The sequence below is a fragment of the Neltuma alba genome, unplaced genomic scaffold (genome assembly GCF_004799145.2).
Source record: "Neltuma alba isolate B1F8T4 unplaced genomic scaffold, ASM479914v2 tig00006191_pilon, whole genome shotgun sequence".
Lineage (NCBI taxonomy): Eukaryota > Viridiplantae > Streptophyta > Magnoliopsida > Fabales > Fabaceae > Neltuma > Neltuma alba.
In genome coordinates, this window is record NW_021634381.1 from 11,800 (window position 1) to 76,506 (window position 64,707).

The 64,707-nt window shown below is 34.3% G+C and overlaps 7 protein-coding genes across 8 annotated transcripts; 4 read left to right on the forward strand and 3 right to left on the reverse strand.

Annotated features, from left to right (window-relative positions):
• The first annotated feature begins 11,112 nt into the window (after positions 1 to 11,112).
• LOC114749828 (transcription factor MYB106-like) lies at positions 11,113 to 12,583 on the forward strand. The gene is made up of 4 exons (XM_028938368.1): positions 11,113 to 11,245; positions 11,381 to 11,510; positions 11,716 to 12,010; positions 12,077 to 12,583. The coding sequence occupies exons 1-4, from the start codon at positions 11,113 to 11,115 to the stop codon at positions 12,581 to 12,583; spliced, it is 1,065 nt and encodes a 354-aa protein (XP_028794201.1).
• A 4,602-nt stretch (positions 12,584 to 17,185) lies between these two features.
• Positions 17,186 to 18,690, forward strand: LOC114749829 (transcription factor MYB106-like). Its single transcript, XM_028938369.1, has 4 exons — positions 17,186 to 17,318; positions 17,454 to 17,583; positions 17,787 to 18,063; positions 18,148 to 18,690. Exons 1-4 carry the CDS (start codon positions 17,186 to 17,188, stop codon positions 18,688 to 18,690), a joined length of 1,083 nt encoding a protein of 360 aa, XP_028794202.1.
• An 8,599-nt stretch (positions 18,691 to 27,289) lies between these two features.
• On the reverse strand, positions 27,290 to 29,605 carry LOC114749832 (galactoside 2-alpha-L-fucosyltransferase-like). Its single transcript, XM_028938372.1, has 2 exons — positions 29,322 to 29,605; positions 27,290 to 28,761 (listed from the first exon to the last, which is right to left on the reverse strand). The coding sequence occupies exons 1-2, from the start codon at positions 29,494 to 29,496 to the stop codon at positions 27,290 to 27,292; spliced, it is 1,647 nt and encodes a 548-aa protein (XP_028794205.1). The 5' UTR covers positions 29,497 to 29,605.
• A 3,537-nt stretch (positions 29,606 to 33,142) lies between these two features.
• LOC114749831 (phosphate transporter PHO1 homolog 10-like) lies at positions 33,143 to 37,736 on the forward strand. The gene is made up of 13 exons (XM_028938371.1): positions 33,143 to 33,629; positions 33,809 to 34,133; positions 34,246 to 34,294; positions 34,481 to 34,552; positions 35,273 to 35,402; positions 35,513 to 35,633; positions 35,887 to 36,145; positions 36,352 to 36,441; positions 36,539 to 36,583; positions 36,674 to 36,823; positions 37,011 to 37,289; positions 37,388 to 37,524; positions 37,622 to 37,736. Exons 1-13 carry the CDS (start codon positions 33,143 to 33,145, stop codon positions 37,734 to 37,736), a joined length of 2,259 nt encoding a protein of 752 aa, XP_028794204.1.
• Positions 37,737 to 39,263: 1,527 nt separating this feature from the next.
• Positions 39,264 to 39,740, forward strand: LOC114749830 (uncharacterized). Its single transcript, XM_028938370.1, has one exon. The coding sequence runs from the start codon at positions 39,264 to 39,266 to the stop codon at positions 39,738 to 39,740; it is 477 nt and encodes a 158-aa protein (XP_028794203.1).
• An 8,802-nt stretch (positions 39,741 to 48,542) lies between these two features.
• Positions 48,543 to 53,356, reverse strand: LOC114749833 (phosphate transporter PHO1 homolog 3). 2 transcript variants are annotated; one of them, XM_028938374.1, is made up of 14 exons: positions 53,232 to 53,356; positions 52,318 to 53,130; positions 51,211 to 51,559; positions 51,061 to 51,109; positions 50,900 to 50,971; positions 50,646 to 50,775; positions 50,422 to 50,542; positions 50,050 to 50,308; positions 49,861 to 49,965; positions 49,720 to 49,764; positions 49,486 to 49,635; positions 49,104 to 49,382; positions 48,863 to 48,999; positions 48,543 to 48,772 (listed from the first exon to the last, which is right to left on the reverse strand). In XM_028938374.1, exons 2-14 carry the CDS (start codon positions 52,898 to 52,900, stop codon positions 48,673 to 48,675), a joined length of 2,379 nt encoding a protein of 792 aa, XP_028794207.1. In that variant the 5' UTR covers positions 52,901 to 53,130; positions 53,232 to 53,356; the 3' UTR covers positions 48,543 to 48,672. The 2 variants fall into 2 exon arrangements, with proteins under 2 accessions (XP_028794207.1, XP_028794206.1); XM_028938373.1 differs by having other exon boundaries at positions 51,211 to 51,571.
• Positions 53,357 to 56,411: 3,055 nt separating this feature from the next.
• On the reverse strand, positions 56,412 to 60,740 carry LOC114749834 (phosphate transporter PHO1 homolog 3-like). Its single transcript, XM_028938375.1, has 13 exons — positions 60,005 to 60,740; positions 59,525 to 59,858; positions 59,380 to 59,428; positions 59,221 to 59,292; positions 58,963 to 59,092; positions 58,741 to 58,861; positions 58,367 to 58,625; positions 58,177 to 58,281; positions 58,028 to 58,072; positions 57,801 to 57,950; positions 57,263 to 57,541; positions 57,024 to 57,160; positions 56,412 to 56,936 (listed from the first exon to the last, which is right to left on the reverse strand). Exons 1-13 carry the CDS (start codon positions 60,588 to 60,590, stop codon positions 56,837 to 56,839), a joined length of 2,367 nt encoding a protein of 788 aa, XP_028794208.1. The 5' UTR covers positions 60,591 to 60,740; the 3' UTR covers positions 56,412 to 56,836.
• Positions 60,741 to 64,707: the final 3,967 nt, after the last annotated feature.

A 64,707-nucleotide genomic window follows, 5' to 3' on the forward strand; every position in this document is an offset into this window, starting at 1 on the left:
TTTGACAAGCATTTATGTGTTGTACGTTTTTGTATTCTTGATAGAATATGATTACATTATAAAAGTCTAACCAATTTTTTATGGAACTTTTTTTTTTTAAATGACTAATGCATATAGTTAGGAATCTAAAAACTAGTTCTCTTAAAATTCTAATTCATGTAGCCAGGGATTTAAAGACAAGTTCTCTTAAAGTTTTAATTACTTGGTTAACGGTTTTACTTGTTTTGGAGCTGCGAGTGTTTCTTTTGAGTATATTTTTTGAGTTCTTAGGGCCTAACCGTGTTTCTCAGTAAGTGGGCTCGGTTTTGTCAAAGTATGTTGAGGCCCAACTTTGTTTACGCCACTTTGTGAAGCCCACCAATAAAATTATTAATGGAGGTATAATAGTCATCTAGGTATCAATTCCACATCCCTCCTCATGAGAAGCCACTTCCAACATACATTTCAATTCGAATTCTATCTTTTAAATTCCCGCGTTCTAGACGGGAGTGAGCACATCATCCAGTTTCTTTTCATAGTCAAAACGATCGAGACAGAATAAACATAGAGCTTATATTGATAATTCATTTTTCATACTAAAACACCCTTTCACTTTTTGAATAATTTTTTGCCAAAAAAAATGTCATGATACTCTTTTCTTTGCCTCACCATCACCTCTGAATGATTCTAATTTTTTAAAAAAACTTTTCCCCCCTCTTTGCCTTGTAAGTTTATAATCGAGTCCAGGTGATTCGTCCAAGATCTGTAAGTTTAAATGACCCAAAAAAAAAAATCCGAAAGTCTCATCATGTTTAATACATCCAACTATCCAAGTGAACCAATGAGGGTTAGGTTTAGCGGAAGGGGCTAATTTTTTACGACATGATAAATCAAGATTCAAATTCTTATAAGGAGAAGTACTTACATTTAGTACCTGACAATACTTTAAACAAAACCGTCTCCAATAAGACTATATATATGCTTAGGGGGAAAAAAAAAACTATCCAAGTGAAGACTTTGATAGGCTCCAATAGAAAGTCAGAAAACGAAAATAAAAAATAAATGCAAAAGACAGACCCAACGGCCGCTTCTTGGATATAGATGTTTTGTGCTTCTACTCTATATGTTGGGACCAATTATTATTGGAGGATGCAACAGGATTGGATTTAATAAAATGGACTAATTACTCATAATTTGATGAACTAATATTTGAATTCCTGTTAGGAGGTGTGTCTATATTTTGTGTCATATAATGCCTTAAATAGAATTGTCTCAAATAAAAAGATATTTGTGCATAGGAAAAAATTATAAATCAAATGACTAGTAAAATTCTTTTAGAAGAATTCTTTATCTCCCAACATGGTGTGTGTAACTCAATTAAAACAAAGCGGCAAATATATACTTTAATATATTTTCCCCATTAATTCACCTAGACTTGTTTGTTTCTCCATCTCCAGGGCTTTTATGTTTGGTAAATACCTCTCCATTCCTACTTATAAATCACTTTTATCATTTTTTATTGAAATTAAAGAAAAATTTTAAATCTCATTAATTTTATTTTAAAGTTAAATAATTTTTTAACTTTACCCTTATTTAATACTCCTTCCATTCCTAAATCCAAACAATAAAATTATGTGGTTTAAGAAAATTATTAAAATTAGCTAAAAGTAAAAAAAACACGTAGGAAATGTACCCTCCCCCCATAATATGACCTTATTATATAGGATTAAGGTATACCCAGCATCCCCAAATATTTTTCTGGGTGCACCCAGTGGCCTAAACTAATTTATGGTGCAAGTTCACCCCTAAAGTAATTAAAATGGTACATCTATATCCCATGGCAACAGATCTATTAGTTTGACCGTGAAATTGATGAGTCAGCCTAAGTTTGACCAAAACAATCTTATCTGGGATGTCTAATAAGCAGGTGATATGGCTTTTCTTATTAAATCTTTTGTTTTGTTTAAAATTATCGCTGAAATATTGCATCTATGGAAGAATGACTCTTAGAGGAAAATGAAAGTAGCGCTTTTCTTCTCCATGTTCTGTCTTGAGCAAACCGTAATCCTTGCAGTGTGAAGTTTTCTTTGTCCAACCAAATCGATTGAAGTTTGTACTTGTTTTTCCCTCAATGTTAGTGGTCACACCCGTTAAAATTTGAGAAACATCACTAATCTATTTATGCGCCCTTCTGCATTTGAATATCAGATGGGTAAATCAAACTTAGATTCGATCACGACGAGCAAAAGAAGAATTGGTTTGGTTAGACAAGTTGGAATGGAGATCGAGTATAAAGCACGTCGAAGGTTCTGTTTTTTGGTACGGTGGCTCCTTGATGGACAGCATGGAGTGAGAAGAATCCTGGTAGAAGGTTTTACGGGTGCCAAAAATACAACTAGGTAAGTTAAGTTGATAGTAAGTTGGTCTAGAAATTGGTTTATGCTTGTACATTTGCTATCAAAGGGTTTTACAATTGTCAAACATATTTTTGTTGAATCTTGACATGCTTGTAGGTTTGTTGCAAAATTATAATTATTATTTACTTGGAACTTATCAAATTCATTAGCTTTATAAGCAAACGTGAAAGATTTAAGGAATTGCATGTTTGGTTTAGACTAATAAAATATATTCCATTTTTGCAAAATATATTGATGGTGGATGGTTGAACCTGACAGGGAGGAGACTGCAATTATTTTAGTTGACATGATAATGAAATGGGTCAGAGATCTGTTAAAGTGATTACTAAGCTATTGAATCATATAGATTCATTATATGATGAGAATTTGAGGCTGAAAAGAAGACTTGAGGGTGAAGGGTTAGGAGTAGAGGTGGGTCGCACATATCAAGAATTGACAAAGATGGCGAGAAGGCAAGCTAAGTTTGAAGTTGTAGCTGAAAATGGGAAGAAGAAGATGAAAGTACTCCAATTTGCTTTGTGGTTGTCATGGTTTTGTTTTATTTGTGTTTTAGTTTTTGAGAAGTGTTGATGTAGATGTTGATTTGTGGTATGAGACCAAAAAAATTGAACCTTGCTTATGTCTTAAAGTGTAATATAGTTATGAGAATCTCTGATGTTAGTTAAATGAGAAAGTAATATACATAGTTATGGGGAGGAAAATGAAAGAGAGAAAAGGACACAACAAGAAGCACATATTATTATGTATTTGATAATCACCACTCTGAGCTTTTCATATACTGCTACTATTTATATTTTTCCTCTTTATTAGCTGCATGGCTTTCATTTATTATCCCCTCCTCTCTTTCCTGCATTTGACATTATGTCTACCCAAATGGGATCAATCCCTTTTGTATTGCTACTACTGAATATGAATTCACAGTCCGCTCATATTCAGTTATCTTTACCCTTTTTTCCCCAATTTTTGTTGTTGTTTTTTGGTCTGGGGGGCTGTACATCTTATATCATGATTAAATGTTTCATTATGTTTAGAAGAAGCGTACTACCTAGTGAAAAAAACTCTCATATATACATACTATACTCTGGAGAAAGTAATATATACAGTGGTCCTTTTCATGTATTGCAATAATATTTATATTTATCAAATCAAAATATATATTACACCAAAATAATAGACATAAGATGGTCTTGCAATCTTGCACATTGTTCTAGTGCAAACAAGTCTAGAACATTGTTCAAATAATATATATTACACCAAAATAAAAGTACGTCATGATTCTCAAGTCTTGCTCATTGTTCAGCACCAAATATATATATATCAAACAAAAATATTTGACACAAGATGGTCTATATGCCATCTTCTCTTGACTTAGCCTTTAGGTTAGCATTCCTTCTTGTTCGTTGTGCTTGTAATTGTGAAGAAGTAATGCATGGTTGACCCATCCATGTTAAACCCGGTAGGTCGAATGGTGGGTTACTTGGATTTGAGATGGTGGCCCCATCACCGATAAATTCAATTCTCCTCTCTTCAGCATTTGAAGTTTGAAGGTTGCTCCTCCTTATATCCCTTTCATTTGGAATAGGAAACCATATTCCAGGATCAACATTATGATCCATGTCATTTTGAGCATTCCCTTCCTCCAATACAAGTTCACCTCACATTCGAGGCTAGACAAATCAAAATAAGAACAAATAGTCAAAAAAAGACAAGCTCATAGACCACAAACAAGCTTACATTAAAACATTATAATTAAGGGCAAATTGTAATGAAGTTGCTGCTAAGGCAAAAAAAAAAAGGGCAAGCGTGCATAAAAACACAATAATTAAAGGACAATTTAGATAAAAGCAAAAAGAAACTTACATTTAACACAATCCTTCCAATGTCTAACTGAAATCTAATCCCCAAGCCACACTCAACTCTATTCTTGTAGGAACTTTTTATTGGAAGCTTTTGTCTGATTTTTTGTGAGTATGCATAACCTCTCAAAATTTCTATTTATTCAACTTGTTTTAGCGCTCTTTTATTTGTTTTGGAAGTCAACTTTGCAGGAAAAAGCCTGAAGCAAGTAAGGAAGAGAGATCAGAAGCAGAAGCTTAAAAAAGGACAAACCGTCGCGACACATGAAGCCAAACGCCACGGCGGCTCAGATAGAAAGTAAGGGAAGCAATTCTATGTAAGGCGCCGCAGCTCTTGAGCAAATCCACTGCAACGCCCTCATCTGACCCAAGGGATGCCTATTGTGTGATATCCACCGCGGCAGATTACCACATTCGTCGCAACGCCTGATCCCTTGCAGCTGTGCGTTTTATGATGTAACTTAAAAATTAGGGCATATACATGGGGAGACTCAGTTTTTCTGGACACTCTTCGACTTTGGGGTGATTTTGGAGGCTTGTTCTGCTAGGATTTGGAGCTTTGGAGGCTTGAAAACTTTTGGGCTCAAAGCTAGAAGAGATTCGAAGCTTTTCACTCGATTTTTCTGGGTTTCCTTCCTCTTCCATTCTTGTTTCTGTAATGACTACCAACTATTTTTATAGTTGTAGCTTCTTACTAAATATGTATAGCTAAATCAGTTTTTCTAGGGTTATTTTGATCTATTGTATGGATTGAGACTTAGTTTTACTATCTCTTGAGTATTAATAATAATGTTCAGTTGTTTTACCTTGAGCTTAATGCTTCCTTGTATCTGGCCATCATTTAGATTGATTGTTTAACTAGTTTAAACTTGAGAAAGTTAAGTTAATCTGCAAACTTTGGTAAAAACGTGCTAGTCCGGAAATTTAACTGAGTAAATAGGTAGTTTATTGATAGAACATAGATGTATTTGTTAACCTAGCATAGATTAAATGGGTTTTGGTTTACAAAGTGCAATATTTTCAAACAAGTGCAAGAGATTGCTTTGTTTTATTGTGATTGTAAACATTTAGTTTTGACTTGAGAAAGCTTAATCAATTCTGCGAATCCTAGCTAACTGAACTTATTGTTAAGTACTACTTGAGAAGTGATTAATCCAGTTTTTATGAAGTATTTTAGTGAAGAATAACCCTAGTACCTTAATTGTTTCAAAGTCAAGTTGATCTTATATTGCCTTAAATAATTGTTTTCCTAATTGCATTTCACAATTCTTTCACAACATTTGTCTCACTTAACCTAATCAAGAAGACATTTATGATTTTTAACTCATCTAGCCTTATCTCTGAGGGAACGATAATTTTTATATTACTTGCGACCCGTCTGCTTGTAGTTTAGCTAATTGACGAACAGTGCTTCTTGAGTAACTTGGCTTTGTTGGCTAGTATTGACACTATCCTTCTTAGGTCTTCCTCTTTTCTTTGCTGTTGTATTTGTGCTTACTGATGGAGGACGCTGTAAGAAAGATAAATCGAACATTATGCATTGCAAAATTGTTATTAGGTAGGTAAAAAAAAAACAAATGAGACATTTAGATCCTTGCATTGAGACTTGTTGTGACCCTCTTGCTTGCATATACTACATCTACTACTTGAACCTGACTTCCATAACCTTTCAATTGTTGGGGTAGACGTTATAGTTTTCTCTTGTGTAGCATTTTGCCGAGCAATTCCTTTCTTTTTCCTCCTAGCTCCTTCTTCGATTCCTATTTGTTTTGACATGGGTCTTCTAGGTAACTTACACACTTGTGGGGGGTGCATGGGTTGGAAATTCTCAAAGTTCCAGAATTTTTTTCCCTCTTACAGGTTGAAATTTTATCTCAGCTCGTTAAGAATGAACTCTTATGATAGTAAAGTGATATGTGACTACTGGGTTCTATTTTTGCATGATAAAATGCACATATTGTATGTTGACAAGGAATCCCAATCAAATCTCATGCTCTATAAGTACATAATTCCTTACTTCAAAACACAATATGTCTATCTAATCCTCCACTTATTTCATAACCATCATCCCTATTAAATACAACCTTACAACCTACTGCCAAGTGCCTATTTGTCTTAAATAATTCAATGCACTTTGGGCTAAACACATTCTTCCATTTTTGTGCAACTTTATGACTCTCAGCCTATTTAATCATCATTTTCTCTCTTATTCCTTCAAACATACATATAATAGGAAGATACCTATACTCATATATCCAAGCATTCAAGCTTTTACTGCAGTTATTGTTCGCAATCCAAGAGTTATATCTACTGGAGGAATATGCTTTTACCCAAGATTGTACACCATAAGATAGAGTTGACCATACTGCATCTTCACTCAACCCTCCCAATTGTTTCAAGTTGTCTCTAATCTGTTTTTCATAGGTACTCCACGTCTCCATGCATAGGAGAAGAATTTTTTCTAAAGGTCACGTCCCGTCCAACGTTTGGACCAATTTGCATAAATATGTCTAGCACAAAACCTATGCTTAGACTTAGGTAGTATCTCTTGAATAACTAAGTGTAACCTTTGTGATTACCCAAAAAAAAAGAAAGAAATTAAACATAAATACAATCACCACTACCATTAAAAAAATAATTACCAAAAATACAATTCAGAATAAATAAATAACATTAAAACACTTGAACAGTTAGATGCTAGAAAATAACAACTACCTTTTGCATATTAGACATTAATGTCACTTTCTCACCATCTTCAAGATCTAATGATTGTTTCAGCCATTCTAAAAATCATCTCCAATTAACTTTGTTTTTTTGTTGAGTCAATCCAAATGCCAATGGATATAAACAATCATTAGCATCAATACTGGTTATGGTGAGGAGGATGCCTTTGGCAATATCTTTCAAAAAGGTTCTATCTAAGCCAATAAATGGTCTGTAACCCACCTTCCATCCAACCTTCAAAATAAATAAGATTCAAATACAATGAATCAGATAAAATTAATTGAAAAATGAATTAGATAATGCCAAAAGTCATTCATCTTAGCTTACAAGCATTAAAGCGTACATACATCCTACTAAGTTCTCTTCTCCCATTTTCCAAAGCTTCTTTGTTCACCTCAGCATTAATATTTGAACCTAGGTTAGAAGTTCTCAACTCATTACAGTAAGCTTTTGAATTCCAAAACTCATCCTTGTAGCTTCCTTCCATTTCATCCATTATCAATCTCTTTGCTCGCTTGCATTTGTGGATGCTCACATGCAATTTAAGCTCTGTTTCCACATCCTTCTTCATATCACTAGCTTTATATTTTGGCCTTTCTTGAATCTTATTTTTAAAGTAGTTAGCTAACCACTTTGCACTAACTTGAAGCCATCTATGCTCATAACAAAGTTTTTACTTTCAATCCAAGCTTTTTCCACCCTTTTGAAGCATAAAACATGAAAGAACATCTCTTTTCACATATAGCTCTTATTCTTATTGAGTTACTTTTAGTAAGTTTCAGATTAACCCCTTCTGCTATTGCATATTGGTTAATGGCCCTCTTAATTTCTTCAGCATTGGCAAATATCATACCCAACATGAAGAATGGCCATTTTTGTGATTCAGAAGTCTCAAATTCTTCATTTACTATTTCTTCCTCCTCACCTTCAGAGTCAGATTCTTCATATAGTGACTCATCCTCCTCGCTTTCACATTCCTCCACAGTACAACGATCAAACGAAGCATCTATTACAAACAAGACAACTTGCAAATACATGATACAAAGATAGAGAGACTTATAAATTGAATAACTTCATGCTCTCTGATTAAATTATTTATGATTTGTTACAAACACTAGATAAAACATGTTAGATGCTAAGTAGGAAATTAGGATTTGTTACTTTTGGGATAAAGTCCTATGTTCTGCCAATGTAATTAATTGCAGTGTCACTTTCATGAGATATCTATTTTTGAGGTTAAAAAATGTGTTGCAGCAAATATTTATAATTTGGGAACATTATGATCGAAATATTCTTTGAAAACCAATCTATCCCTAGTGCCAAGCATTTAGAACAATTAAGTACTTTAAGCAACTTTTAGAGAATATAGTGGGGATAGCCCAAGAACAGGACCTTTAATCCATTATCTCAAACAACCCCTAGAATTTTGCTGTCTGGGTTCAACACCTTATCCTGAATTTGTACACACATATATATAAAGAAAAAATCATAATGTCGCACACTTTTCAAGTCCTATATATCCATTTGAAGCTGACATACATTGTAGCAAAAACCCGCCTCGATCATTATTGTTATATGATTTCTTATCATTATGATTGCCAGTGAAACCAAAAGCTTGACATACAAAACAGAGATCACAGAGACGAATAAGCTTCAAAACTAGTTCAGCTTCAAGGTACGCATAAGCTTCAAAACTACTTTAGCTTCAAGGTGCTAACTTCATAATCAGGTCACCTTACTATCATCATCTTAATCAAAATTGACTAAAAAGTGAAGCTTACTTGATTGACTAAACTGCTTCTTGGTCCCTACTTTTGCATCATCTTTGTCGACCTCCGACTCCACCAACTCAACCTCTAAGTCATTCGACCCACTGTCACATCATCTTCGTCAACTTCCAAGTTATCTAACTCCCTTGCCACAATGGCATCGTCCCCCTCCATGTCATGATCATCCCCAAGATTTGCACCTTCTCCCATATTTCGCTTTAAAAAAAACCCCTAAATACTAATACCTACTCTCAATCCAGCCAAATGCAAGTACAAAAGAGAATGTAGGAATTGGATCCCCCTCGATCTATCTTTTTCAGTATCACTACAACCTTCACCACCACAGTTAACTTAGTCGGCCAAAGAAGAAGAAACCCTAACCAACGTTTTCCCATGCCATTGCTTTCTTTTCTCTCTTTGGTAAATTCTCTCTTGGGCTCTTGGCATATTCAGAGTAAGTAAGAAATTTTTTTCAAAACAAAATTAAAAATGTTTCAAAGATAATTTTTAAACAAAACAAAAGATTTAACAAGAAAAGCCATGTCAACTGCTTATTAGACTTGCCAAATAAGATTGTTTTGGTCAAACTTAGGCTGACTTGTCAATTTCACAGTCAAACTAACAAATCCGTTGCCATGGGATATGGGAGCACCATTTTAATTACTTTAGGAGTGAACTTGCACCATAAATTACTGGGTGCATTCGGAAAAATACTTAGAGGTACTGGGTGCACCTTAACCCTATTATATAAGAGCAGTAGTGAAATATTGGTAGAACTCTAGTATGTGGGAGTTACATGAAGGAAAATGGATAACTAAAATTCGATTCCTTCACACACACACACACACACAGTCGTTTAGTGAACATTATTTTTTTTTCCCTAGTCCTCTTAACATGTTGGCTACGGGAAGAAAAGTTTGAAGTTTATGAGAGAGTACATGCGTACGTAAGTGAAAGAGAAAAACTTCAGGCTTGTTTTATATGGCAAGCATTTACTCAAGCATTAAACCGAAGCTCTGTAAATTTGATGAGAAAAGTAAACACAGACGTAAATATGTTTGATTGGGATCACATGCTTGTTATCAATACAATTAATTCTGATTTGTTTTTATATTCATTATATATATCTACAGGCCAGGTTTTAGATACATATATATATATTCAGTTTAAAATAATAAGAACACACACACAGAGGAAACATAAAGAGCTAGCTATGCAGAGCTAGTACAGCTATCATATATATATATATATATATATATATTACTAGCTATGCAGAGCTAGTACAGTTATCATATATGTGTGTGTATGTGTGTGGTAATTAATAATGCAGTTAAACTTATAATGCTACTTATCTCTACCGGTAATAAATTATTCAAGTGATCATCATGCTATATCTCTTTAAATTGTTCATATTGCATCCTAAAATAAATTCAAACGATAATACGTGCTGAAGCTTTACAAAAGATGATATATAGAGTGTGCAAATATAAATCTTATAAGGGAAATTATTATATCACATATATAAATATATATATTAAATATTCATATCACTGGGACAGATTAATCTTTTACTTTTTTCCTTAATTTTCCTTTTTTGCATGATTCTTTCCAATCTATATGACGCTGAACAAGTACATGTCTCGACTTTCTTGATACTGTCACCCACGTACATTTATTTCTTATTATTATTTACTGGGCAGTACTGAGGTGAGTACTTGTTTGATTAGATCGACCACATGCATGTTTTTAGAAGTTGAAATTAAAATTCAGAAAATTACAAGGGCACTAGGTCTTCTGAGTAAGGTCATCATAGGGATGCCCGAGACCATATAAAAGAGACAAAACCATGAACTGCTATATATGTATGCCAAAATTATTAGATATGAAACCTTACTAAGAAATGTAGATGTACAATAATGTTGTCGTCTTTTAAATATGAGTATGGTGAATCATCAGTCAGATAGATCCTTTTTCTTCTGTCTAATATGGTTATTATAAACATCATTTATTACGTCATATATACATATATATATATTTATATGTATGAAAGATCGGCTATTTATAACTTGGATCTTTCTTCTGCATCCTTTCAACTTGCTTTAGCTCCATCTCTTGTCTCTTCTTGTCTTCTGCGTTCTGTCAATCCAACCTTTTCCTCCCTCTATCTTTCTCTTCAGCGTTTTTCAGAGGCCATATTGATGCATACGATCTATGTTTACGTAACCTCAATCTTCGCTGCCAGTTGCTTCCTTTCAACTTACCTGATCGATCTGTTTCTTATTAGCTTGCTCCGTCTCTGGTGTTTATATAGTTTTCTACTTCTCTAGTTCTCTCTCTCCAGCAAGCATTTCCCAGGTGGAAATTAAAATGGCGAAGTCGTCGCGCGGCGAGAAGGCAACACTGAGGAAAGGACCATGGACCCCTGAGGAAGACCAGAAGCTCATGGCTTACATTCAACAACATGGCCATGGAAATTGGTCTTCCTTGCCTGCAAAAGCTGGTACGTATAATTCCGCGACTTCACATAACTCCACCATATTATGATCTCTCGTTTCATCCGCAGACACGCATGTATGTATAATTTAGGAAAGAGGAATGAAATATGTGTGTTTCATGTTTTCGACGACCAAAAAAGGACTCCGAAGATGCGGGAAGAGCTGCAGACTGAGATGGACTAATTACCTAAGACCTGACATCAAACGAGGCAACTTCAGCTCGCAAGAAGACCAAACCATTATTCAACTTCATGCTCTTCTTGGAAACAGGTTAGTCTCAAAACTCTTGTTAACAATTCCTGTGTCTGACTTGATGATTGGTCAGGTCAACAATAATGATTCCATTCGATCCAGTTGAGTTCCCTTAAAAAGTAAACATGACATGATGTGTTTACCGAAAGACGCGCGCGCGCACACAACTTTTAATAAATATTATTCCTGAATGGTTTTTTTATGTTTATATTGCACGTACAAGATGGTCGGCTATAGCACTTCGTTTGCCAAAAAGAACAGACAATGAGATCAAGAACCACTGGAACACCCACCTCAAGAAGAGGCTCACCAGAATGGGAATAGACCCCACCACTCACAAACCCATAAACGACGTCGTACACGGCCGTTCCAAGGATGCAGCCAACCTCAACCATATGGCTCAGTGGGAGACTGCTCGGCTCCAAGCCGAATCCAGACTGGTCAGAGAATCCAAGCTGCGGCTCCGGATCAACGAGCTTATCAACTCCTTCTGTTCCCAAGCTTCTCCCACTCGACTCGTGCTCAACAAGGTCACACCTCTGCCGTCACCACCTCCCTGCCTCGACGTCCTCAAGGCATGGCAGAATTCATGGTCGCCGACGTCGCAGTCTCCAACTCCGACAACTACTGCTGATAACATTCCCAAAATGCATAGCATGTATGCCATGATGCTCGCCACCGAGGACGACCTAAAGTCGCCGACGTCGACATTAAGCTTCACAGACACAATTATACCCAACTTTGGACTTATCAATCAAAGCTTATTACTTCCTTCTTCCAACGCCGGAGGGGACAGTGGAATAATCATGAAAGAAGCGAGTGATGGTGCGTCATATTGCGAAAACTCTGTGGGAAGCTTGATGAGAGACGACGACATTATGGTGGCCGTGGAAGGATTCAGATCAAGAGGGTATAACTGTAACAATTCCATGGCAGGCCTGCAAAATGACGATGAGTTGGCGTATGGATTCCATGAGATCTCACCACAACAAAACCTGGGAGTCTTAAATATCGGGGAAGAAGGAAGCACCAACTTTGAGGAGAAGCATTATTGGGAAACCATACTCAACTTGGTCAATGATTTTCCCTGATCATCACCTGCAATTTCCCTGTGTCATGTGACGCATAACGATGGAGCTGTTTTGTTAATTAAACTAGACTCGCTCTGAATTAGTAATCAATAAAGGCACAAAAATATTAGTATCGATCATGATGTCATACCATGCATGTTTTATGCAGAATTTCTCCTTAAATACTTTCCCTAGTTTACTTATCCTTTTGGCTATTTAAATCATTACTATTATTATAGATGACAATTAATCTGTCGTTTTAAGTGGAGGGTTCAATTAGTTGAGTGAATCAGGTGACTTATCTGAATCAAAGCTTCATCAGCTATAGGTTTAGCTTTCTGATAAAATGATGTGTTTTTATTTTATAGTATAGCGTTGTGAAATATGAATAATGTGTAAATATATTACATGAACCGGCCGTAGCATCTCGTTTGTATAAGCCCTTTAGAATGAAAGATGAGGAACTCAGGGGGAAGTTAAGAAGTTTGGTAGAATCCTTTATGGCGTCCCTATATCTGTGTTGTGTAATATGATTGTCGGCCTAGCATATATGTGGGAACATTGCTCATTTTTTGAACTGATGGACATTGCTCAGTTGAGAGAAAGGCGTACGCCAATTGAGGATTATATACGCATACACACACACACATATATATATTGAGTAAGATTCTGCTGACATACCAATTCAATCAATTTCTCTGATGTTTCATCAGAGCTTATTTATTTTGGCTAGGCACGGAGAATCCTCAAGAGACGGGAGGCGACCGATATGGCAATAACAAGGAATCAAAGCCCTCGCTTGTTTTAATTGCAAGAGATCAGAGAAAAGGGCTCTGATCGATGGACAGACAGTGGAGAAGACAAACACAAACGCATAGGGCACAGAATGAAATGATGTGAATTATGAGCAGAATAGTAATTCATGGGAAAATGGTAGAGAAGAGGTATAAATTAACGAGGTAAGGTTTGTCTGATTACAACTATATATAGAAGATTTGAGGAATATAAATGAAACCCACTTAAATTCTACCTCAAATGTTGCAGAGAATATATAGTTCGTGAAGTAGCAAGAAAGCATTCCTAAGGGCAGATTTAAGAATTATCGGTTCCAATTGAGGTAGCTCTGTCAAAGGCGTTTTATTTATTTATACAAACTAGAATTTGAGACCTCGTTCTTAAGCGGCTAAAATTCCTTCACTAGGACCAATGCCTGCTGGTATTCCCTCTTGTAATATAGATCAAAAGAGATTGCTAAAAACAAGGTGCGTGCATATGTGCGTACATAAAGAGCATAAGTAAATCTTATATATAGTTTCAGTCCTTTTGTGTAACTGCTTTTTTCTGGTTTACATGTATGACTGCATGATTAAAAGAAGCTTGACCATTGTAGATCTTTCTCAACTTCTTAAGTTAAATCAATATATTTGTATTAGTTCCTGCATACTTTCATTTTAATAGAAAAGTACTACCTCCGATCCTAAATATAAGAGCTAGTTGACTAATTTGATGAGATTAAAAAAATAAGTTAAGTAAGTTATTTATAATAAACAGATATTATCTTTTTTAAAATATTCTTACTAATAAAGTGTACTGGCTAAAAATACTATTATTAGAAGGACTATGTTGAAAAAATACATAAATATAAGAAAGAAAATGTATTAAAGTCTTATATTTATGACCAAAATAAAAGTCAAACGAAGTCTTATATTAAGGACGGGAAGTAGTATAAGAACTAGTTGATTAATTTGATTATATTAAGAAAATTAGTTAAGTTAGTTATCTGTAATAAATAGGTGTTGCCTTTCCTAAAATACCCTTACTAATCAAATGTCATTTAATGAAATATTCAGCATGTGCAACTACTATAAGGACTATCCTAAAAAAATGAATAAGTATAAGATATAAAGTCGATTGGAATCTTTTATTTAAAATCAAATTGAAAGTCAAACTAATTTTTATATTAATGACATAAGGTAGTATGTCGTAAAAATAAATCCAGGGGTAACAAAATCTTTTCATCCTTAATTACACACGTTTATTTTAATACGCTATCACTGAGGAATCGGCCACATACAAGGGCAAACATATATATTGAATGCCAGGGCACACGTACGTGACGATTAAACTGTTTTATTAATGCTTACGTTTATTGACACAAACTATATGTCATCTTCCATTATAAATCTTTTTATAATTTTTCAACGAACTCACTTCAATTTCACATCCAACTCGCTAAGTTAATCCGCAGCGTGTGTGAATATTATCAAACCATGCAAGCGGCCCTGTCGCTTTTTCCTTGTGCATGTATACAGTATATATATGTATATTAGTCTGTCTCCCAAGTATAATAATTTTTTCTCCAGCCATCTCTCTTGAAGCACATATTTTGGGGGGGGGGGGTCATTGATGAGGTAATGATCAGATAGGGTATATATGGAGAAACCAATTAATACATATTTATTATTATAGATGATTAACTTAATTAAATTTTTTAATATCCATAAATTAGTTATCTATAGCTCTCTTGTTTAGGATTGGAGTAGTGTATATATCAGTTTAGGTTTTTATCTTTAACGTTAATTAATAAATAATGTTTGAAAAACAAGGTGATGATTAAGAAAAGAAATTCTGCATAACGTATAAAAAACATAAAAATAATAAAAGAATGCAATTACAATTATATAACGTAAAAACAATAAAAGAATGCAATTAAAAGAAAGCATCACATATATGCTTTAATATATTTTTCCCATTAATTCACCTAGACTTTTTTGTTTCTCCATCTCCAGGGTTTTTATGGTTGGTAAATACCCCTCCATTCCTATTTATAAATCACTTTTAGCATTTTTTATTGAAATTAAAAAAACCTTAAACCTCATTAATTTTACCTTAAAGTTTAATAATTTTTTAACATTACCCTTATTTAATACTCCTTCCATTCCTGATTATAAAATCCAAACAATAAAATTGTGTGGTTTAAGAAAATTATTAAAATTAGCTAAAACTAAAAAACACATAGGAAATGTACCCTCCCCTCAAAATATGACCTTATTATATAAGAGCAGTACTGAAATATTGGTAGAATTCTAGTGCGTGGGAGTCACTTGGAGGAGAATGGATAACTAAATTAAAATTCGATTCCTTCATATATATATATATATATTGTCGTTTTAGTGAACATTATTTTTTTGCCTAGTCCTCTTAACAATGTTGGCTCCTACGGGAAGAAAAGTTTGAAGTTTATGAGACAGTACATGCATACGCAAGTGAAAGAGAAAAACTTCAGGCTTGTTTTATATGGCACGCATTTACTCAAGCATTAAACTGAAGCTCTGTAAATTTGATGAGAAAAGTAAACACAGAGACGTAAATATGTTTGATTGGAACCACATGCTTGTTATCAATACAATTAATTCTGATTTCCCAATTTTGTACGGGTTTTTATATTCATTGTATATATCTACAAGCCAGGCTTTAGATATACATATTCAGTTCAAAATAATAAGAACACACACAAACAGAGGAAACATAAAGAGCTATGCAGAGCTAGTACAGTTATCATATATATATATATATGTAGTAATTAATAACGCAGTTAAGCTTATAAAGCTACTTATCTTTACCAGTAATATTCAAGTGATCATCATGCTATATCTCTTTAAATTGTTCGTATTGTATCGTAAAATAAATTCAAACGATAATACGTACTGAAGCTTTACAAAAGATGATATATATATATATATATAGTGTGTGCAAATATAAAACTTATAAGGGAAATTAGTGTATCATATATATATATATATATTAAATATTCATATCACTGAGACAGATTAATCTTTTACTTTGTTCCTTAATTTTCCTTTTTTGCATGATTCTTTCCAATCTATAAGACGCTGAACAAGTACATTTCTTGACTTTCTTGATATTGTCACCCACGTACATTCATTTCTTATGATTATTTATTTGGCAGTACTGAGGCGAGTACTTCTTTGATTAGATCGACCACATGCATGCTTTTAAAAGTTCAAATTAAAATTCAAAAAGTTACAAGGGCACTAGCTCTTCTGAGTAAGGTTATCATAGGGATGCCCCAGACCATGTAAAAGAGACAAAACCATGAACTGCTATATAACACATATGTATGCCAAAATTATAAGATATGAAACCTTACTAAGAAATGTAGATGTACAATAATGTTGTCTTTTAAATATGAGTATGGTGAATCATCAGTCAGACTGGTCCTTTTTCTTCGGTCTAATATGATCATTATAAACATAATTCATTACATCATATATATATATGGAAGATCTGCTATTTATAACTTGGATCTTTCTTCTGCATCTTTTCAACTTGCTTCAGCTCCATCTCTTGTCTCTTCTTGTCTTCTGTGTTCTGTCAATCCAACTCTTTCCTCCCTCTGTCCTTCTCTTCAGCATTTTTCAGAGACCACATTTATATATACGATCCATGTTTATGTAACCTCAATCGTCGCTGCCAGTTGCTCCCTTTCGACTTAGCTGATCGATCTGTTTCTTATTAGCTTGCTCCGCCTCTGGTGTTTATATATAGTTCTACTTCTCTCGCTCTCTCCGTGCAGCAAGCATTTCCCAGGTGGAAATCAAAATGGTGAAGTCGTCGCGAGGGGAGAAGGCAACCTTAAGGAAAGGACCATGGACTCCTGAGGAAGACCAGAAGCTCATGGCTTACATTCAACAACATGGCCATGGAAATTGGTCTTCCTTGCCTGCAAAAGCTGGTACGTGTAATCCCGCGACTTCAAATAACTCCACTATATTATGATATCTTGTTTCATCCGCAGACACGCATGTATGTATAACTTAGGAAAGAGGAATGAATTAAGTGTTTTTCATGTTTTCGACGACCAAACAAGGACTCCGAAGATGTGGGAAGAGCTGCAGACTGAGATGGACTAATTACCTAAGACCTGACATCAAACGAGGCAACTTCAGCTCGCAAGAAGACCAAACCATTATTCAACTTCATGCTCTTCTGGGAAACAGGTATGTCTCAAAACTCTTGTTAACAAATTCATGTGTTTGGGTTGATGATTGCTCAGCTGGTCAACCATAATGATTCCATTCGATCTAGAGTTTTCCTTTAAAGAAAATTAAACATGACATGATGTTTCCCTACACATGCGCGCACAACTTTTTATAAATATTATTCCCGAATCGTTTTTTGATGTTTATATTGCACGTACAAGATGGTCGGCTATAGCACTTCATTTGCCAAAAAGAACAGACAATGAGATCAAGAACCACTGGAACACCCACCTCAAGAAGAGGCTCACCAGAATGGGAATAGACCCCACCACTCACAAACCCATAAACGACGCCGTACACGGCCAGTCCAAGGACGCAGCCAACATCAACCACATGGCTCAGTGGGAGACTGCTCGGCTCCAAGCCGAATCCAGACTGGTCAGAGAATCCAAGCTTCGGCTCCAGATCAACGAGCTTATCGGCTCCTTCTGTTCCCAAGCTTCTCCCACTCGACTCGTGCTCAACAAGATCACACGTCTGCCGTCACCACCTCCCTGCCTCAACGTCCTCAGTGCATGGCAGAATTCATGGTCGCCGACGTCGCAGTCTCCAACTCCGGCAACTACTGCTGATAACATCCCCAAAATGCATAGCATGTATGCCATGATGCTCGCCACCGAGGACGACCTCAAGTCGCCGACGTCGACGTTAAGCTTCCCAGACACCATTTTCCTCAGCTCCAACACTAGTGCTGATAGTAATATGACCAACTTTGGACTTATCAATCAAAGCTTATTACTTCCTTATTCTTCCAACGCCGGAGGGGACAGTGCAATAATCATGAAAGAAGCGAGTGATGGTGCGTCATATTGGGAAAACTCAGTGGGAAGCTTGATGAGAGACGACGACATTATGGTGGCCGTGGAAGGATTCAGATCAAGAGGTTATAACTGTAATAATTCCATGGCAGGCCTGCACAATGACGGTGTGTTGGCGTATGGATTCAATGAGATCTCACCACAACAAAACCTGGGAGTCTTAAACGTCGGAGAAGAAGGAAGCACCAACTTTGAGGAGAAGCATTATTGGGAAACCATACTCAACTTGGTCAATGATTTTCCCTGATCACCTGCAATTTCCCTGTGTCATGTGACGCATAAATGATGGAGCTGTTTTGTTAATTAAACTAGATTCGCTTTGAATTAGCAGTAATCAATAAAGGCACAAAAATATTAGTATCGATCATGATGTCATACCATGCATGTTTTATGCAGAATTTCTCCTTAAATGCTTTCCTTAGTTTACTAACCCTTTTGACTATATAAATCATTACTATTATTATAAATGACAATTAATCTGTCGTTTTAAGTGGAGGGTTTAATTAGTTGAGTGAATCACTTGACTTATCTGAATCAAAGCTTTATCAGCTATAGGTTTAGCTTTCTGATGAAATGATGTGTTTTTATTTTTGGCCAAAACACGCTTAACCTCCCTTAGTTTTAGCTCTCTTGGATATAATCTCCCTCATCTTTAAAATTTTAAAAATCACACCTTTAACTTTTGTAATTTGACATTTAACCTCCTTATCGTTAAATGGCTGTTAAATCTAACAGTTTAGATGCCACATCAAATTATTCTAAATTATATGGTAGATGACATGTAATTTTTATTACTTTATTTATTTATCTTGGCTTAAAAATCATAATTACACTAAAGGATGCTTTTGTGATTCTACCCATTATAATCCCTAATTCCCTGTCTCATTATCGTCCTGTTCTTCCGGTCTCTCAGCAAGTCGCAAGTCCTCCCCTTTTCAACGTTTTATTTATCTTCCCCATTCCAAAATCATGCTCATCACATTCTTCCTTTAAATCTGAACCCTCACGGGTGTCTTCTAAGTTGGTCATCGTCTAATTCATTGATGCTTCCCATCTCATCACTTTCATCATAGTCAGAACGTACATCTCCGTGATCTCCGAGTTCCCTCCAATCAAGGATGACGTTGTTTACATGTGGTTCACTTTGATCTTCTTTTGCCACACCGTTCTTCTCTTCTCGAATCATTTGTTATTCCTCTTGAGGTGTTGGAAAATCTTCATATTTGCGGTTGCCGCATTTGTACAAAAATCCCGCCATTTTGCAGATTATGAGAGAATTGTTTCAGGGATGATTGAGCACAATAACAAGATCCTGAAATTAGAAGTATGAAAAATTGGTATTACTAGGATTTAAGAAGATCACAAAAGCTGGAATGCACAAGAATAAATTTTTGAATGAAGATCATGGCAAGAAGATGAATCGAGTTGATAGGGTAGGGAACTAGGGATGACTTAAGCGAGTGAAACTGGGATAAAGACGATGCGAATTATTAATGATTACTATTCTTAGAATTTTGAATTACAAAACTGCCCTTCAGTTTTAAGCCAAAATAAATAAATAAAAAAAGTAATGAAAATTACATATCATTTGCCACATAATTTAAAACATACAATTTGATGTGGCATTTACTCCGTTAGATTTAATGGTCATTTTAACAATAGGGGATTAAAAGTCAAATTATGAAAGTTGAATGTGTGATTTTTAAACTTTTAAAGATGAGAAGGTTATACGCAAAAAGGCTAAAGTTAAGGGGGTTATGTATAATTTGGCCTTTATTTTATAGTATAGCTTTATAAAATATGAATGATGTCTAAATATATTACATGAACCGGCCGTAGCTTCTATTTTAAGCATACACACACACACATGTATATATAAGCCCTTGAGAATGAAAGATAAGGAAAGTTTGGTAGAATCCTTTATGGCGTCTGCATATATGTGTTGTATAATATTATTGTCGGCCTCGCATATATGGGGGAACATTGCTCATTTTTTGAACTGATGGACATTGCTCAGTTGAGAGAAAGACGTACGCCAATTTTTTTTTTTTTACCAGCAAAGACGTACGCCAATTGAGGACTCTCTCTCTCTCTCTCTCTATATATATATATATAGTAAGATTCTGCTGACACACCAATTCAATCAATTTCTCTGATGTTTCATCAGAGCTTATTTATTTTTGGGTAGGCACGGAGAATCCTCAAGAGACGGGAGGCGATCGATATGGTAATAATGAGGAATCAAAGCCCCCCTTTGTTTTAATTGCAAGAGAAAAGGGTTCTGATCGATGGACAGGCAATAGAAAAGACAAACAAACACGCAAAGGGCACTGAATGAAATGATGTGAATTGTGTGCAGAACGGTAAATCGTGGCAAAATGGGAGAGAAGAGGTACAAATTAGCGAGGTAAGGTTTGTCTGATTACAACTATAGAAGATTTGAGGAATATAAATGAAACCCACTTAAATTCTAAGAGACTCGAATGTTGCAGAGAATATATACTTCGCAAAGTGGCAAGAAAGCATTCCCAAGGGCAGATTTAAGTATTATCGGTTCCAATTGAGGGTAGCTCTGTCAAAGGCATTTTATTTATTTATACAAACTTGAATTTGAGGCGTCATTCTTAAAGCTGCTGAAATTCCTTCACTAGGACCAACGCCTGCCGGTATTCCCTCTTATAATATACTATTTCCAGTTCTGAATATAACAACTAGTTGACTAATTTAAAGAGATAAAAAAATAAGTTAAATTAGTTATTTGTAATAAATAGGTATTGTCTTTTCTAAAATGTTTTTATTAATCAAGTATGTTGGTTAGAACTATGATTATTAGAAAGACTACCTTAAAAAAAATTACATAAATATGAGAGACAAAATAAATTGGGGTCTTATAATTAGAACCAAAATAAAAGTCAAATAAGGTCTTATATTAAGGAGCAGAGGTAGTAGATCCAAAAAGATTGCTTTAAAAAAAAAGTGTGTGCATGTGTGTGTACATAAAATGCATGAGTAAATCTTATACTACCTCCGGTCCTAATTATAAGACCCAGTTGACTTATTTGAAGAGATTAAGGAAGTAAGTTAAGTTAGTTATTTGTAATAAATAAGTGTTATTATTCCTAAAATATCCTTGCTAATTAAGTGTATTGGCTAGAACTATCATTATTAGAAGGACTATCTTGGAAAAAAAATGTATAAATATGAGAGACAAAATGGATTGGGGTCTTATAATTAGGACCAAACAAAAAGTCAAACGGGATATTATATTAAGGACCGGAGGTAGTATATAGTTTTAATCCCTTTGTGTAACTGTTTTTTTTTTTCCCTGGTTTTCTTGTATGACTGCATGATTAAAAGAAGCTTGATCTATGTAGATCTTTCTCAACTTCTTAAATTAAATCATTATATTTGTATTAGTTATGCATACTTTCATTTTAATAGAAAAGTATTAGCTTCACTCCTTAATATAAGAACGAGTTGACTAATCTGAGTAGATTAAGAAAATTAGTTAAGTTAGTCACTTGCAATAAATAGATGTTATCTTTTTTAAAATACCCTTACTAATCAAATGTCATTTAATAAAATCTTTTTATCCTTATACATGTGTTTTTTTAATACGCTATCTCTGAGGAATTGGGCACATACAAGGGCAAACATGTGGAATGCCGGGGCACACGTACGTGATAATTACGCTGTTTTTTTAATGCTTAGATTTATTGACATAAACTATATGTCATCTTCCATTATAAATCTTTTTATAATTTTGCAACGAACTCACTTCAATTGCACATCCAACTTGCGCAATTGCTAAGTTAATCCTCAGCGTGTGTTAATATTATCACCCCATGCAAGGGGCCCTCTTGCTTTTTCCTCGTGGATATATATATACTACACACACACACACACAGAGTATATATATTAATCTGTCTCCCAAGTTTAATAATTTTTTCTCCAGCCATCTCTCTTGAAGAATATATTTGGCCCGGGGGGGTCATTGATGAGGTAATCAGATAGGGTATATATGGGGAAACCAATTAATACATATTTATTATTATAGATGATTAACTTAATTAATTTTTTTTAATATCCATAAATTAGTTATCTGTAGCTCTCTTATTTAGGATTGGAGGTAGTGTATATATTAGTTTAGGTTTTTATCTTTAACATTAATTAATAAATAATGTTTGAAAAAAAGAGAGTTGATGATTAAGAAAAGAAATTATGCATAACGGTATAAAAAACATAAAAATAATAAAAGAATGCAATTATAATTATATGCATATTATATACATCATAATAGAAGACAGTTTCATTATTGAAATGCTAACAATTGATTTTCTTTGGCCTAAGCCATTCAGTTTATGGGACTCTATAAAGCAACAACACTCATACACACACAACACACACTAGTACACTACCTCCAGTTCTTAATATAATATCTTATTTGACTTTTATTTTGGTTTTAAATATAAGACTCTAATCTACTTTGTCTCTCATACTTATGTATTTTTTCCTAAGGTAATCCTTCTAATAATGGTAGTTCTAGCCAATACACTTGATTAACAAAGATATTTTAGAAAAGACAATACCTATTTGTTATAAATAACTAACTTAACTTATTTTTTTAATCTTTCCAAACTAATTAACTAACTCTTATAACTAAGACCAGAGCCAGTATATCATTGTATCAATGTAGAACTCTATATGGGTTGGAAGATCTCCAGGATGATGTCCACTTTCTTTTTTTAATCGCTTTCAAAACATACACTTCGTTTTAATTTTACCATATAATTTAAGACATGTATATATTATTTGCCTGTATTTGCCGGCCACTTCCTGAAAAACAGAAGCCCACTTCTTCCATCCTCATCAAGCGAGATGAACAATGGAAAGAGAAAGCTAGCCTGTCTCTTACGGTATATAAACAAATCGATCAAAATCACTTCAATAAATAATCAAAATGCATCATTGTATGTACGTTATGATGCTCGCCACCAACGCCCCCGACGTCGGCGTACGCTGAGCTTCCCCAGCTCCGACGTGACCGGTAGAAATTTCAACTTTGGTCTTAGCAATCAAAATGCTTACTTTCTTCTTCCTCCACTACCATCGCGGACAATAATGAAGCATGGGGAAACATAACGTGCGAAGCTCGTGGGAGACGACGATATTATGGCGGTGGTGGGAGCATGAGGAGGAAGAGGCTATAACGAGAACTTTACTGACACATGGAAGGCCTTCAAAAGGACGATGATGTGATAGTTGAGAATTCACCGCCAGAAATTCAACATGGGAATCTTCAACGCCAGTTTTTAGGAGAAGCATTATTGGAACACCATATTTGTCATAGAGGTTGAGAGATGACATGATTTATCATTCATATTTGTGAATAATTTACAATAGTTTGGTATTCAAATGTAATCTTCTCGTATTATTTATTATTAGCCACTTTCAGTATTTTTCACATCAATAAAAAAAATTTAAACTATATTAATTTTTTATTAAAATATAATAACTTTTTAACTTTGTCTCTATTTAATATATTCATCTTTAAAAAACTATTTATACTATAATAAATAAAAAATAGTACATTCATATTAAAAGTTTAATAAAGTGACTTGTAAAAAGAAAAAAAAACTCCACTCTTTCTATCTTATAAATAGGATGAGAGGAGTATTCTCTGTGGTTTTTTTTAGTATAATAAGACATCAATTATGTATTTCCTCTTAATATTTCTAATTCTTAGATAGATGCATTAGATATTTTTAACTTAATTATAGATTTACTTTTTAAGTTCATTTTTTCTAAGGGGCCCCTGCAAATGTCATGGACAAGGATAGGAAATCGGAAAAGGTAGTTCGAACTCATCTTTAATTAGATTATCTTTGTGTGGTTTCTTAAATATAAGCTTCCCTTGGGCAGAGATAGAAGAGTGGTGTCAGAACAACGTGTAGGAGTAGGTTCAACTTTATATGAAAGTTATGAAGTTTGGTTGAATCTTTTAAAGATTGTTGACATATACATACGTGCTATTCATTTACGTACGGTATTGTTTAATTGAGCGCATTAGATTCAATTTGAGGATAAGATGGCGTCCTTCCCACCCCCGGGGCCTCTTTTTTTTTGGCTTTGTTTTTCATACATTGACGCTGGTGACTGCGCACCAGGGAAGGAGTTCCAATCAAATACTTTTCTGTTTCTTCCATAATTTCTGGATTTCGTAATATTTTTTTCACTATTTTGTTGGAAAAATGGAGAATAAATCAGTCATTATTAAAAATTTAATTAACAAATAGGATTTAAAGACTTTGTGTAACTTATCTTCCTTTGTATGCAATAATCTTACTTTGTGCGATCTGCAACTTAAGTTCTTTTTGTGCAAATAAAATTCTTTTATATGCAAGTCATCTTTACTATGTGTAAATTAATTCCTTATATCCAAATAACGTTTTGTGTAAATCATCTTCTCTTTGTACAACTTAATTTCCTTTGAGTGCAACTAATATTTCCTTGTGTAATTAATCATCTTAAGGACCATTTGCTAATTAAATTTGTAATGAGGGATTTATCCCAATTTTTTCTAGTTTGGTTCCTCTATTCTCGATTTATTTAAATTAGCATTTAATGTTAATTTTATATTAGCCACGGATTTAGTATAAAAACAAGAGAATATGACAGTGATTTAAGTAAAAGCCATTAGTAGCACCTAGTATATATTTTAAACTAATTTTTTTGGTGCATTGTTGTTCTTAAAGTAATTTTCTCAACAATAATAAGTGTCATAAACTTAGGATGCCAGTCTTATTGAATAAATATGTTAGTACACACAAAAAAATTATTTTAGGATGCTAGGTATTAACGAAACATAATTTAGGATGCTAAATACACTAAAACTTAGGAGGTGTAAGGTTTTCCTTGAAAGTGCCTTTTAAAAATATTTTCATGTAAGCCAAGATAAAACTCTTCTCACATACTTTGTATTTCATAAAATCATTTTTAAAACTATAGTTTGGTTTTTATCAAAACACTTCCTTAGCTTAGAATACTAAATGTTATTTAAAAGTATTTTAGGGCAGTGAGTACTACTTAGCCCAATCAACAATTTAGTTACAATCCTTAATATTAGAGCTAGTTTGACATTCAATTTGGTTCTAAATATAAGACCTCAATTCATTTTGTTTCTCACATTTATTCTTTTTTTTTAAAGGTAGTCCTTGTAGTAATTGCATATTTTAAAGATTTTATCAAATGGTGATTTTAACTAAGGCACATGATTAGCAAGGATATTTTAGGGAAGACAACACTTATTTATTATAAATAACTAACTTAACTAATTTTCTTAATATAATCAAATTAATTAAATTAAAATAATTCTTATATTAAGGATTGGACGGAATAAATGGCCTTAGTGGGTGGCTTCCATGTGTAGTAGTAATCTCTTCCTCTGAACTCATTTGATGGGCAGATGCAAGTAATTAAGTTAAAAGCGTCGCTACGAAACCAATACTCCACCAGCTTGGAGTTTTAACAATCTTAAGGCAAGAGTTTTTTTTTTGTACAAAAATTTTAAAAAAAGGGTCGGGCTCACCCGGGACCCAAGGACAGAAAAATTAACTTATGATCCACTAAGACCTGTCTCCTATAGGCATAGGAACATGACAACTAAGTTTTTTTTTTTTTAAAGTCCAATAAGTAGGAATTTTTCAGCTTTAATAAGCCGTGAATATGCATCCCCAACAGGAACGAGGAACGAGGGGTTTTTAAGGTAAGAGTTTTTTTTTTTTTGGTACAAGGCAAGAGTTGATTGCATATTTACGATGTTATGACTCTTACATCTAGGAGGCCGATGAATTATTGGGCCAGCACATGCAGCCTTTCAAGTACAAAGTTGACCCATAAATGAAAGGGGGATTATTCTGGTCATGAGGGCTGTAATATATACATTTATCAATCCACATCCAAAATAATTTTTGCAATAAGCACTTTAGTCTCACTAAATTGGGATTTACAGTTGGAAAGCAATATGCTCATACTCTCACGAAACATAGCCCATCATCACAACTTCTGAAGCGTGAAAGCCACAAAGTACACATATGAATCGTATAAAAATAAAATGGACTTATAATGTATAGCACTAATTTCTTGTCACGCTTCATTTTACTTAGATATACTTTAGCGTGAAAGCCAACAGGAGGAGTTAGGAGAGGGCTACCCACTGAAGATTTTGATCGGATGGGCTAACCAGCTGGAGGTTGAGTAGGGCGCCGTAATGTGGAGCTGTTGGGGAATAGGCTCTTGGGGGCTGCATTATCATGAGCCCCATGCATATTAGAAAGATTACCTTAAGCAGGGGCTTTTATGAGGCCTTAAGCACTTCAGCTCCAACAATTAGCTTTTGGAGTGTGATTCCTTCATGGACTTATGCTCATTACATATATTATTTTAAAAAATTGTGGGCATCTGAATTTTAATATCACTTTCAATCCTAAATATAAAATCTAGTTTATAATAAATTTTAAATATAAGATAAAATTTGCAGCGTAAGCATCCGACGTAATATTCAATAAATACTCCTCCACTTTCCTAAACCGTGTGTGTAACTTTTAAAGGCAATACCTAAGTATTATTCCAAGTCTAATTCCTTAATAAAGAATAACATTCGGTTTTTACTTCTGAAAAACAAGCATGTTGACTTTTTCAATTTTCCAAAAGGTTATTCTCATATTAACTTTATTAAAAAGTTGATCACATAATACACTTGAAAAACTGTCACTCCTCTCTTTTCTGGCAAATTGCCTAACCAAATAGCTAAGATTGATCATACTACAAAATTGAGTTAAATCGAGTTAAATATCATCATGTCTGTCAACTAACTTGAGGCCCCAGCTCATATCTTCACAATGCCTCACATGAGGAACAAGATTGCCAGGATCAGCCCCCGTCTTTGCCTTGCAATCATAATTTGGTGGGGCATGAAAACATGGCTCCATTGAAATGACACGACCACAGGGTGGATCTGGTACAGTGCGATTCTCTGGTTTGAAGAGAATCAATGGCTTCAACCCTCCAAGGCCCTGGGCCACATACCCAAACGTTGACCATGCACTTGTGATTAAAACATCTGTTAGACTCAGAAGGTACATTTCAGCCCATGCCTTTCTATCGTGTGATTGCTTCTCTGTCTGCTGATATTCTTCATGGCTTGGCTGATAAATCCCAATCAAATCTCCAGTCACTGTGGGGTGTTCCCAATACATGTTTCTCAGATTCTCAAAGTACCCAGAACTTAAAGATGTCATCAAAATAGCTTTTGATTTTGGTTTTACTGATGGATCGGCAGAAGATTCTTGCTGATCAACTTCAGGCAGCAGATTCTGCTTCAATGTACAGGCCAGGATTTGGTCCATTACATGCTGATATGGCCCTGAGGAAGATTCAAAGACTCGAATCTGTATACCGATTGTCTCATCTGCTTTTGCTAAGTAGGTCCAATAATATCTAGTGATTAGGCCCCAAACTTGGTTACTGGGGTGAAAAAGATACCTACTCAGGTGGTGGAAAACAGTTGCTTTGTCGGGGAATAATCTACTTAGTTCTTGATCAAAAGAAGGGGACAAGAAGAGTGATGGAACAAAGTAGTTGTCAGATTTCATAATTAACCAAGGAACTCTGTTCATGGGTGTTTGGTGTTGATCACAGAATATAAGTCTATCATGGTCATCATAATCATGAACCAGATGAAGATATAAATATGAGGGAAACAATTCAGATGAAGCGTTTAGTTTGTTTCTCTTGAGCATGTTTCCATAAGAATTCGGAGTCTTCTGATTAAACTTATCAAACCTGCGTTTAAGAGGAAAATTAGTGGGTAGCAACCACGAGGTTTCTGGAAATGGCTCACAAAAAAGATCAGGCATGTCTTTTCCTGGGTCAATGAGCAGAACTCTGTTTGTAAGGATGGCATATAGAAAAGCCGATGCTACTGTTAAGATTCTGTTCCCCAAGCCACTAAAAGATACCCAGACAACATATTTACACTCTGAAGATTCTGCAGAGCTGACAATGTTTCTAGACCTAAGCTGTTTTATGGTCTTGTTATAGGATTTGGTGTAGGGTCCACAGCGTTTATGGAGATCTTCATAAGCGCGAAGCCTGGAGAGAAGATAAGGAGAAGGTTTATGGGGTGAAGGTTTCTTGTGATATAGCCAGGATTGGTACCTGCTTACGCAAGAGCCTTCATTAAACCCAGGAGGAAGAAGTCCCCCAAGAAATTTATCTTCTGACACGCTAGAGGACTGAGAGTAACCGTCTTCTGAGCCTGTGAATTCAAAAAAAAAAAAAAAGCCAACAGAAAATTAATAATTAAACAGATTATGCTGATTCTCTAGGGCCATGAAAAAATTGCCGGGAGAGAAAATTAGTAGATAGACAATTGACTGCAGAGTCTTAAAGCAAGCGAAACTATGGTGAAAAAAGTTCCATAGCGTACTACATAATTTCAATCATATATAACTTTTGACTAAAGTAATGGGGTCTGAATAACAGTAATTATTGTTTACGATGACGCTCTTTCCAATGTTCATTGCTTAGCACTCTCAAGTCTCTGTTCTTCATCTGCACAGTTCTACTATTCACGGAAACAAAGAAGAGTCACCGATCATTCATTCTCAAGCATCATGAATTCAAAAATTAATACGGGCACTGACTTATATATGTAAAAGACGATGGGATTCCACCAGGATGATGAATTTGTACCCCAAGACAATCAATAATGAAAATTCTAACCACTTATGCAGCACCATTTTACTTTACTCAAACTGAGACACCAGCATTAAACTAACAAATATAACTAACTATAATTCCAGGGAGGAATCGTACCTTGAGCCAGGGAGGAATCATTCCGAGACACTTTGTCCAGAACTCTTGCGTCGGCCAAACTCAGGGTTTGATTCGAGAATGATGAGAAGGGAAGGGAGAGTCTGAATGCGACGAAAAGAGGAAGAGATATCAAGCATATGGCGAGGATTTTTGTCGATAATTGATAGGAAGTCATAATGGAAGAGAAGACGGACGGCCGGGCTTGCTGCAAAATCGTTCAATCGAATTCAAACACGGCAATTAACGTTGAAGAGAGAAAAGGAAGGGAAATGCGAAAGATACAGAGAAGAAGAATAGGTAGAGGGAGGTTCGATGGAGGATTGGACTGGAAAGGAAGAGTGAGTGAGGAGTAGTGAGTACGTTGAATGCGGGAAACAATGGAAGCAAACGAGCTTCTTTGGTTCAAAGGGTTAGAGAAAGGCTTAAATCCACGTGGCGGATGAGTGAAGGCTGACTATATTTGTTATATTTGTTGTAACGCATTAATTATATCAATTGACATCATTCCTTTTATAATTGGATCGTGATAGTCCGTGCCTGACTATATTCATCCATGCCGGCATTTATTTCACATTCCAGTATTTCTTTGAGAAATTAGTGTCGGCATTGCACATAATTCAATAAATATATCTTAATTATAAGATCTCATTTATAGTTTATAAATAAAATTTTATAATCTTATAATTAAGACCAGAAGTAGTAATTCCATCTAATTTTTAATTATAAAATATAATTTCAAGTGACTGATGAAAAATAAAAAAATTACAGAGAAGTAGAATTATAAGGACTTGATAAAATTTAAAAAAACCTACGAGACTTGATTAAAATCAAGTAAAACTAGGAGGGCCTGATGAAAAAAAAGAAGAAAATTTTTGATTAAGGACCACATATAGGAATTAATTTCAAACAGTCTCTAAAAATTTTTGAAATATCACTGCAGGACCAAAGAACCAAATTAAAATTAAAATTAGGAGGAAGATTACAATAATACCTCTCATTTTTATTTTTTTTAAAAAGTAAATATTAATGGTCGCCAGAGGTCCTGCCACCAGTGCTTAGGTGGCCGCCACTAGAGGTTGGAGCTCCAGTGGCTGCTACTGTAGCTCGAGTGGCCGGAAGTTTTTTTTTTTAAAAATAAGATAGTCAAAAAAAGGTTTGAACCCATGACATCTTGGCACCCAAAGGTGATGTGACCACCAAGCCAAGCAAACTATTTAATCATGTAATGCAAATAAAGATTATAGATAACAAAACAAACACAAGTGTCCAAGTGTAAATGAACAAGTGAAATTTGACAATTTACAAGTAAAATTCAGCAATTTACAATAAAAATTAGGCAATTTATAAATAACATAATGGAATTCATAACCCCAAATGCAAGTGTTTAAGTATAAATGAGCAGGTGAAATTTAAAGATTTACAACAAAAGTTTATAGATTTACAACCTAAATTCGGCTATTGATCACAAGAAACACAAGAGAATTCACAACCTAAAATGTAAGTGTTTGAGTATGAATAAACAAGTGAAATTTAGCGATTTACAACAATAATTAAAATATTTACAACCCAAATTCAACGATTCATAAGAAACATGAATACTTGTATTTGAAGTTGTGAATTCTCTTGTTAGTTTTGTAATGTTTATGTTTCTTATGAATCATTGAATTTAGGTTGTAAATAATTGAATTTTACTTGTTCATTTACATTCAAACACTTACATTTTGGGTTATGAATTTTCTTATGTTTCTTGTGAATAGCCGAATTTATGTTATAAATCCATAAACTTTTGTTGTAAATTGTCAAATTTCACTTGCTTATTTACACTTAAACACTTTGCATTTGGGGTCGTGAATTCCATTTTATTATTTGTAAATTGTCAAATTTTTGTTGTAAATTGTTGAATTTTACTTGTAAATTGTCGAATTATACTTGTTCATTTATACTTGGATACTTACGTTTGCTTTGTTATATATATTTTTATTTACATGATATGATTAAATGGTTTGCTTGGCTTGGTGGTCATATTATTTTTGGTGTGTTAAAAGGTCATGGGTTCAAATCTTGGCCACCTTATTTTAAAAAAAAAACATTTCCGGCCATCAGAGCTACAGTAACAGCCACCGGAACTCCAATATTTGGTGACGGCCACCTGAGCGCCGGTGGCCGGAACTCTGACGGCCATTAATATTTATTTTTAAAAAAAATAAAAATAAGGGGTATTATTGTAATCTTACTCCTAATTTTAATTTCAATTTGGTCCTTTGGTCTTGCAGTAATATTTTAGAATATATTGGGGGCTATTTGAAATTAATTCCCATCTGCAGTCCTTAATTGAAATTTTTCTAAAAAAATATACATGTCTAATTAAAAATTCGATGAAACTATAGGGATTGCAAATTAAATTCTCCTAATAAATGTGCATATCACTTTGTTTGAAATACCCCCTTTTTCATGAAGATAGAAAGAGTATTAAATGTGAGTCATATTTTTATTGGGTTGAAGTATAAATTTGTTCTAAAAGTTTTTGTTTAGGAGTGTTGAGTCCTCAAAAGTTTTAAAATCATAACAACTTTACTCCGTAGTATTAAAAAAGCTAACATTTTTAATGGTAGAGAGCAAAATTGCTATGGGAATATTGAACCCAAAAAATTTTGAGGTGCCTAATACTTTTGAGTGAAAACTTTTGGGAGACAAATTTATGCCTTAATCCTATTTTTTATTTGCCTAAACCCTAAACAAAATGGGAAAATCAATAAAATTGTTTATTCGCCTCATTGAGTCAAAAATGGGAAAAACTGATATGCAAGTCTCTATAATTTTAATTAGTTTCTTATAACTTTAATGGCTGAAAAAAGAAAAAAAAGAGAGAAAGAACTGCAAGGACATGGTTAAAAATAATGTAATACCATATAGGACTTGATTAAAAACGGGAAAAAAAGGCTACAAGGACTTGATTAAAATGAGGTAAAACTATTTCTATTTGATTTTAACATATGATAAAAAACTTCTAATGTTAAATTAAAAATTAAAAATGATTTTTTTTAAGCCCATGTAATATTTATGCTGAAAATGGTTGTAAAAGATATATTCTGTAAAATTTATCCGAAAAAGAAAAAATAAAATAAAAAAGCACACTGAGATGCCCGGCGCATGCATGGATGGATTGGATATTTGGATGATATATATGGCGGCCGCTATCACCGACACCGAACGAACTTGCCTCCACTACACATAAAAACTGATACTGCATCATGATGAGTCATGATATCACTATATATCATCGTTCTTATACTCACACCTCTCCCTCATTCCCTTCGCTCCACGTGTCTCTCTCCCCTTGCCCCCACCTCTCGCCCTCCCCCTCCCAAGTGAAGACACCACAGTCATTCTCTCTCGTCCTTCCACTCCTTGTACGTACTTTTCCACCACTTCTATAAGTTCTTGTTCATGTACACATTATGGTCATATACAACTTTAGATACTGTGCTCTCCATTTTTTCGGTTGATGTTGCGGGTCTACTCACAGTATTTCCAGGTTTGCTCTTGCATTCTCTTTCACAACTTCATTCTTCTGCTAACTACTCACCCGTTTGGCCATTTCTCCTATATCTATATATATATATACGCACACACACTGTATGTCTTCATGCTAAGCTTGCAGACATATGGTGCATTAGTTCTGAGTGTTTGTCTATGTACCTGTTATGCTTCCATGAAGATTTTCAAATTAAACATTCATGGGGTATTATTTCCTTTTTATATACACTCTCAGATTTCACGAGAGCACAGGTGCAGTGTTTCTGAGGGAGGAAGAGAAAGAGATGACATTTAAGAGAGATTTCAAGGAACAAATGGTGCATGAGTGGGCAGGAAACTACATGGACTATGAAGGCCTCAAGAAGATATTAAAAGAAATCAAAAGTAGTAAGCCAGGTCAGAATAATCAGAAACCACCTCATAAATCCTTGCGCCACATGCTCAGTTTTGAAAGAGGGTTTTCTGGGCTTCATTTGGAACATAGCAATCATGGAAGGATTGAAGGCGATATCGAAGAGCATCAGGTTATAGATGTCAAGAAATTACAGCAGGATGGTTCTTCAAGGAAACTCTATAAGACCCATTTCCGCAAGAGCCATGAAGAAGGAGAAGCTGAGGTAAGGCTCTTTCAGAAGCTTGATGAAGAGCTAAACAAGGTTAATTCCTTTTTCAAGGAACAGGTGGAGGCATTAGAGCATGAAGAAAATCTCTTGAAGAAACAAATGGAGGCTTTAATTGCATTGCGGGCAACGGTGAAAAACCCTGATATTGGTAAATGCAAAATCTATGGTTGCGTTTTTTATCAATAGTTTCATCTGGTTGAGATCCTGAATTTCTGAATTTTATTACGTAGAATTTCATGGATGAATATCAGTCTTTGTTCAGAGACATGAATTTACAGAGAAAATTAGAATATTATCTAGCCGTTTCATTTTGAACTGAATTTGCAGAGATGCAGAATTTGAGTTCATCACCTGCGGAAAAAATGGATCATGATTGTCAACGAAAAGATATGGATGTCACAAACGGAAATGCTAATCATGATGGGGAGGAAGGACGGAGTAATTATAACAGAAGAGATCCGTTGGAAATCCTGGACCAAGTAAAGATTGATAATACAATTGAAGCTTCAACGTCAGCAATCAGAAGTGTTTTTACTGGTTTCAAGCAAGAGGAATCTAGTTTCAGCAAGGAAGATCTGAGAAAAGTTGAGAAGCAATTGAGGCTTGTGTTTGTTGAATTCTATCAAAAACTACTTAATCTGAAAAATTACAGGTGATGAAAGTTGACGGGGCTACTTGCATTCTAATAGATCAGAGTAAAATGGCCTTCTTTTTCCTTAACCAGTGTGTGGTTGTGATTGTGTTTGTAAACATGGATGAAACAGTTTTATGAACCTCTCAGCTTTTTCCACGATCATGGAGAAGTATGAAAAGGTTAGATCCATGCCTGATTCCTTCCAAATTTCAGTTCCATTAGTTTCTTGTTCTTCTCTGAAATCAAAATTGCACTAGAGGAATTCGCAAAATAATTGCTTAAATCAGATAAGGTCTTCTGTAACTTGATTTCATTTTTATTAGTTAGTTAATTAGTTTCATTTTTTTATGTGTTAATTTGGGAAGACAACAACAAGGGCAGCGTCTAGAGCATTCATGAGAGAAGTGGATAATTCCTACATTGGCACTTCTGATGAGGTTTGTTTTAACTTCGAACCATTTATGTATCATATTTAGGGTACTGATAGTAATTATGACTTTTATGCCGCTGCCTCAGACTTCATTCATCTAATTATCTGATTATTATAATATCCTTCATAAGAAAATGTAATACTCCTTAGTCCTTGATATAAGACCCATTTAACTAATTTGATTAGATTAAGGAAGTTAGGTAAGTTAGTTAATTATAAGAAAAGTGACACATTTTTCCTAAAATATCATAATCATCTTTCTTAATACCCCCTCTCTCTTTTACTTGATTATGGTTGAGGGAGTATCCATAAGGGTAATTTAGAGAAAATTGATAAATATGAGAATGAGTCTTATATTTAGGACCAAAATCAACTCAAGAATTGGGTTTTATATTAAGGACCGGAGGACTGTGATTCAAATATTTTGTGCAGAAAGTTCCTGATTATGGCATTTTATCATATCTTTTAATCATGTCTTTCAGGTGATATCTAGTTGATAGTTTTGAGTCTAGTATACAATCTGGTGGCATTAGTGTTTGGGAAATCAGAGAATCAATAAAAAAAAAAAAAAGAGGCTCTTTTACACTTTAAGAGACAACTCATGTCATATACTTATCTCATACAGTGCAAAATCATTTAAAATAAGCTAATTGAAACACTTAAACCATCTTAGTGATGCTATGCTGATTTTCTTGTAAACTTGTTGATTCACTTGATCTGATTTTAGGTAACCTGTATGTTGGAGAGGGTGGAGTCTACTTTCACCAGAAACTTTGCACGCTCCAATCATAAGAAGGGAAGGAAATTATTGAGGCCAAAATCTAACAGAGAAAAGCACAGCATAACATTTCTTACAGGTAAATACTACCAAAAATGCTTGGCAAATACAGCAGATAAAATGGTTGACTTTAAGCATCACTAGGAAGACTTTCATGGAATGACGTTTACTTTGCCTTTTTACTCATAGGCTTCTTTTCCGGATGCTTTGTCGCTCTACTAGCTGCTACCCTAACAAGAATTATATCTCAAAATTTGATGAAGCAGAAGCAGGGGTCATTTTACCTGCAAAACATTTTCCCACTGTACAGGTATTAGTATCTTTTTCGGAACATTGTTTCTGTGGTATGTACTTCCCTTCTTTATCACTTGATATTCTTTTTACTACCCTTGGTCTTTATATAAGAGCTAGGTAACTAATTTATGAATATTAAAAAAATTAGTTAAGTTAGTTATTTGTAACAAATGTATGTCAGCTTATACATTGGAACTATCTTGGTGGGAGAAGTAGATCATTGTGCATCCAGTGTCTGCCTTTGATTGAGGTTCCTATATTTCTTGCAGTTTGTTTGGATTTATCACCCTACACATGCTTATGTATGCCGTGGATGCATATTTTTGGAGGCGCTATCGAGTGAATTATCCATTCATATTTGGGTTCAAGCCTGGAACTGAATTGGGTTGCAGAGAAGTTTTCCTGCTGAGCACTGGTCTTGCAGTGCTTGCGTTACTTGGTTTCTTGGTAAATCTGCAGCTAGAGATGAACCCAAAGACTCAAAGCCATAGGAAGGCAGCAGAAATAGTTCCTTTGAGCTTGCTTATGGTAATATTCTAATCTAACTGACTGTCCTAATTTATTTATTGCTTTTAAATACAACTCAACAAGCCTCTTGATATGGTTTAGGGGTGATAGGCCTGAGTGGTTAGAGTAAAGCCTTAAATTCAGACTTATTGCTTGTCATGCTGTTAACGAAAAACCAAATTATTGTGCCATCATTATGTTCAACTCCTTTTATGTTTCATGTGCAGCTTGTTCTTTTGATAACCTTCTGTCCTTTTGACATCATATTTCGATCAAGCCGGTTCTTCTTCATGAAGTGTTTATTTCGCTCCATATGTGCTCCTTTCCGCCCGGTAATGTAATTAAATAGGGGAGAAAAAAGAAAGGCATAAGCAAATGGATTAAATGCCACTCACAATTTCTGATTTTTTGCAGGTTAGGCTCCCGGATTTCTTCTTTGCTGACCAGATAACTAGCCAGGTCTTATGCTCACATGGTGTTTACTGGTAACTAAAAACTGATCTATTTCTTATGGTAATGACCGCATCCATAGTCTGCTATTTTGTTTAGGTTCAAGCCTTCAGAAATTTTGAGCTTTACATATGCTATTATGGCTTGGGAGAACACTCAAGAAGGCAAGAAAAATGTCAAAGTCGTGGTGTCTATAACACACTGTCTTTCATCATTGGTGTCATTCCTTTCTGGTTTCGCTTATCACAGGTCCACAAATTCTATCCTTCATATATGCCTTTTAACAATCCAAGGTTTTACTTTCTAAAGAATGTGATAGCAAACATTTACTAGCAGCATATAAGTTTCTTCCAATGTAATCATGTTGTTTACCTGTTGTTCAAGTGTTTATGTCCATTGCAGTACAGAAATTGAACAGCATATTGAATTTGTGCAGTGCATGCGTCAATTGTATGATGAAGGAGATATCATCAGAGCATGGCATGGCTTGAATTACCTCTTCACCATCCTGGCCCTTCTCAGTAGGACGGCCTTTGAACTGAAGAAGGGAGTGACCTGGAAGGTTTTGGCTCTAATAACATCATCCGTAACCGTGATACAGAACACATATTGGGATATTTTTGTTGACTGGGGACTTCTCAGAAGACACTCAAGGAACCCATATTTGAGGGATAAGCTTCTTCTTCCTCATAAATGTGTCTACTTCATTGCTATGGTAACAAGAAGAATTTCAACTAAACCAGAAGAAGGAAAAAAAAAAAAATGATGCTTTGTACTTCAGACTGATTCATTTGATCTCTCTGAAATTTGCAGGGCCTTGACGTTTTGCTTAGACTTATCTGGATGCAGTCAGTGCTTCAACTGACATGGCGCCCCCTTCAAAAAGTGGCAATGACAACAGTAATTGGGTGCCTGGAAATCATACGCCGTGGCATTTGGAACTTCTTTAGGTAATGTCTCCTGCTGGACTTGTCAAAAGATTGAATTTTCAAACCATTAAAATTCAACTTGTTGGAGCTGACTTGAGAAAATGTGAAAACTGATCAGGTTGGAGAATGAGTACTTGAACAATGTAGGCAAGTATCGTCCTTTCAAGTCAGTACCACTTCCTTTCAGTTACTACAAAGAGGACAATGAGGAAGATAATAACAAGGATGAATAGTGGAGAATCCAAGCCAGAAATGAAGCCCTGTATAATTTATGATATTGTTCATCTAAAGTAATCCATTGCTCTTCCCGTTCTCAGACCAATTTAAATAATTTGATTATATTAAGGAAATTAATTAAACTAGTTGATTATAATAAATATACCATGTTTTTTCTAAAACACTTTTACCCAGATAGCCTTCAACTTCAACCATTCTTTTTTTTTTAAAAAAAAAGGGAAAACCATATTGAAGGTACCTATACTTTCTCTCAATTTTTAATTTGGTACCTATGTGTTTTTTTCTCTTTAATTAAACATTTAATTTTATCTTTTTAGCAACATTAGCTCTTATAACTTTGTTCTATTGATATTTTTAGTCTCTACATAAGGATTAATGATGTTAATAGAGGAAAAATAAAGATTTAGTTAAGAACAAAAAACACATAGGTACCAAATTGAAAATTGAAAAAAAGTATAGGTACCTCCACTATGGTTTTCCCAAAAAAAAAAACCCACTATTTTACTGAGGGAGTATTAATAGGGGGTGATTTAAAAAAATATAAATATATGATATATGTCTTATATTTAGGATAAAAATAGTTTTTCAATTAGGTCATATATTAAGAACTAAAAAAATAAGGAGATATAATATTTTATAATAAAATTAATAAATTAGTATCTTGTGTTATTACAAAGGCTTATGCAACATTGCAGCACAAAGCATGTGTGCAAAAATAGTGAATAAGTTATACTTTATACCATGGGTTTCATTGATAAACTTTATATGAATTGTGAATTAATAGACTAATCCCAAGAAAATAATACTAGATCTATTAAAAAGCATATGATAATAACAAAATAAAAAAATTTAGGTAATTAAAATTTATATATTAAAGTTTTCGTACAAGATCACAATACCATTGATAAATTTATTAATTTAAACGTACCCTTAGGATAATTTTGAGTTTTCAACCTCTTCTAATAGATTTCTGTGAGATTTTTCTTAGATTTAAATCGATTTAGATAAAAATGAAATTTAAAACTATATGATAATAACAAAATAAAAGAAATTATGTAATTAACTTTATATATGGGAGTTTTCATGTTATTAACTGACAAGGCCATTAATAAATTTATTAATTTAAACATTTTTATGATAATTTTAAGTTTTTAATCTTTTAAGTCAATTTCGATAAAATGAAATTTAGTACGGTTTCCGAATTATGTATTGGAAAAGATTAATGACAAAAAAGTACTAAAGGAAATAAGGAATAAGAAATCAACTTAAATAAGAACCACGCAAATTGAGATTACGTAGCCTTCAAGCAACATATGTATTTTCTTAATTAAAAAATTTCACGAAATTCTGTTCAAAGGGTTTAAGGAGGTTTTAAGCGAAGGAGGGAGGAAACAAGCGACGCAACTTCCTCCTTCCATCAGAAGAAGCCCTAACGACACAGCCACCGTCTGCTCCTCCTCTTGCGGCTCATCTCTCCGCTGCGATCCTCACCATCCTGTAAAATTCCAATCTGTCTGAACCCTATGTCCCCGCCTGATACTAAACCCCTAAATCCTGACTCCGGTTCGCCCGCGAGTCAAACCCCAACTCAGCAATCAGATTCCCCGGCTGATGCTAAGCCAGAAGATGCTCCGTCAGATCAGCAGCAGCAGGAGGAGGAGGAAGAAGAGGGGGAGTGTGGATTTTGCTTGTTCATGAAAGGAGGTGGATGCAGAGATAGCTTTATCGATTGGGAGAAGTGCATTGAAGAGGCAGAGAAGAACCAGGAGGATGTTGTGGATAAGTGCGTTGAGGTAACTGCGAAATTGAAGTTGTGTATGGAGGCTCATGCAGACTACTACGAGCCTATTTTGAGGGCAGAGAAGGCGGCTGAGAAACAATTCGTCGATGAATTGGAAAAAGAATCAGGGACGGCGCAGCAGACTGCAGATCAGAGTGCTTCCCAGTCAAAGGAGGCTGCCAAGGATTCTGGGAAAGAAGCGGCTTCTAATGATAAGTGAGAATGTCTTAGGTCCATGCGAAATACGCTAGTTCAGAAATGAAAATTGTGTTTTCATAGTAATCTGTTTAACAAAAATGATAAAGGAGAACGTTTTACATTCACGTTTTTCCCGGATTTGTGGCCGGACTAGAGGCTATTGAACAAGATGAATTACGAGAGAAAGAGAGAAAGAGTCTAATCTCATTTTTTGTCCCCAATAATTGGAATGATTAATGTTACTTACTTCAATTTATTATTTTTATTCCCCTTGAATTTTATAATGTGTGTGTAATCGGTTAAATGTTTTCATATTTGTGTTTTTCTCTACTTCAATTTCACCATGATGATTGGCTTACAGACTGAAATGGATAGTTGGTGTGATGATTTGTTTAGCTTGCGTTAGGAATTTGACATTGTTGTTCCTCTTGTTGGAACAATGATTTTATACTTCAAGGTTCCAATTCATATTATTGAGCAGTTTTATCTCAAGTTTAGTCTCGTTCTGTTCTGACGGCCTCTTTCCCTTCTTTCCTACACAATGTTGGGGATGGAGTAGTGAAATGGTTGGTGAGTGTGCTGCATTGTGCTTGGCAGTGTTTTGGGAATACCTATAGGATTGTGGAGTTGTGGATAATAAGACTTGAGTTCCAATGGAAATGATCAAGGTTGCTTTGACTAATCTTGCTATTTGCACCTATGGCTCTGTCTTGACATTTACAATACTGATGTTTGTCAAAAAGTGAACCGGATAATGAAGTTTATGATTTGTTTTCTGTTATGCATTGTTTTGTTTCTGTTGCTATTGTGCTTCTGTGTAATCCTTATATATTTGTACTGTAAAACCTCGAGTTTAGACAGTTTTGTTACTCTTTTATCTAATACATTTCATTGAAATGGATGTACCCAGACAAATCTGGGGCTTAATAGAAAATGAAATCATTTTTTTGATGCTCCTGCATTTCTTTCATGCTTGAATTGGATGCGAATTAGACTATTTATCAAGTTAGCTACTGTGTTGTGACCAATGTGTTTGTGGCTGTTAATCTTGGGTATTCTTCTAACCTGCCGGGGAATGTGAAGCTATCTGGCCTTTCACAAATTCTTGAGTTCTTGCTATTCTGCACTAACTAAAATCCATCCATGCTTCTGCTCCCCCAATACAATGTACTACCTCCGGTCTGTAATATAAGATTTAGTTTACTAATTTGGAGAGATTAAGAAAATTAGTTAAGTTAGTTATTTGTAATAAATATGTGTTGTTTTTTTTCAGAATACCCTTGCTAATTATGTATATTAGCTAAAACTACCATTTGATGAAACATTCTACAAGAATTATTTGAAAAAAATGGATAAATACAAAAGACAAAATAGATTGAAGTTTTATATTTAGGATCAAATTAAAAGCCAAATTAGTTCTTATATTAAAGTTTGGAGGTGATATTGTGCATAGATTTGTGATGGAGACTTGCTCTAACTGTGCCTCTTATGTTTACCAATGTAACAGCATTTGTCATGCTTGCATCTCTTGTTGCGTTCATGAGGCCTTGACGATTAAGCGGATTTATTAACCTTTTGTTGTGTTAGTTTCAGCATGCTATTTCCAGGCTTGGTAGAGCATGCGTGATTGTGTCTAGTAATTTTCACCTGGTGGTTCTGTTGTTTGATATGGTACACGGCGATTGTTCTCCATCTCCAATTTTATTGGAGCTTAGACACAGAAGCTTATTGTAATAGCGGCATTGCAAGTTGATTACAGGTGAAATTCAAACCATGGGATCAAAAGCAACACAGTGGCTTTTATATAAACAGTGTCCCACCCCTTCCTTATAAACAGCAGCATGAATCTCAACGAAACGAGCACAACTCTTCTGTGTGTGTCTTGGGTGGTAAGGCAGTGGCTTTGTTAGCAATGAGAATTATAGTCTGCTATGGTCGAACTCCTATTATGATCGTGGCCTTCCCAAGTCTTTCCTTCTGAATGGAAACAATCAAGCCCTTGGCATGGGTTGTTCAGACTTCAGAGTCAACAAAGTTAAAACCTACTATTCAAAGGATTTACGAGTCCAAATTCAAGATATATGTATTGTAAGTTTAAAATTTGTTTTGAAAAAAAGATAAATTTAAAACATTTTTAAATTGGAATGCATTGGTCGTGCAAATCAAGTTCATATTGAACTTCACCAGTGTTTAAAATGAAGGTTTTAATACGAGAGCTTTGTCTGGAGGTTTCTTCTCTCCTTCGTCTTCTTCGCCCCTCGTTGCTGATGTGCCACCTCTTCTTCTCTCTGTCGTCAATAACTTCGCCTCATTTGGTGAGCCGTGTCGCACTTTCTTTTTCCCCGGTCTTTCGCTACTTTTGTAGTTCTTCCGTCGTTCTGCGTTGGTGTGCCCTATCTTTTTTACTCCCTCAATGTTCTCCTCCACCACTTGACTTTCCACAGCCTCTAATCATTGCTTTGCTTCCTTCCTTGTTCCTTCCTTAGTTCCCGCCGTCTTTTCCTTTATCCTTCACCGCCGCCTTAGAATTTTGTTCTCCCTTGCAAGTCACTTGTAGGGGAAAAAATATTATTCCCAAATATAAGTTATTTGTAGGGTATTTAATGTGTTTTTTTTTAATCTTATCTCTATTGAGTATAATAAAGAAATTGTGAGAAAATATGCAGCATGTATTTTTTTCCCAAACCCTTTTCTTAATAGGGGCATATGTGAGAACTTTTATTAATTTAATGCATTATGTGAGAATATGATACAAGTGATTTATATATAGAAATAGAGCAACAAAGTGATATCATTTTTGTCTCTACCCTCTTCTTTTCCTCCTTACTTACTTTTGATGGCTTCTTCCCGAACTTCGCTTCTTTTAGGCTGATTGAGCGACCTGATATATGCTTCCTAGCTTTTCCTAACCCCTTATTCCTTCTTTTTGACAGCTCTTATTCCTTTGTTTGTTTCAAAGACAACCATAAAATGGGTAGTGCTTTGGTTGTCTATCTCAATCTGAGTTTATCAATTCACACTTCGATTTTTTGTTTTGCATTTCAGCTTTAAACACAAGAAAATTTGTGCTGGCTTAAATTCTCAAACCTTTAAAGTATAGGATAAAAGGATGAATTGTGGTTCACCAAGTTTTTTAAAGAAATTTTTTATTCCAAGGCTATGCCTGATGAATGGAAGAAAAACACTTCAATTCATATTTACAATAATAAAGGAAATATTCAAAACTTTGTAAGCTACAGAGATATAAATCTTATGAGCCATACGATAAAGTTGTAGGAAAAAAATGATTGAACATAAGTTGAGGTTGAAGACTTCTATTTTTTAGAATTAATTTGGATTTAGTTCGGGGAGATCCACAACAGAAGCAATTTGTTTACTGAAGGGGTTAATAGAAAGGTATAGAAGTAAAATAAGGGATTTATATACTACTTCTGATCCTAATTATAAGAGCCAGTTGATTAATTTGAGGATATTAAATAGGTGTTGTCTTTCCTAAAATATCCTTACTAATCAAGTGTATTGACTAGAACTATAATTATTAGAAGGACTATCTTGGAAAAATTTGAGTAAATATAAGAGACAAAGTGGATTGGGGTCTTATATTTAGGATCAAAATAAAAGTCAAACGGGATCTTATACTAAGGATCTGAGGTAGTATGATTTTTATTGACTTGAAAAAAGTTTATAATCATATGCCAAGATAAGTACTTTGCAAAGCCTTGAAAAAGAAAGATGTGTGGGTTGCATATATCAAAACCATACAAAATATTTATAAGGGGATAACTAGTAGTGTAAAAATACTTACAGGTGAAACAAAGGACTTCCCTATTAAAGTTAGTCTACACCTAGAGTCTTCTTTAAGCCCTTACTTATTTAATACTCCCTCCGTTCCTTATTATAAGAGACAAATAACCGAAGTACGTTAATAAAAAAAACAGTTAAAATTAGTTAAGAACAATTAATGTGTAAAAAGTATAATTTTTTTTCCAAAAATGCCCTCATTAATAAGGAGAGAGAGCATGAGAGAGAACAATTAAATTATTAAAAGAAAGAGAAGTGGGAGGGAGAGAGAGTGTGAGTTGGAGATAATAAATATGGGTAAAATAGTAAATCAACACAAAAAAGTAGAGACAATTTGTAAGTGTCTCTTATATATAGGAACATGCCATAAGCATCAAATGTCTCTTATAATAAGGAACGGAGGGAGTATTGTTTTAGATGTTTTAATTGAGTTTATTCAAGAAGAAATCTCTAAATGCATGCTTTTTCCAGATGACATAATTCTCATGGCTGAATCAAGAGAAGAAATTAACTCTAAATTGGAGTTTTAGAGAAGGATCTTGGAGTTGAAATATTTTTGCTTAAGCAAGAACAAAATAGAACATGCATTACAATTTTGGAGGAAGGCAAATCAATAGTGATTTGGAGGTGAAGACATGAGATCAAATCACTCCGCAAGTATCAAAATTCAAATATCTAAGATTCATTATATATGAGGATAATGAAATTGATAGAGATGTTTTTCATAAAATACAAGCTGGATGTTGAAAGTAGAAGAAGGCTATTGAAGTTATTTGCGATAAAAATATACCTGAGAAGCTTAAGAAAAAATTCTATCGGATTGTTATAAGACCAGGTATGTTGTATGGTAGCGAATATTGAGCTTTAAAGGAAAAAAAAGAGTATAAAGTTGGAGTAGCAGAAATGAAGATATTGAAATGGATGTATAGTCATATAAGAAAAGATAATATTCGAAATGAAAATATTAGAGTAAGGTATGGTCTCTATCGAAGAGAAAATAGTTGAATATCATTTGAGGTGATTTGAGTATGTGTAGAGAAAGTCATTGGAGGCGTTGGTGAGAAGAGTAGATCGTATAGTTTGGAGTCCTATAAAAAGAGATAGAAGAAGACTAAGAAGAATGCTCAATGAGGTTATTGAGTGAGACTTTCTCATCAACAATATATCTAAAGACTTGATTGTTGATAAAGTATAATGGCATTATACGATCTATGTGTTACACCTTACTAATATATTGACTTAGATTCCTTTTAAAACCATTTTTGAACACATTGGATGGTCTTGGACTCACTTTTTACCATAAAAACGCTAAATTTCAGGTTTTTACTGTTCATCAGGTAAAAATTCAGTTTTTCTGGCCCAACTTAAAAAATTCATAACTTATTCTACAAAAATCCAATTGGGGTGGTTCAAAATTATACTTAAATATCTGTAAGTCTTATTTCAAGGAAAAATAATCTCAATGTCCAATTCCTTATGCAAAAGCGTTAGGTTTTTTAGAAAAGCAACACTGTCCATTTGCCAAAAACCCAGATTCCCAGATTCTGACCATTAACTTTGAAAAATCATTATAAATCGTATACTAAGCCATTTTTAACGTATTAACTATCAATTTGAAGCTCAAGACGTTATCTTTCATCATGCCAAATTTCATAATTAAACGCATTTGGGAGCATAATCAAAAAGTCGCGTGAACCAGTCAATGCCAGTGTGCTTCCAGCATTGTTAGTTTAATATGTACATAACCAAATGAGCTCACGAATTTTTGTAGCTAAACCCCACAAATTAGCCTTCAATCTGCAGCTTTCCCTTGGAGGATTCAGGCCCTAAAATGTTACATTATTTTTGGAGGATGAGATTTTTGAAAATCCCAGTAGCAAATTAACCAACTATAGCACCAAGCAAGCATCATTATTATGCATTATCACATTAATTACTATTAATGAACTAACATGCTTATCATTTGGCAAACTCAATCATGCAAAGGCCAAAGCAAGATACTATAAAGAGCAGCCACATAACAATCAAAAGAGCTCAACCACAATAATAGCAATTAACCATACAATAATCAACAATGCTAGTTAGTGGTAGTAGCTAGATTTAACTTGCTACCTTGATCCAAAGATTTGTGCTTTCTTTGATTCTCTTCTTTTTCTTCACAAAGGTCAAACCCTAGCATGATAATCCATAAAAAGGACAACAAGAATCATTATCCATTTCAACCAAAAGCAAGAACATAACTCAAAAATACTCTTGCTTCATAAAAGTTCCATCTTTGCTCTTTGCTTTTGAACTTGTTTTCCATAGGGTTTAAAAATCCTTTCTTGCCTTATCCCCACATGTTTTTCCATTTTAAACACCATGGAATAGGGGCCATTTAGTGTCAAAACTGAAATGCTCCTTACAATACACAATAAAGAACACACTTCCAAAACACCCTAAAATCACTTGTAACCATTTGGATCTTTTATGTTTTGAAGTGTTTTACCATATTTGAGCAACATAACTCCTTCCCCTACACCATCATTATTTCGTCCAGTTCCCAAAGAAGAGGAGAAACAAGATTTCCAACCATACAAAGCAAGAAAACAAGGTAAGGAACAACTTAGAGCCAAAAACTAACCTTGAATCTCACTTGTGTACTCTAAGACGCTATCTTTCTTCTTAGTTCTTCCTTGGTTCCATTTGAAACACTCTCTTTTCTCTCTTGGCTATGGCTTGCACGAAATAGAAGTCTGATTTTAGGGGAGGAAGTGCTCATTTAATGCTTCAAAATATCTCAACCACCACCATTAATGCTAATCCAAGTGTCACTACCCCATTGGTTCCTTCTTTCTCTTTCTTAGGGGGTGTTTGGATATAACCAAACCATGGTTTGGAGAATAGCTTCCGGAGAATAGATTTTGGGGAGAATAGATTTTTTGAAGAATAGATTTTGTGAAAAAGTGATTCTGAGAAGTGAGAGTGTTTGGATAGTTGTTACCAGAAACACTTTTTACATGTATAAATTACTAAAAAAGGCATAAGTTAATATGATAATTACAGAAAAAATATATTTTATGATATATTTTAATTTGAAGGAATAAAATTGTTAATAATATATTTTTTATTAACATAATTAATAATACATAAGATAATATAATTAATAAATAATTAATATGTATATATATTTATAAGATATAAGATTAAATATATTTATAAAAAAATATGTTTATAAAAAAAACAACAAGATACATATCCTATAGGCTCTCACACTCTCCCTTTTTTTCCCAAAAGCAAAAACTTTTTGCTTTTCCCAAAACCATGGTTTTGATTTTTTTAAGGGTGTTTGGGAGATTTTTTTCTCAAACCATGGTTTGGATTGGAACCCAAACACCCCCTTAATTAACTAAATCCAAATGAAATTAATTACCAAAAGTCAAAATCCTCTCCATTTAGAAAATGACACTTGGCAATTTCAAATCCTCTCCACTAAGAGCTTGACACTTGGCTCAATGAGGATCATTCAAAATGCAAAGCTCTTTATCGGTGCACTTTGACTCTGGGTTTGAATCATTTTCTATAATTACAGTATTCTAACCTCTGTAATTATTTTCTATCAAAGCCCTATTTTATTCTCCTCATTTTTATCTTTCTAAATTGCCCTCTTTTGTCTCAAAATTAATTTCCTCATAATTAACATAAAAGGAAAAATTAATTTCCTTTTCTTACGGATTTTTCCGCTTTTCAAAGAATTTAGGGAAAATCTTAGATATTTGAGGGTTTTATTTTAATTCTATAATTTCTTATAATTCCTTGAGATATCGTAGGAATTTTCTTGAACCTTTATTCTCCTTAAAATATTTATTTGGAATTTTCCAAATAAAAGCCCTTAAATTAGGCTAAATCACCCTTAAATTTCTTTGTAATTTCTCTAAGGGTAATTTGACCTTAAAACTAATTTTATAATCTCATATAATTCTCAAAGGATATTATCCTTATTTTTCCCTCAATTTCTATGACTTAGAATATTTTTCCCATAATTATTCTTGACCAATTTTCTTTAATTAGTCAAACTTTTCATAATTGGCTTGGAAAATCATAATAATTATTTTCCACCAAAATCCTTCTATTTCTCCTTATTATTTTTGACCCTCAATTATTTAGGAATATTCCTTATTTTGAATTATCATAATACTGGATGTGACACTATGCAGCTAACCTCACTTAGTGAGATAAGGTTTGTTGTTATTGTTCTTTTGTTAAATTCTTATACCTAGACCTCTAAATTTGTATTCACTGGGTGATACATTCTCTTATATACACATAAAATTTTGCGTTCTCCAAGTGCTAACTACTCAAACTTTGACGTGTGTATATGCGTTCTTTGAATGTTGAATTCAACATAAAACATTTTTTATTTGAGTTAAAAGGTCATTGTGAAAATTCGCTTTGTGATTGTGCTAAATTATCTTACCATCACCATTAAATTTCCGTTGTTTCACTTTTAAATATTTTGGCGGAAAAAAGCTTGCATAAAATTTTACTTTTTTAAACATTGGGAAGTCCCTAACGATGATGGCACCAGATCTGGAAAAGTCGCTGGCAGTGGTGGCGCTACTATTGCCGGTGATGGCACCGAGGAAGGGATGATGGAATTTTTTTTCAAAAAATGATTACAGGGAATTTTAATCCATATATATATTATTTTGTTTATTCAAAAGGATTAAGGTTTTTTTAATTAATTTTAAAAATTTAAGATCCTTCTTAATAATACCTTCGTATATTCATATAAAACCTACTTAACTAATTTGACTACATTAAAAAAATTAATTAAATTAGTTATTTGTAATGAATATGAACTGATTTTCCAAATATCTTTTTCAATCGTAATTGCTCTTGGAAGAAAACACTATTAATATGTGTAAATCAATAAAGATAATTTAAAAAAATAAAATTATAAATTTAGAAAATAAAATAGATTGAAATCTTATATTCAGAAATAAATTTAATAGTAAACTAGCACTTCAGTTGAGAAAGAATAGGAGTTAGTAATATATAAGTTTCCATTGAATGAGAAAAATAGAAAAAGGTGCATAAAATTTTTTTTATGCATGTCCAAAAAAAGACATAATGTAGGTAGTACATATGTGTGTGTCGATGGCGTAGCTGAATCACTCGTCCTTGTCTTCAGCTTCGTTGTAGTTGAAAGGTAGTGGCACAGACTTGAAGGCTCTGAACTTGCCCACATTGTTCAAATGCTCATTCTCCACTCTGCAATTTTGAATTGCGATAATTCACTGCTTTGTCATTTTATCTTTAAAAGAAAATTGGATTCATCCAAACAGTTATTCTATTTCATACCTGAAGAAGTTCCATAAGCCCCGACGTATGATCTCCAGGCTCGCAATAATGCTGATCATAGCTTGTCTATGCAGGAAGTTAACCTTGAAATCCAGTACTGTCTGCAACCATGCAAATCTCAGCAAGATATTCAGCACCTACAATGGGCAAATTTTGTCAGCAATTCCCAAAAATGCAATGCATAAAGAAAATGAAAATTATTTCAAATTCTGCTTGAAGATTTCTATGTTAATTTTCATACCATGGCTGTGAAATATACACTTTTGTGAGGTATTGCAAGTTTGTCTCTTAACCAGCGATTCTTGGATTTCTTTTGCAGGAGGCCCCAATCTATGACAAGGTCCCAATATGTAGAAACGATTGCTGCAGATATTGAGAACACCCAGGCAAGCACCTTCCAAGTGATCCTTTTATCAAGGTTGTAAGCTGTTCTGAGGCAAACAGCTACTATTGTGAGGAAATATTTCACCCCGTTGTATCCTTGCATTGCATCCTTCTCTTCAAATAATCGCCTGAGGCACTATTGAAAAAACAGGAAGATCATTTGGGAGCTAGTAAGCATCAACACTGGCATTGCGAGCAACAGAATTGGAATGAAGTGTTTGAGACGAGATAGTTGGAACCTGAAGCAAACGACACCAGTATGGAATGACAGCAACAATGAAGGAAAATGTTTTGAATATGCTGCTTGAGCTGCAAGTGTTTTGTCTATGCTTGAAATCTCCCCAACCGTAGTAGCAAATGTAGAACTCTAAGCTTCTTAGAGCTTGCACCTGGATGCATCAAAAGGAATCAAATGGGATATGTAAAGTGCTAGGACGCTACGATATCATTCTTATTTCTAATTTATAACGAACCTGGCTAGTGAATTGATCCGCCAAAAAGAAATCTGGAAGCGTGACCTAAGGAAAATTGGAAATGGCATAAGTTCGATTTCCAGAGAAGAAAAGAGTTTAGTTAGCAGGAGTCTTCGCTAATTTAGTGTTCCACCACAGTACCTTGTAGAGAGGAGCGCAGATACAGTGGAACAGGCATGTGAGAAAGAAAAGCCGGCTTGAACGATACATGATGTTGAATGGGCATGATAAAATGGCAATCACAATCTGCAGAGGAAGAAATGGAGTCATCATGTAAGTTTAGAAGCCAAATGAAGATCCAATGGATTCTCTGAAGTGTAATGGTCTTACAAGGACCAAGATCAGAGGAATAAGTTCTGTGAAGGCTTTGTAATCTTTTGACATTGGATCCATCTCCATGTCAAGGTTCGCAAGTACACTGGCTAGTGCCACAGTTGCAAGGACAAAAGCTAGGAGGAGAACATCAAGGCAGCTCAACTCAGATCCTCTCTTGAAACCAAAAATGAATGACCGATTCACTTTGTATCGCCTCCAGAAGTATATATCAGCAGCATACATAAGTATGTGCAGAACTACGAATCCAAACAAACTGCGGGAAATGTTTTGTAAACGGTAATGCATACGTGTAAGTTTTTGTTCATTGGATTGAGCAATGAGCTTTTGAAATAACATCTCGTTAAATTGTATTTTGTACAAGGTTACCTATAAAGAGGAAACATGGTTTCCATGTACTGAGTACTCCCTTTGTGATTCATAATTTTGCGGGCACGGATGATCAGAATAAGTGATAAAACTAGTGCTGCTGTGCAGCCCGCCATAAAACCTGAAAATTTGAACAGAAGAAAATGACGGGGCAAAGAAATCAAAGACTAAATACGTACTTGTACTGAAAATTCTTTTGACCTATGGCAAATCCTGATTCCTACCTGTGGAAAATGTTATTCTATGCTTTGCTCTAGTTGGTTTTGGTCTGAGAAGGTTCAATCCATTATCACGATTGGAGTTGGAGAAATGCTTGATGAATGTTTTTTCAACCTTCTCCATAAGCCTGGTGACCTGCATAGGAAAGTTGAGGAATTATAACTCATAAGTAGGTTAAAGTTTTCTAAATTTTGTTGACAAGCTTTGGAATATGTTGATGTTGAATTTTAATGGTTTTCTTTCCCTGTAAAAGTCTCACCTCATCAGAGCTGCCCAGGAAGGAGTTATCAACCATACTCACGTAAGCTTTTGCTGCGCTTCTTGATGTAATCTGCAGCGTATAATGAAAGGTGAGGGGCGAATTAAATTTCCTGGGTTGTCTTCTGTGCCAGCATGTAGTTTTAGAAAGATGAGGAGTACCTTGTCATATTTCTTCATTATCTTTGAAAATGCCAGTGTGTTCAGAAAGCTGCTTAATTAACAAGTACACAGTTGAAGACGAGATTAAATGTGAAGGGATCTAGTTGGTGAAATAAAGGGAAAAGAGAATGCCAAAGAGTAGGGTATAACCTGTAGTTCCTTAGAAGTCGAAGCTTTTGGTAGAATTCAATGAAAGCTTTTGTGAGTTGTTCTTCAATTTTCTTCAGATTCTTTCTGTTGAATTGTAGCTCTTTCTGTGCAGAGTAATTGAGGAAGCCTTTTATGGTTGAGCGAGGAGTCTCAAGACTGTTGTTGAATCGAACATGATTAAGGACTTCCAGAGGAGCTGGTCTGGTGCGTCTGTTATCTTTTTCTTTATCTGTCTGGAACTTCTTGTCACTTACTTGAATTTCATCATCTTTGTCCTCGTTAGAGTCATCTGATTGACCATGGCGGATGCTATCCTCATTGATCGCCTCCATGCCCAGGGAAACTCTTCCTGTTGATGAAGCTGAAGAACATTGAAATCAGTTAAGTAAGCTTCCATGCTCTAAGATGATCAAGCCAATAAAAAGATCTTTCCTTAATTCCTTCTTATCATAACTAGTGATGTTGCTACAATTGGATTGGACCAATTGTCTTCTCAAATCATGCGTTAGAACTGATAAAATCAGTCAAGAGTTGATAAAACAAGTCTTCTATTTTTTGTGATAAATTTTCATATATAAAATTAATCATATACTTGCTCTCCGTTAATATATGTGTCATTTAATCGATTTAAGTTTATCGAGAAATTAGTTAAAATTAATTTAAAATAATAAATATATAAGGCATGTATTTTTCCCCCCCATAAATATGCTCTTATTGACTAAGAAAGTAAGTAAAAAAAGCAATAAATAAAAAAAAAGAGGAAAGAGAATATACGGAGGTAAATGTAATGTTAGAGAGAATGTGTTAGGGATAGAATTAGAAGTAAAAAAAACTATGAGACTACACTGAAATCTATTTTATAAAAAAAAAAAAAATTCTCCAACAAAATATATCTTATATTTTTTGAATGGGAGGGGGAGTCAATTTAATCACGCCAATTAACTTTGAGTTAGTACCTACAGATCTGATTTTGAAAACATCGTCAGCTAGCATGTCACTAAATTTTACGAATTTAAGACACTTGTTGGCTACGAAATACTACTACTTGAAGACATAGAAGGATAGATTGCAAGTTATTGTGAAACCAAGATGTTAAAAAAAGCTTACTGTGCAATTTGGCCCCTCTGGGCGTAGAAGATGATAATGCAGCTGCTGAACTAGCAACATCTGAAGCAAGATGAGTCATCTCTACAGAGCTGTTGAACCATTGGGAGGGTTTCTCAACTTTTATCCGGAAAGCAATCAAAGCTTCCATTTGCTTATTTAACATAGCAGCTTCCTTCATCACTTCTTCCACTTTAGACCTATAAAACTTGTCCACTTTGTTAAACTCATCATCTAGCCTCCTAAAGAATACCAATTCATATTCTCCACCTTCTTCAGCAGCCTTCAGAAATGTAGTTTGGTAGCCCTCAGATCCATCACTGAGCACTGAGTTCACCATAATGGGTTGGCTCTCAACATCCTGCTCTGAGGGGCTGATGGATTGGGGGGGATGTCTCTGAATGAGTCCACTGAAAGCCCTGTACAGAGTTAGCTTTCTCTTTAGGCCTCCCGGAGTTGCAGGTGGCTTGTTTCTCTGCTTGTGGCGTTGGACATCTTTCAAAAGGGTCTTCAAGTAATTATAATCCATATATGTTTCCTTCCATTCTGGCACTATTTGTGCTTCAAATTCTTTCCCAAACTTCATCTTTTGCCTTTCTAAGCGAAGCAAACTTTTTAATATGTGATAATAATTTACTGGCTTTTGCAGAAAACAGACTGAGCTCAGGAAGCAGAGTTAGAATGGAAAGGAAATACTGGATGGTCAAATGTAAAGCCTTGTGAAGACAGTTTCTGAAAGGAAGATTACTTGTATGAATAGCTTCACCAGAGTAATAAAAGAAGATTCTTTCTGATCACGCAGTTCAGGTAGACGAGCTGTCATGGGACGGAGAGCAATGAGCAAACTTTCATAGCCAATGAGAGTTAAAGGATAAGTTTGACAAGGCAGAAAGATAAAAAGGAAAAGTTCTACTCACATTTATCATTACTGGAGAATCTTAATGTAACAGCTGCATCTCAAGTTGATTACAGGCGAAGTTCAAGAGTCGTGTGATCAAAAGCAACAAGCTATAATGGTTTTTATATGAACAATATTCCACCCCTTCCAAGTAATCTGTGGGAGAACGTCAAAGTTTTGGTTCTCTGATTGTGGTGGACTTCCTCAGTCTTTTGTCCTCAATGAATGCGAGCAAACGCTTTGGAAATTATGAAATCTTGAGTCAGTAAAGTAGAACCTATTGTTCAAAGCATTCACAAGTCCAAATTCATTGTGTCTGTATTGAAGAAATTTGATAACGAAACAAAACGGTCAAATTAAAATATCTCAACTTGGAACGAACTAGCCATCACAAATCATTTGATTCACTATGAGTTAGTAAGAAATTAATGAAAATAATTGAAAATAACAAATAATAATAGTTTAGTATTGATAAATTAGTTATTTTGTAATAAATGTGTGTTTGTTTCTCTGAAATACTTTCATAGCTGGTTTCAAAAAAAGTTTATAAATTAGGAATGCTTACTTTATATTTGATTATAATTAATTTCTTATGCCCTCGTGTATATGGGGGGGGTGTAATGGTAATTAAATCAATTATTAGTTTTTATGTCCTTCAATTCATCACATGTTTGCACCTTGCGAATCATTTTAGAATGGCAATATTGTTGAAATAGTACATAAGACCGGTAATTTCAGTTGGATTTATTTTGATGAATCGTATTTAGGTCAGACTTATTTAAGAAAAAACTCAAACAATGAAACCTGACTTTAATAATTTAGGTCGAGTTGGCTAAAAGCTCAAATTATTAAGGCCTTTTTTATTTTTGAAATACTTCATTTTCATTTAATGATAACCACTAATTAATTTTATAAACATTTTCAATATAATAATATTATAAGACGGTAAAGAAGAGAAACCCTAATAATCATTGATAATATTATTCAAGCTAATTGAAAGAATAAAGGGGAATATGAACGAGTCTCTGCACAAATTGGTCACCAAAAAAGAAAATTAAGTTAAAATAATGGGATTATGAAAATCAAAATATCCAAAAGAACGTCCAAAAACATTCCTAAATAGTGAATAGTCAATATTGGAATGGTCTAAATGTGATGACCAAGTCAATTTAATTCTGCCCGACTGCCCCTACCTCCATAGAGGGGGGCAGATGATGCCCTGGCAAGCCTATCTTTTGTACGGACCTTTCTGGTTTGAGAGGAAGGTGGGGCGACGGGATAAAGGCGGGCAGGTGAGGATGGGAACAGGAAGGTTTTAGCCTTATCTAAAAGGGGGGATATTTGAAGAAGGGAGAGATAGCAAACTTAATTTATCATTTTATATTTATATATTATATAAATTAATTTACATCTTAATTCAATTTACTTAATTCAACAAATATTCGGTTTTTTCATATTAATATGTGTATTTAAAAATTAGTATCATAATTTTTTTACTTTAATTAATATAATAATACATTCAAATAATTGAATTAAAAAATTTTATGTGTTCTGAAAAAATGAAATTTTTTCGGTTATGTTTTTTCTTTCCATTTTTTAAATATATTTTAATCAATAAAATAATATATTTGTAAAAATTAACTAATTTATAATTTAATATGATTTTTCATTGTAATAATTTTTTTGCTTTAAATTGATTTTTATTAAAATATATTCTTTTAATTATACTTTTATATTTTTTTATTTGAAATAAATTTTACAATAATATATTTTATGGGTATTAATGAAATATTACCAAAAAAATTATAAAGACAAAATGGTCAAAAAGTTTAGCTCCCTTCCCCAAAAAAAAAAATCAATTTCAAAGAGTTAAAATGAGGATAGGGAAGAGAAGGAGATATTTTGGTTTTTCACCATTCTAAAATTTCTAACCAAACCAGAGGAAATGAGTTTATTTTTCCTCCCCTCCAACTAAACAAGCTGTCGGCTCTTGTTTTTTTCCTTGAATGTAATAGTCGTGGGCCAACTCCTTTTTCTGCCTTAAATAAGAAAATGGCGCAATGAATGTGCAGTGTACGCCCATCTGTGGGTTGGTACAAAATCAATGTCGATGATGCTATGGCGAAAAATTCACAACAGGCTGGACGTGGAGCGGTGGAGGAGTAATAGAGAATGCTAGTGGGAGCTGGATTTTTGGTTTTACTCATAACATCGGGATCTGTAGTGCTCATGAGGCTGAGGAATGGACCATTTACAAGGGCCTAATCTTCACCTGACAATGAGGATTCAGACAGGTTATGAATGACTCGGATGCTAATAATGTTATTGATTTCTTGACAAAAGAGCATCTTTGACAATACAGCTTCTACTCCTCCGTTTCTTATTATAAGATCTTTTTAATTAGACTACGTGGTTTAAGAAAATAATTATAATTAGTTAAAAGCAATTAATATGTAGCAAATACAATTTTTTTTCAAATATACTCCTAAATATAAATGGGTAGACATGGGAGAATAATAGTAAGATAAATGAGGAAAGATAATGTATTAAATGTATTAAACTAGTGATAAAATAGGTAATAATACATTAAATGTTCAAATAAACTCAAAAGAGATCTTATAAAAAGAAACAAACATATTTAAAAAATTAGATCTTATAATAAGGAACGGAAGGAGTAGCTTGGTATTTAAACAAATCCAGAGTTTGCTCAAGTATGACTGGGAAGTGAAACTTCAGAAAGTTCCCGGTGACTGTAACGGAGTTGCTGACGCATTTGGCAAAGAAAGGGATGGCTGAGTTCTTATTGTTTGATGTTTGCCCATTTGATCTTCAGGCAATTGTGGAAACAGAGTTTGGGAATTAGTCCCCATCCTATTTAATTTCTGTTTTTGCATTTTGTTAAAAATACTTTAGTATTTGTTATGATAATGGTTTTTCCTAAGCACAAGTATATTCTTGTGTAAAATAATCTTATTCAGGATACATTTAGGTACTAAATATTAGTACTTTTTTAGCGGGAATTTAAATCATCAGGAACTAACTCTTTTGTTAGGCCATTGAATTTTGGGTAACGAAGTGTTATGATCCTCTATGGGCCCTTCCTCATAAAAGACTGTGCATGAAATGGGCCAGTATGAGGGAGAAGTAGGCCCAAGCCCAGCTAAGTGAATAAACTCTCTGAGAAGCCTAATATTACTGCATCCGTCGCGCTCATGCTCTCACTAACCCCAGATTGTTAACCCTCCGTCGCGTTTGGTACGTGGGAGTCAGAGAAATGTTATTTTGGCGCGCTGCAAGCCCATTTCCAAGGGACTTGACTTCCATTGGACCATTTCTGCCCTTGGCAAACGTGAGAATGGAGAGGGCGGCAGAGAAGGGGGCGAGGCAGTGGTTAAGATAGCCGTGACGCTGGGGGGCGACATTGAGGATATACAGAACTTTTAGGATTGGTTTTAAACACGACCAGCTTCACATAAAATGATTAGACACAGTAAATGGGTTTATGCAAATCAATAGACTTGAATAAGTTCATGAATTTTCATTACACTTTCCCTACTTCTCTACGCTTTGCAATCATCAAACCACAGAGTCGACCGTATATACTTGCGTGACGTTGCATCCGAACTACTCATCCTTGTCTTCAGCATCGTCGTAGTTGAAAGGTAAGGGCACAGACTTGAAAGCTCTGAACTTGCCCACATTGTTTAAATGCTCATTCTCCACTCTGAAATTTTAGATTGCAGCAGTTCACTGCTCAGTCATTTTAACTTTAAAAAATTAGATTACTCCAAACAAATTTTCTGTGTCCTACCTGAAGAAGTTCCATATGCCCCGACGTATGATCTCTAGACTAGCTATAATGCTTATCATTGCTTGTTTATGCAGGAAGTCAACCTTGAAATCCAGTACTGTCTGCAACCATGCAAATCTCAGCAAGATATTCAGCACCTGCAATGGTACAATTTGTCAGCAATTCCCAAGAATACAATCCATAGAGAAGATAAAAATGATTTCAAATTCTGCTTGAAGATTTCTGTGTTAAATTCATACCATGGCTGTGAAATATACGCTTTTATGAGGTATTATGAGTTTGTCTCTTAACCAGCGATTCTTGGAATTCTTTTGCAGGAGGCCCCAGTCCATGACAAGGTCCCAATATGTAGAAACGATTGCTGCAGATACTGAGAACACCCAGGCAAGCACCTTCCAAGTGCTTCCTTTATCAAGGCTGTAAGCTGTTCTGAGGCAAACAGCTACTATTGTGAGGAAGTATTTCACCCCATTATATCCTTGCATTGCATCTTTCTCTTCAAAGAGTCGCCTGATGCACTAATCGGAGAAAGAGAAAGATCATTTGGGAGCTAGTAAACATTAAAATTGAACATTGACATTTGACACAACACAATTGAACGAATCCGGTTGTGGTTGATGTGTTGCACTGTGTTTGCTCAACAGGTATAAAGGGTTTTTCTTAGAAGCGTCCTTGCTTCCTAGTTTGAAGGTCAATAGAAGGACATTCTGCCATCTTCTGTCTTTTCGAAGCTCAGACTAGCATGGTGTGAAGCGTTGGAGGAGAGAGAGTTGGTACCTGGAGAAAACGACACCAGTATGGAATCGCGGCAACAATGAAGGAAAATGTTGTGAATATGCTGCTTGAGTTGCAAGTGTTTTCTCTTTGCTTGAAATCTCCCCAACCATAGTAGCAAATGTAGAATTCTAAACTTCGGAGAGCTTGCACCTGGATGCATAGAAAGGAATGAAATGAGTTATGTGAAATGCTGGGGCGCTATCATATCATTTTTATTTCTCACGAACCTGGCTAGTAAATTGATCCGCCAAAAAGAAATCTGGGAGCGAGACCTAAGGAGCATTGGAAATGGCATAAGTCAGATTTCTAGTGAAGATTAGAGTTTAATAAGTGGGAGCCTTTTCTAATTATATGTGTGTTCCGCTATATTCTTTACCTTGTAGAGAGGAGCGCAGATGCAGTGGAACAGGCATGTGAGAAAGAAAACCCGGCCAGAACGATACATGATGTTGAATGGGCATGATAAAATGGCAACCATAATCTGCAAAGGAAGAAATGAATCCATAATGTGAGTTTGGAAGCTAAACGAAGATCCAATGAATTCTGTGGAAGTTTAATTGTCTTACAATAACCAAGATAAGAGGAATTAGTTCAGTGTAGGCTTTGTAATCCCTTGTCTTTGGATCCATCTCCATGTCGAGGTTCGCAAGCACACCGGCTAGTGCCAATACAGCAATGGCAAAAGCTAGGAGGAGAGCATCAAGGTGGCTCAAGTCGGATCCTTTCTTGAAACCAAAAATAAATGTCTGATTCACTCTGTATCGCCTCCAGAAGAATATATTGGCACCATACATAAACATGTGTAGAACTATGAATCCAAACAAACTGCAGGAAATGTTTTTCACATGTTAAATAATACGTGTAAGTTTTAGTTCGTTGGACGAAACTATGGGCTTTTGAAACCAAATCTCAGCACTTTTATTTTGAATAATAAGGTTACCTATAAAGAGGAAACATGGTCTCCATGTACTTAGTACTCCCTGGGTGATTCAGAATTTTGCGAGCATGGATGACCAGAGTAACTGCTAAAACTAGTGCTGCTGTGCAGCCAGCCAAAAAGCCTAAAAATTTGAACAAAGGAAAATGTCAGGGGAAAGATAACATAGACTATATATGTACCTGTGCCGAAAATTGTTGAACCACAGTAAATCTTGATTCTTACCCGTGGAAAATGTTATTCTATGGCTTGCTCTACTTTGTTTTGGTCTGAGGAGGTTCAATCCATAATCACGATTAGAGTTGGAGAAATGCTTAATAAATGTTTTTTCCACCCTCTCCATGAGCCTGGTGACCTGTATAGGAAAGTTGAACAATTAAAACCGGTAAGGAACTAAGGATGTTAAAAGTTCGCTAATTTTTATTAAAATGTTTTGGAATATGATGATATTGAGTTTGATGGTTTTCCCTATAAAGGTCCCACCTCGTCGGAGCTGCCGAGGTAGGATTTGTCAACCATGCTCACATAAGCTTTTGCTGCTCTTCTTGATGTAATCTGCGATATGGAGTGAAAGAAGGTGAGGGGCTACTTAAGTTTCTTGGTTGTCTTCCGTGCCAGTAGTTTTAGAAATGGGAGGAGTACCTTGTCATATTTCTTCATTATCTTTGAAAATGCCAACGTGTTTAGAAAGCTGCTTAATTAACAAGAACACAGATGATTATGAAGAAGAAATATGAAAGAAACAATACTTGGCGAGGTTACAAAAGAGAATGCCAGCAAATATAACCTGTAGTTCTTTAGTAGTCGAAGCTTTTGGTAGAATTCAATGAAAGCTCGTTTGAGTTGTTCTTCAACTTTCTTCAAATTCTTTCTGTTGAATTGTAGCTCTGTTTGTGTAGAGTGATTGAGGAAGTTTTTTATCGTTGAGCGAGGAGTCTCAAGGGTGTTGTTCAATCGAACATGATTGAGGACTTCCAAAGGGGCTGGTTTGGTACCCCTGTTATCTTTTTCCTTATCTGTTTGAATTTTTAGGCGATTGAGTTGAATTTCATCATCTTTGTTCTCAGTGGAGTCATCTGATTGACTATTGTGGATACTTTCCTCATTGATCGTCTCCATGGCTATGAAATTAGGAAGTTGAGGAATATTAAATCAGTTCACTACACTTCCATGACCGTTCTGCGAGCTCAAGTTAATCTTTAAGATGATCAAGCAGTTGAATTGATCCTGGCTTTTATCCTAACTAGCAATGTTAATAAAGGCTTACCGTGCAATTTGGCTCCTCTGGGCGTAGAAGATGATAATGCAGCTGCTGAAGTGGCAATATCTGAAGCAAGATTAGTCATCTCGACAGAGCTATTAAACCATTGAGAGGGTTTCTCAACTTTTATCCGGAAAGCAATCAAAGCTTCCATTTGCTTATTCAGCATGACAGCTTCCTTCATCACTTCTTCCACTTTAGACCTGTAAAACTTGTCCACTTTGTTGAACTCATCATCTAGCCTCTTAAAGTATACCAACTCATATTCTCCACCTTCTTCTGCAGCCATCAGAAAAGTAGTTTTATAGCTTTCAGATCCATCTCGTTGCACTGAGTTCACCATAATGGGTTGGCTCTCAATATCATGTTCATGGGGATTGATGGAATGGTAGGATTGTCTCTGAATGAGTCCACTGAAAGCTCTGTACAGTGTTGGCTTTCTCTTTAGGCCCCTTGGAGTTGCAGGTGGTGGCTTGGTTCTCTGCTTGTAGCGTTGGACATCTTTCAAAAGGGTCTTCAAGTAATTATAATCCATGTATGCTTCCTTCCATTCTGGCACCATTTGTGCCTCAAATTCTTTCCCAAACTTCATCTTTTGGCCTTTCTAAGCAACAAGAACTATTTGATAGTTGATAACAATTCACTGGCTCTTGCAGAAAACAGACTGATCACAGAAAGTAGAGTAAGAAGGGAAAAGAAGTGTTGGATGATTAAGCTCAAAAGCCCTGTGAACAAAGTTTCTGAAAGGATGATTATTTATATCCATAGCTTCACCACAGAAACAAAAGAAGACTCTTTTAGATCATGTTTGCAAGTTGAAAGTTCAGATAAAGAATCTGTCATAGAGCAGAAAGCAACAGACATATTTTCAGAAACAATGAGAAGTAAGAGTTGAGCTCTACTAAAGTTTGTTAAACGCGTAATCAAAAGCAAGTTGAATATATCTAATCAATATAATGGTTTTTATTTAAGCAATATCGTACCCCTTCTTTACAAGAAGCTGCATGAATCCCAGCCAAAAGAACACAACTTGTTTTCATTCATTGATTAATTCATGATTGGTCGATGGTTCCGAGTTGAAGGTTTTCTTGGCTCATTAAAATAAACAGGTCGGCGATTTGATTATAATTTAAAAATTGAAGATTAGTATCCTTTAATTATATTATTAGGCAACACGCTTTGACTTCAATTATCCAACAATCTCACTGAACATTTAATAATAAAAACGAGACAAATAAACTTTCATGACTGCAACAAAATTATTTATAGTGCAATGTGCATGCGCACACACAAAACTCCCTCTCTCTTTCTCTGTGTGAAAGTCATACCAATCTCTTTCAGATTCTATATACAAAAGTGAGGATGGGGTAAGTAGTATTCATATAAAATTTATAAGACTTGGTCACCCTATTCAGAAACAAGTGTGCATGTAGTTGGAGATCATTGCCAGGCAGGTAGGCAGGTCAAGATCTCTATGAACAAGTTATCGAGCCAGAAATGTGGGAGGGATTTGCCAATCCAACTCAACAAATGGACCAGGAATGAATTCAATGGGGGAAAAAAGGTCCCAGGACATTTTACTATACGCTACTGATCTTTCTCTTCTTTTTTTTCATATGAATTAGAATGCATCTATTTTTTTTTTGGAGAAAATTAATTTTTTGATACCTATATTTTTAACCTAATTGTAACTTAAATTATAAACTTTGACTCAGTTTCTATAATTTTAATTTGGTTATAATTTAGTTTGTAAACTTTAACTTGGTGTAACTTAATTCCTATGGTTTTAACGATTTAAGCTTAGTCTCTAAATTTCATAAAATATATAATTCTCTTTTTTAAAATATAAGAGCAAATATTTTAAATAATTAAACCATAGGAACTAAAAGGGTGTCTGGATAGTACCAAAAGTGCTTCAGAAAAACACTTTTTTGTAAATCGAGATAAACTCCTTCACATATTTATTTCGTATACCGTAAAAACACTTTTAAAACCATAGTTTTGATTCTATCCAAATACTCTTTAAGTTGCAATGAGTTAAAGTTTAAGAACTGAGTTATAGTTAAATCAAAATTATAAGGATTTGGTTGTCCTATTAAAAATTGAATTATACTTAGTCAAAATTATAAGAAAAAAATTAATTTTTTCTTATTGTTTTTGTACAAATAAGCTAATTATATTGCCTACGTTTTTATCCTCCGCCACCATTCGCTATCGAGGGTGGGGAATGATGAAAATTTCAAATTTGTGTACTGCTTGTGGCCGTTCTCTTCGTATATTTTATTTTGACACGCTGTTTGTTTAAAATAAGAGAATAAAAGTGATTTTAATTGATTAAATAAAAGGGTTTTTTTACCTAAAAATAAAAGGGGTTGTCGCCTTATTAAAGTAAAGGTGGGAATGCGTTGAAGATAATCTATTTTTATTTAATAGTTTATTATGTTTAACAAATCTCCACATTTTTATTCCAAGGTTCTTCCAACAACTCTTTTACATTTAATTAATCACTTTTTTTTTAATTTCAAATAAATTAGATCCCGTTTAGTACGAAATATTAAAAATGAAGAATAGTGATTGAAATTGAAAGTATAAAACTATATTAAAAAAGTATTTTGTATGAGTAATTATATGATATTTGGGATTAGACAAATCTATATATATGGGATTGGGGAATACCATGAGGGTATGTGGTATTCTTCAATCTTATCTATATGGGATTGCTTAATCCCACACGATAAAAAATCACTCATGATAAGTATCCTTTTAACATATATTTTCAACTCCAATCTCAATTTTTATCTCTCATTTTTAATACTCCGTACCAAATATAATTTTAAAGCTTAGCATTTAATAAGAATGTTCATGGAATAAGAGGGGATTAGAACAATTCTATCCCGAAATCTCCCTAACCTATTCCAGTCAGAATGAAACAAGATAAGGATGTGCAGTCTATGTTTTTTTCAGTCTTCTTTTTTTTTTTTAAAGCCAATTGTACATGTAACATAAGAACGAATAAAAACTGTATATAAAGAAAATAGATAATACTTCTCCTGCTCTTAATATAAGACCTATTTAATTAATTTAATTATATTAAAAAAGTTAAATAAATTAGTTAATTATAAAAAATATGATATGTTTTTCTTAAAATACTATAATCATCTTTTTTAATATCCCCTCCATTTTCTATTTGATTATGATTGAAGGAGTATCTATAAAAGTAATTTAGAAAAAATTAATAAATATGAGAAATAGATCTTATATTTAAAATCAAAATCAACTTAATAATTAGGTCTTATATTAATGACCAAAGGAGTATATGAATAAATTAAAAACTTTATATACATGTTTTGTTTTAAAATTTGCTTCTTCAATATTGTACTAGCAACTTGTTTGATATGAAATTTTTTTAGCTCCGTTAAATAACAACCTGTTTTACTCCCGTATAAATTATTTTAGAATTTATCACCTTTTGTAAATTAAAATTTTAGACAACAAAAGTTATACTCTTTTCCTTTATTATTCTGCATACAAAAGATATAAACAGTTTGTTTTATTTTAAAATATAAACTACTTTTTCGATTTAAAAATTTGTTATTTTCATACGTACAAAAAAAATATAAATTGATTATCATATACATATGAAAAGGGTTAATACAATGTTTTTTTTTTTTGCCGGAGTAACGTTAATACAATATTCCTCATTTTTTTAAAATGTTATTTCCTATATCTTAATAAATATTTGAATCATTTTACCCCTTAAAACCAATATATATGATTTTCAATTATGCGGACCAAGCCACTGCCACGGGAAAAAAAAAATTATAGAATCCAAGACCAAAATAAAAATAAATTATAAGGACTAAAAAGTGTATTGATCCCAAAAAAAATTATTTTATTTTAAACTTGTTACTCTATGTGAGAATATATATAAACAATAACTTCTCTACCAAAAAAATATATATATAAAACAATAACTTATCTTTTTGTTTTTAGAGAAAAAAACAATAACTCGCCTTTACTTTCACATAAATCATTTCACAATTTGATAACAGAGACCATGCACAAAGTGACAAATTCTAAAATGAAGTTGGACTCCTTTATGTAATTGTAATTAGATATATATATATATATATATATATAAAACTTTTAGCGATTATATTCCTCATATATATAGTGATTTTCTTTTTTTAAAAAAATGTATCATTGCTTTTACTGTTTAAGAATGTACAGTAACCCCATGTAATTTACACAAACAGAAAGGAGAGAGAAAAAGAATAAGATTGATGGTTGCGAGTAAAAATCAATCAAGTATCAATATATTAGTGCGTCGACGTCGGATCCGAATCACTCATCGTTGTCTTCAGCTTCGTCGTGGTTGAAAGGTAGTGGCACACACTTGAAAGCTCTGAACTTTCCCACGTTGTTCAAATGCTCATTCTCCACTCTGCAATTTTGAATTGCAGCAATTCACTCGCTGCTTAGTCATCTTAAGAAAAATTTGGATAACTCCAAACGACTATTCTCTTTCTTACCTGAAGAAGCTCCACATGCCCCGCCGAATGATCTCTAGACTCGCTATTATGCTAACCATTGCTTGTTTATGCAGGAAGTTAACCTCAAAATCCAATACTGTCTCCAACCACGCAAATCTCAGCAAGATATTCAGCACCTGCAATGGTAGAATTTGTCAGCAATTCCAAAAATGTAAA

Coding starts and splice junctions, on each gene's coding strand:
- LOC114749828 (XM_028938368.1), top strand. CDS start 11,113: ATGGCGAAGTCGTCGCGCGGCGAGAAGGCAACACTGAGGAAAGGACCA. Junction 11,246..11,380: donor TTCCTTGCCTGCAAAAGCTG/GTACGTATAATT, acceptor CGACCAAAAAAG/GACTCCGAAGATGCGGGAAG. Junction 11,511..11,715: donor CATGCTCTTCTTGGAAACAG/GTTAGTCTCAAA, acceptor TGCACGTACAAG/ATGGTCGGCTATAGCACTTC.
- LOC114749829 (XM_028938369.1), top strand. CDS start 17,186: ATGGTGAAGTCGTCGCGAGGGGAGAAGGCAACCTTAAGGAAAGGACCA. Junction 17,319..17,453: donor TTCCTTGCCTGCAAAAGCTG/GTACGTGTAATC, acceptor CGACCAAACAAG/GACTCCGAAGATGTGGGAAG. Junction 17,584..17,786: donor CATGCTCTTCTGGGAAACAG/GTATGTCTCAAA, acceptor TGCACGTACAAG/ATGGTCGGCTATAGCACTTC.
- LOC114749832 (XM_028938372.1), bottom strand. CDS start 29,496: ATGACTTCCTATCAATTATCGACAAAAATCCTCGCCATATGCTTGATA. Junction 28,762..29,321: donor TGATTCCTCCCTGGCTCAAG/GTACGATTCCTC, acceptor TTGAATTCACAG/GCTCAGAAGACGGTTACTCT.
- LOC114749831 (XM_028938371.1), top strand. CDS start 33,143: ATGACATTTAAGAGAGATTTCAAGGAACAAATGGTGCATGAGTGGGCA. Junction 36,146..36,351: donor TTCCTTTGAGCTTGCTTATG/GTAATATTCTAA, acceptor TTTCATGTGCAG/CTTGTTCTTTTGATAACCTT. Junction 37,290..37,387: donor GTGTCTACTTCATTGCTATG/GTAACAAGAAGA, acceptor TGAAATTTGCAG/GGCCTTGACGTTTTGCTTAG.
- LOC114749830 (XM_028938370.1), top strand. CDS start 39,264: ATGTCCCCGCCTGATACTAAACCCCTAAATCCTGACTCCGGTTCGCCC.
- LOC114749833 (XM_028938373.1), bottom strand. CDS start 52,900: ATGAAGTTTGGGAAAGAATTTGAAGCACAAATAGTGCCAGAATGGAAG. Junction 49,765..49,860: donor TCTGCGCTCCTCTCTACAAG/GTACTGTGGTGG, acceptor AATTTTCCTTAG/GTCACGCTTCCAGATTTCTT. Junction 49,383..49,485: donor ACTGGTGTCGTTTGCTTCAG/GTTCCAACTATC, acceptor TTTTTTCAATAG/TGCCTCAGGCGATTATTTGA.
- LOC114749834 (XM_028938375.1), bottom strand. CDS start 60,590: ATGAAGTTTGGGAAAGAATTTGAGGCACAAATGGTGCCAGAATGGAAG. Junction 58,282..58,366: donor TTCCTCTTATCTTGGTTATT/GTAAGACAATTA, acceptor CTTCCTTTGCAG/ATTATGGTTGCCATTTTATC. Junction 57,542..57,800: donor ACTGGTGTCGTTTTCTCCAG/GTACCAACTCTC, acceptor TTCTCCGATTAG/TGCATCAGGCGACTCTTTGA.